Here is a 70,519-nt window from a genome sequence, read left to right as displayed (position 1 = left end):
TGCAGGCTATGTCGATTACACGTGCCGACACCTACACCAACGAATTGTAGAACACAAAGGATCGGCAATCGGAAACCACCTCAGAGAGCAGCACGATATGGAGCCAGAAGACATCGCACAGAGTTTTCGAATCTTAAGAAAGTGTCAGAACAAATTTTACTGTCTTATTTTTGAAATGTTTTTTTTTTTATCAAAGAACTGAAACCAACGCTAAACAAACAGTGCGATTCAATTCGTGCCAAATTATTTGTTTAGAGCAATTCTTGCTAAGATTATTTTATTTTTCCATTGTATATTTTTAACACTTTTTCACATTTTGTCACATTTTAGCGTTCGCCACATTTTTATCTATTATAACTTGTTTTTAACATATTTATGGCTATATGCTAATTTAGAAAATTTCACTCACTTGAAAATGATCTCGGAGAGGTCGAAACGTCGTGACTTTTTAGCGCTAGTTTTTATTTCAAAATCGATTTCTAAGAAACCACTTTTTAACATACTGTATTTCTATACCTAAATAAGAAAAACAGTTTTTGATTAATATGATGCAAATGGATTTCTCTATAAACTCACTTCCTTCAACTTAATGTCTGCTAATTTTTCATGCAAATAGCAAACCACCAGTTGTGATTGCAGTTACCCGTCTCATTCTACATAGCAATTTTCAATTTGGTTTCAAAATTAACTTGCATTTGGGTATGCATCACTGTGCTCTGTTTTGCATCCTGTACTTTCTTTGTTGTGTTGTTTGTAATATTGTTAATACTCTGGTTCTGGTTTCAAGGTACTTCAATGAACTGTTCAGACATCACTTACTTCCAGTATGAGATGAAGTAATAAAGTACATGTTATTTTTGGTCTAGGACATTGATGGGGATTCTTGGACAGGCTCCCAGAGGAGCTCCCATCTGCTTTCAAAATTATATCATTAGGCTAGCAAAACTAGTGCCAGTCCCAAACCCCACATTAGAATTTAAAATCCTTAAACTTATAGTCTTGTTGTTATTGGGATAAGATGTTCTAGGTTCCGAGCTACTGTGTCTGAAACACCTCACAAGATTAGAAGCCACAGATTTAGGAAAGCCATTCCCTAACAGGAACGTTTTAATCATTGTTCTTTGTTTCTGAAAGGGAGAGTCTATTTCACATGTACGAGAAGCCTGGTGCAACAAGGCTCTAACCCAAGCCATCTTGCGAAGTCAACGTTCATGACTAGAAAACAAGACATTCTGTCCAGTGTGATTCCTATAAATGTCACTGGATGTTCTTTTCAGAGAAATGTTAAAGTTAATTTAGCTAACAATTCCTTTCTATTTAAATGTATGTTGCTTGAAAATTATGACCTGGTGGCCCTGGATGCAATTTGAGTTTTTCTGTAATTTTGAAAAGTCAAGCCCCACTGTTTGTTATTGTATCAAAAGGCTAACACCATTCTTATCATGGTTATTCTATTGATTCCATTTCATCATTATTAAGGTGGCTCTGCAGTTATTCTGGACACACTCACCCCTGTCAACGTTTGCAACATAAATTTTGGGGCTTCGAAGCGTTGGTTAAGAAATTTTGGGAAATATTTTGTCTTTCACTCGGTGATAATGTTACTTAATATCATTTACTGGGGATAATATTTTTATTCTTACTGGTGTTTGACTGGACCCCATTTTTTGGACAACAACACTACCAGTAAAAAAAATTTTGCTGGCATACTTTAACTCAATTTCTGGAACCAGCTTATTTTGACTTAATACAAACCATGCCCAAGTTTCGGGGAAATCATTTGAGCAGAAGTTCGGAAGTATTAAGTCAAAGACATGTAAACTCAACTCTAACATTTACTGAAAGTTTCTACATATTGACTCTCATTTCCGAAACAAGCCATGAACCCAAATTTTGTGAGAAGCTTGCTCCAAAGCTTGCTAAATCAAAGTGGCTGGTTGATTAGTGATCGTGCGAACCATAAAAAGCATTAATCCCTAGTTCTCAAAACACTATAACCTCCTTGAATTTTCAAAGATGCATTTTGCAACAGTATTTGGAAATAACTTTTGTGTCAAAGTCTTTCCACACAAATTGCATGGTACTGCAATATTTTGGCTACAAGTTTTACTGTTGTGACTCAAAAAGAAATGGAGCACTGTTGTCAGGATTGTAAGCTACTCCCCGACTGATCTCTGGTGAGGCAGAGAAGCAGTTTTATTACTCTATGATTACAAATACAAAATGGGTACTACAGGTACAGGCTGAGCCATCTTTTTGCAGTTCCTTAATGTATGGTTAAAAAGACAATTATTAATAATAACAATAACAATAAATAAAAAAAGCAATATTAAAAACAACAACAACGATGACAACAAAAATAATAACAATAATATTAATGATAATAATGTGCTTCAGGGCATGAATTATGTTTTCATTCATGACAATTGGTTCATCATATTTGACCAGTGAAAGTGCTTCACTGGGTCTATTTGTCAGAAAAGTGGAGTCTCATCAAAATGTGTAGGCACAGTTCGTGGATGTTTAAAATCTTGTGAGGGATGTGCTCTATGACTGAGTAATCACCCAATGGATCACTGTTGCAACACCAAAACAAGAAGGCAAGTTTATAAAAAAGTTGAGCATTTCTGCAAGTTGAAATTTTCTCATGAGTGCTAATGGGCAATTAAAGTCTACTAGGTATGCAACTAAAAAGACACATGGGGAACCAAAAAAACAGAACTATAGTTACCCAAAGGGCAAATTAGCAAGAAAGCATTAATAGCCGTCAAGCTCATTCTAAGAGCTTTGCGGCATCCAAAAGTTTCTTTACTCTGCCTCCTCAACTCCTCAACCTCTCTTAATTCATTTATGTTTGCTGTGCCCCAAACCATCGCAGGAAAGAAAGTGAGTGCTTTGCAGGCTGTAAGTATACATGTAGAATACAGTAGGGGCAATTGTACATGTATGGTTTACCAGTTTTGTCATTTAAGTGCTGTTGGTTACTTTGTAAATGGCACTTCAAAAGTTAAGGTTGTTATTTGCTAACAGAGAAAGCTCAACTTGCTACTAGCTGTCTTGTCCACAGCTTCTGGGGTGTTAAATAAGAGTCACAACAAAGAATAGAAAAAATATGTGCACGCAACAAATGCTTAAGTAGCTAGCTACATATGATATGCAAATATCTTCTGTGAACATGCAGCAAAAATTGCTTGTATCACTGCCATACATCTATACCTTGACCTATAAATTATAATATACCACAGAACCTCCCAAACTACTGGTAAGTTGAGAATTTTATTTTATATCAATTTTAAAAACATTACTTTTTTCTAGTGGGGACAATGGGTTGTTGACTAGTTTAATGGATACACAAGGATATTAAGCTATGCATTAAAGTGGTACTGTACAATCACTTCTTCCTTAAGATTTTGAAACTCCATCTACTAAACACTCTCTGTGCTAAATTTTAAGCCTTCATAGCAGGGATGAAAAGGAATTAAAATTAGAAACTGGCTAATTTATCCAGGTTCGAAGAAGATGTGTTTTGAAAAATAATAGCCAAAACTATAAGTTGGCCTTCTCTAACACATTTGGTTTGCAATGTTCTTCTTAGTATTGCTGTAGTACTTAGTGTACAAGAAAAAACTCATAAGCTAACCAGATATTGAAGCATAATATAAGTTAGGACATAAGCCCTAAAATTCTTGAGAAAGTGCTGCCATTACAATTAAGACCCATTTACGTACAGGTAACAAAAAAATGAATTATTTTGGCAAGACACAACTCTAAAAAAGTTATCAACACATGGCAACTGATACATATCATAGTAACAGCTGATGCTCACCATCCCTAGTCCCTTCTCTACGAAGACTTTCTGCGGTTTGTGTATGTTTTCCCTCATCCAACCCATGATGATCATCCATTACTGCAAAATAGAAATTCAAAGCATTGTTAATAAACACAAAATCACACAAATGCAATTATATTTTACGTTAGACTGACTGTTTTAAAAAAACATACAGCCTTGAAGATTAAAAGCCGTTCCTCAGAAAAGGGAAATTTAAAAGAAAACAAATTTCAATCAGAAACAACTGCAAGAGTATGACTATCTTATCAAGACCTAGGTTTTTAGAGTCTACCGGTATTTCAACTGACAGTGAAACCAAAACAGAACACACTGAATCTCTAGTGGCAAAGTTTAGCTGGTGAAAACTACATCATATTTACCAAGTGATAAAAGACATCATTGGGAACAAAAATACAAGTAGATAAACAAACCGTTTTCCCCTTCTTTAATTGTTTTTACATTAAAAAAAAACAAAAAAACCCAAGTATCCAAAAACATGAATAAATTCTCCAGAAGATAACAAGAAAGGCAATATTCCTCACACAAGAGCTGACACAAAGAGATAATGGCAATGTCACCTAATGAAGACATGACAAGGCATTGGCATGTATCCCTATTATGTACTAATTGGACCAGCCACATAGAAAAGGAACCCTAGGCGAGCACTTCTTGAAGCAGCCTCACATGATGACTATATACACTGCGTGTCTACAAAACATTGCTTCATAACAAACAGCTTAAAGGTAGCCAGTCAACAAAAGAGGAAAAGAAGAAAAGAAGGACAAACAACCCTGACCTTTACTGGTGATTCCTTAGCACTATATTGCGAACCCTTCAAGTGCAGAATTTTACACTTATTCAATAGCATCAAGTGGGAGGTGCAGTGGCCTCATGGTTAGTGTGCTCATCTCCGGATCGAGCGGTTAGGGTTCGAGCCCAGGCCGGGGACATTGTGTTGTGTTCTTGGGCAAGACACTTTACTCTCACAGTGCCTCTCTCCACCCAGGTGTATAAATGGGTACCAGCGAACTTAATGCTGGGGGTAACCCTGCAATGGACTAGCATCCCATCCAGGGGGGAGTAGAAATACTCCTAGTCGCTTCATGCTACAGAAACCGGGATAAGCTCCGGCCTGGTGGGCCACTTGGCTCGTATGCAGACTTAATAGCATCAAAAACAAAATGATCAATCGTGGACATAAATTAAGACCTTAAAATCCAACAACTTGAGGAATGCTTTGATTGTATGTCATTTGGATTATTTAGATTCTTTTGCCTAAGTTGTTTATTATGTTGTTCCTTGTGCTCAAAATGTCATGTATGCCCATCAAAGTTCATAAAAAAAAAAAAACTGTACCTTCCAGCCACCGCAAAATGTAATGTGGAGTGATAAAATACATGAATAGTACTATTTATAAGACCTGGCAAAATAGGGTAAGACTGGTACATCATATCTCTTTTGCAAGCATGGTGACCTATTTTAATTTATTTTTAGAGACTGTGCTTGGCAGCGAACATTCAGGGAAATGTATTGTACATTTGTTTTCATGATTGTGCCCAGGAGATTACGTTAAGCTTACTTTAAAATCGGTAGAAATCATTCCCAATACTGATAGAAGGAAAGAAATATCACACAAAATAAAGGCTCGAAAGTTCGAACTATCATAAGAATGGTAAACTCGATTTCTTGACATCCTGAACTAAACTCAAATTTCTTGAACTGTGACCAATTTCAATCCTTGCAATCCTGCACTTTATTTCGAAACTACTGTTTTTGCTTTGCTCTATAGCATTTTCTATCCAACTAAGCTGTATATATATTTGGTGCCATTTGGCGATAGTGCCATGTGGCGAAGGTGGTAATAAGTTGAGTGAAAATTTGCTCTGTCGGCATGACAGTGTTTCTTTATACCCTTGACGGAGGCAGATCTTAATTGCAAAATGCAAAACACAACAGCGTGGACTATACAAACTAATACCAGCTTAGTTCGTGCCGCTTGAAAGCAACACGATCAACAATACTTAGATTGCTGATGAACATGTCGAAATGGCTTCGTAAACTTGAACCATTTGAAATTACTCACTCCATTACTACAAACAACATAATACAATACGCTACACTTCACAAAGCTTCTTACCGACAATATCAAGCTTCAAAGGCAGCTGTAAATGTGTTTCGGAACCTGCAGAAAGATCCGGTAAAACACCCTCACGATAAAAGTCACAATCGATAGGTTTCGAGCTTTCACCTGGCAAACACCGTCCCGTCCCCTAGTAAAATAACCTCAGAGGACACGGTCACAACGCATTTTCATTGGAAGAAACAACAACACATACAATTGGTCAAAAGGTGTCAGACATGTCTGCCACGCAGGACGAAAGTGCAACGCTACAACCATGAACCGCGCTCGGCCCATGGCCGCGCGGTTAAAAAACCACGGGTAAACCATGAACCGCGCTCGGCCCATGGCCGCGCGGTTAAAAAAAAAAAAAAATAATAAACCAAGGGTAGAACATGAACCGCGCTCGGCCCATGGCCGCGCGGTTAAAAAATGTTTGGGAAAAGAGTAATGACGCGTACTCGTTGTCGATAGAGTACAGACCACGCTAAACCACATTCGATTTGTTAATTGGAAACTATTTTACAATGTTATGATATCACGCAATCTTCTCTAAAAGAATTGTTGTGAAATATGCAGCCACGCTTGATGGACTTTATCTTTGGAAAGGATAAATTTTGCACTTGAAATTATGCATTATTTATTGTATAGCAATCAGTTTATTTCAAGAAAGCAGTTAACCAGGAATGAATGACCTCTATTAATGATATTAAAACGCTATTAACAAAAAAATTCCTGTTTGTTCACGTCGCGTCTGAACCCTCATTTGCTGAACAATCCCAGCGAGCCATGCGCGCCCAGTTGCTCAATCGTAGCTGTCAAGAGCAGAAGACATATATGGCGTAAAATTTGCGAAATTCTTTCGATGTGGAGAACGTATTTAATGAGTTCATACTGCGTATGACTTCATATTTCGTCATTGGAGTTTTTGTGTAGAAAGTGATTTGGTTGTCTTCAGAATGAAGCCGTATGTAGAAAACATAGAGACACCATGTCCTCCAGACAGCCATGGCGAAGGTGACGAGGAACTATTGTGGAGTGTTTCGGTGACTAATTTGCCAAATGATGTTTTTGACGACGAAAATACGAAGGTATGTAGAGAGTTTATTAGCAGTGCCTTGTCCAGTCGTTGCTAGAGCTCCCCTTTTCAAGCTGCTTAATGGTTTTAAGTTGGTGGCTTTTTGGTAAACAAAACCGGTCAAAATTTCTTCGATTGAGCTGCGTTTTCCCGGCTAAAGTAACTGTGGTATTTCGTGGAATATGCGTCTTTCGAAAACATGAACTGCGAATAACTTGGATTCCATTTCAAAGACTGGTCTCAAAGAAGTGTGAAATTTAATATATAAACACGTACATAATAGTCAAAATGTAGGTAAGCGGGTGGTGAGGGATGCTCATAGTTAAAGTTCATTTTAAGCCTTGAGTTAACGTAAGAATATAAATCAATTAAATAAGCTTATTAGGACATGCACATTTAAGTCTGGTTGTATAATAAGCCTAATGTAGTGAGACAGACTTTGTTAGAAAGTAGCTTTCTTTTCCTTAGAGTATAAATGCCAAACATTCCCTTTCAGTTACAAGTCCTTACAATGAGTACTCTCCCCATCCCCCTAATATTTTCTCGTTTTGCCTTCGATAAATTCCACTGGCAGATGATTGAGTAGAATTTTAGGTCATTTTTTGCCATTTATGGTAGCAAGTATCACAGCAGATAGAGAGAGGATTTTTTTAAGCAGAATGTTTCACCATTTTACATACATGTAAGCGAATATTATCATTTATGGTTGGAGAAATAAGGAAAATTGGGCAAATTTGAGTAGAATGAACTAGAAGTCAGAAATAATTATTTATTAAAACCAAGTGATTAATTGGATGTGGAAATGTGTGTACAAACTAAATCAGTGCTATTACATATGAGATACAAATTTGCAATGTTGCATTCTAAAGAGTCGTAGAGAATTGTCTACATGCATGTGTGACTTTCAAAGGTAAATAAATTAAAGTGTTGTTTCACTGCATAGAATTATGAGCAGCATTGTAATCCATAGCACTGAGAGCAGTGTAGTCTTAGAAACACAATACCACGATACTGGTTTTTCTTTTCCTCTCGACCTTGCCATCAATCAATCCAATGCACACACTATTTCAGCAGATCATTCATTCCTGAGATCACTCATTCCTGGACACTTAAATAAACAGAAATGGCAAACTTGAAAAGGAACTGCTGACTTCAGTTTTTAAACTGAGACTGTACTTAATTGTGTTAGGACTAATGTACATGAGTTAAAATCCCATATCGCAAAAATACATTGTTCACAAAGTCTTGTTAGTTCTTGATGTCATTGTGGTTGATGTTTATCAATCTGATTGAATATCATAGAGCAGTTTTCACTTGAGTGCTGTAAAACCAAAACCAAATCAATAACTTACCAGTTACACTACTCAGCCAAATTAGAGCGATTTTTATTTGAGTGTCAAAAAGTAATTGGTTTTGCACTTACTATGCTACAGGATTGGCCTAAAAACCTCACGCCAATTTTTCTTCCAATCAGAAGTAAAACCAAAACCAATGGTAATTTGTTCGCACACGTTTTCCCGCGCTTGCGTTAGCTACATGTAATTTCTTCAAGTTTTCATTGGCTCACTGTAATGTTAATGGCCTTTGTGATTGGCTAGAGCGATTACTTTCGGTTTTTGTTTTAGGACACTCAATTGAAAACCGCTCTATCTCAAACCATAGTAACACCAAAACCAAAACAAAAGTAATAATATTTATTATTTAATTAATTTTGACTCCCAATTGAAAACCCTGGTATTATCATGATATTGTGACCTTTTTTCTCTTTCAGGAATTATTTGAAAAGTTATTTTCTCCTTATGGAAGTGATGAAAAAAGCTTCATCTACTTGAGGACTTTCCACAGAGCAAGGGTTACATTTAACAAGGAAGAGAATGCTAAAGAAGCTAAGAAAGATTTGCATGGGCAGCTATTCCTGGGTTATGAACTTGGTGTCTTTCTTGTACAGGTGATTTTTCACATGGTTTTTTTTAGACTATAGAAAAACAATCTTTGTTTTCAGCGTTATTGCACAGGAGTGTAATTGTTAAGCTCTGGATCTAAAGACATTAGAGATGCCAGCCGAAATAAGTTGAAATCTGGGAGATCACAAATTTTACCTTCTTGACCCTAAAAAAAGTTAATAAGTAGAATTCTACTGATTCAAACACAAAAATGCGTTAATTACCCCAACAATTTCCCCAAGTGCCAATGTAAGTCGGGCCATCTGAAAGGGTGCAATAAAAAAAACCCCAGTAAATTATGCGAAATTTTTGGGGTAGATTATGCAATAAGTATGCAATAAATTATGTAAATTACTTTGCTTTCCCTTAAGCAATTCACCTGCTACAGGTTGTATGCAACCCATGGCCTTTTAGGGACAACTTGCATAATTTTAGCACAGATTAAACCAAAACTCCTGGAAATCTCTCTCAGACAATAGTGCCTCATTAATCCCTGGTTGGTGACACTGCAATGTGCTCTAACTTACACAAGGCACTTTTATGATAGTGCTGAACTCTCATCCAGGAGTGCAAATTGCTTCTGGCAACTTTTTTTCCCCTCATTTAAAAAAAATGATATTTGTATACAATATTATCTTCTTACCCTTCTTGGAAAGATTCAAATAGTGAAGGCCAATATTATGCCAATTAAAACAGCATTAAAATCGATAACAAAGGACCTTACTTAAGGTGTTTTTAAATACATTGATGTATGGTTTCATTTAGAAAGGTAATGATGAAATCAAAGATCTACTAACAGTTATTTATGGTATTGAAAATGTGGAACACAAGATGCTTGACATTGACTTATTGGTAAAGTTGTATTGTTTTGCAGAGACGTTCCTCTCTTAACAACAACTCTAATCTCAAACCTCCACCTCTAACAAAGCAGTTCTTGATATCCCCTCCTGCTTCTCCTCCTGTTGGCTGGGAACAAACTACAGAGTCCCACCCTGTGATCAACTATGATCTGCTTGCTGCAGTAGCCAGCTTGGACACCTCACAGCCTTACCAGCTACACATCTCAGCTGAAGATGCACCTAGCATTGTGGTGCACCTGTGTGATGAAGGAGGGGAAGAAGTGGAAGATGGTGACAGTGACAGGTTTCATCCTTTGAAAGCATTGCCAAGGGAAGTGACACAAACAAGGAGACCAGATAAGAAGATGTAAAACTCTTGTAGAATGCTAAGTACTATTTATATTTAATATGTTCAATTTCCTCTTTTTCTCACAGTGTGAGAAGTTGGAATCTAACTTTGTAAAGAGCAGTGTTATTGAAATGGTGCTATCAGCCATGCTGTTTGGTTTGTCTTGAAGCATGTAAAATATTAAGTTTCCTAAACATTCCTGAGAGTTCTCCTTCAGAGGTGGTGTTTAAATATATGAATCAAAAACTGAAGTATTATATAATGTTTAGAGAGTTTCTGTCCCATGTCCATGTGACTTTGATCATGTGGACACAAGGTACATGTGTATGTGGGCCTTCACTGTATTCCTGTGTAAGAAGTTCTGTGTGAAACCCTTTCTTTGCATTCCTAATGTAAGATTCCTGTGAAGGGCAGCTCTGGAAACTCATGGTTTAATCAATTTTGTTAACGAAAGTCAGACATAAAACATTGAATTGACAGCAGTTTGTGCTATTGCTTTTGGCAACCATGTTGTACAGATTCAAGACACTCTGTTTATTCCTTCTTTTTATGTGGACACATGTAGACCTTGGAAACTCAATCATTTGTGACAGGCTGTTTTCAGCATTTTATTTTGTGTCCAAGTCCTCAGTTCACACAAGTCGCTCACGATTTAATTAATTTTCACAACAAATGACAGGTCAAAACATTGAAGTGATGGGTTTTAGTTACACAAACAAATCTAAAGATCACAATGAGCTGATTAAAAAGTAAAAACTAATGCGTATTTTCTGTGAATAAACAAACAGCTATAAATAACAAAAATGAATTGTTAATATTATGTATGACATGATCAATATTTCACTGTATATATCAACATGGGTCAGATCAGGGCATCAGGGCACCAGGGCATCAGGGCATCAGGCAAGATCAAATTAAATCGTAATGATACTTCAGAGTCCGAAATTGCGCTTTCCTGGTCGCCAATGCGACTAAAAATTTTGCACTGGCGACCAGAATTTTACAACTGGTCGCCAGCGGGAATTAACTATTTCATGTTACGATAACTGCACAAACAAGAACTTTGATTTTCAGCCAAATCGATTAAAATAAAATTCAAAGCCGCCCGCCAATTGGTCACTTCCTTTTTACCTTGCCACTGCTTTTGAAGTATAAAACCGCTTTTCCTGTTATCATAAATCTACCACATGTTTTACAGCTGCAATCAGTGTGGAGCTTCGCCGCCATGTTTTTTCAGCGGTTTCCCATAACATAACGTATTGCGGGAGCAAAGGAGGCCCCATGCGTTCTTTCGCCATGAATATTTATTCAGGCGATGTGGTGTCCAAAGATGTTCTGAAATCTTTCCGTAATTTATCACAAAGTGGAGACGGAACATCCGCAAAGAAATTAGATGAAGATTTAGATATTCTGTGGGCGTTAAACAGTGGAAATGTAGATCTGTCAAAGTGGTCAAAAGATTATTTCAGCACTGGTTTGATTCCTGATCTGATTACATCGAATGCAAATATTTTGCCGGCAAGCCCGTGGTGACCAAAAATTTTGGTTTGTTTTTCGCTGCGAAGGAAAAATTTTATTGACACTTTTTGGCGACCACATTTTTCCATATGGTGACTGCGAAAAAAATTTCAGTCACCAGTTGGCGCCTGCCGAAGAAAGTTAATTTCGGACCCTGTACTTGAAGTGTAATGCTTGTGTTCTGTGTACTTTACATTTTATTTAAAGTATGAGTTATAGTACAAGTGTCTCGCTACTAGCTTACTTGCATTAATGGGAGCAAGTGAACGGATCTCCTGAAACTGACTTGTGTGGACTGCCTTTCTATTCATCTGTTGTCAGTATCATTTCTATCCATGAAATAAAGCAAGTAACAACAGATTAAAGCTTCAACAAAGAGCCATGTAAATGTTCCTGAGATGTTCCTGACCTGTGCGACAATATGATAAAGGGCTGTAAGTACTGAAGTCCCAAAAAATTAAATGCAACTAAAGCCAAACATCAGAAAAATCAAGAGATCACAATGACCCGACCATCAGATGATGCATACTTTCAGGAAATTACAAGCAAAACAATATAAATCACAAGAATTTATTAATTCAATAAGAGTCAGATCAGGCCAGATTGAGTCGGATCAAATTGCACTCCTAAAAAAAGTGGAAGTGAAAATCTGCTCTTGTTTACTTTATCTAGCATTACTCTTGCATTTTACCCTTGTCTGGTTTAGCAGTGGATTTCTCCGTGCTCTAAAATAAGTGACGTGAGGCAGGCCAAAAGGGCCTTTTGGCCTTTGTGGCCATTAGATATCAGCCATTTAAGTGCCATGCCTGGCCAGACATTAACAACATTTGTTGCAAGGGGAAGTTGCATGCTGAGGGAAACAAACCCAACACTCGCCCTGAAACCTCAGCTCCACAGTGTAAGAACGCCCACATAGTGGCCACTGCCCACAACCCAGCCACGAGCCCACCACCAGGCTAAAGAGATCTCTGAGTTGGACAAACTGGGAACAGGAGAGCTGAATGGCCACAGCCCATACATCAAATCCCAAAGCACCTATTCCCAGAACAAAAGCAACCATACCAGCTACAATAAGGCCATCCTCTCTGTTTTCTCCATTTAGGGTTGTCTGACCAACACATTTTTGGCATTTTAAAAAAAAAGTAACAATGTAGTTAAACCATTTTTCACTCTTAATAATCCTTTTAATCTGAAAAATGAGCATGGTAACAACATAGAGAAAAACAGGAACAACAGCAGGAACATTTTTTACAGTATATTTTCCGCCATATTGATTTTGGGTTCATGTCTTGTTGTTTCCAGGCTCCACAGTAATGATGTTAGGGTACCAGGCCTCCTATTCAGAGACTTCTTGTTTCTTTTTTTTTTCCAATTCGGCCGACCAACCCAACATCAGGAAATCCATTCGACACTAAACAAAAAAAGGGGGATGGCCTAATTGATTAGAAACCTGGACCACAGCACCGGCTGGGGTCCGGATGTAATCTGGTACACGGCATTAGACATCAGCCATAAATAGGTGCCATGCTTGACAGACATCGTAGTCAACAAAAATAAATTAATATTCCTGTCTCTTTGAACAAATTAAACGAGGTTATATCTACCAATATTTTATGGTTGTTTCAGAAGAAAACAATCATTCCCATTGCCCCTGTTGGATATCAGATGACTCCAAGAAATTTGGCACTACATCTGCCTTGCTTACTATCTACCATCTCATATCCAATGTGCACTCAGAGAGTAATTTTTATTGTTAAATGTAATCCACTACCATTTGTCACTGCTGGAACAACTAATGTAGTTACTGTTAAGGATATTACACTAGGAGTGATATAATTTTCTCATTGTGTATGTCTTTTATATTGTGTTTATGGAAGAGGATAAGTCCTCTCTTTATGAAGGGAAAACTGGAATTCAAAAAAGTCGCTTAAATCAAGTTAAATCAGTAAAATAACCACACCAGGAGCAAACAGCACATGTATGGAATAAGGTAAGCCATTTTTATTGAGAATTTTCACTATTAACTACCTCCATGGATATCTTGTAGAAAATCCCATATAAACCCTTATAATTCGATGCCATATAATAATTGTGTTGCTTGTGTGGTTCATAGAGAGAGCTTGGGCTGCCTGTGGTGAATCATGTACAGAACCAGGCCAACCCATAAAAGCGTCCAATAGCATCATGTCATCACAAACAACCTTAATATAATCATAGGCTATAAATATAAGGCCCCACAACCAGTTCAGCTACTACATTAAACAACTGAAACTACCTGAAGCAGAAGGGCATGGTACTTTTTCTGACAGATGTATGATTCAGAATTTTCCATTGGTGCTCTTATTTTTACAAGGCTTCCATCTATTACACCCACTACCCCTGGGAATCCCCCTTCTGCTCTGAAACTTTCCATTGTTTCTCTCAACTGGGTAGCTGGTATGGGATTAAAAAAAGTATCAATTGCATTACGTTCTGAGAAGAGATAAGAATCATTTTGAACAAGCGAAAAGTTTTTTTGATAAGAGAGATTAGAGAAAAAGCAATCTTACCATTTGGCCACTTAATGTATTGGTTTCTTAAGGCCAGTACACTTTCCATAACGCGCCGAACCACTCAAGAAACACTGCTATATGTAACATTAAATCGATCGGCAATAAGCCGCGTTGTCTCCTGGTTTATAATGCACCATAAGAAGATTGAAACTTGTTTCCGTGCATCTAAAACTTGCCTACGGAATGGGTTTCCGACGGGAAACACTCCCGTGGCCACTACCTCCTCACTAAGATTTCAAAAGTAGTCCTTTTCATACGGAAGTGACTTTGAAATTCATCTATGGAATGTTTGTTCGAAATACCCATGATACCTATTCAAAATTCTTCAGAATTAATGCTGCCGTAGAAAATATGGGCAAGTCATCATCATCTTCTTTGATAAAGTGAAATGCGTAAGTATCTTCCAACAAAACTTCAAACACCACTGCAAATTCGGCAGGCATGTTTGTTGTTTCAAGCTGTTAGCACCCAGGCTCTCGCAGGAAAAAAAAGCAATCTTTGTCAAATGGTATATACAGCGGCCCCCGTTCCATTTTTCTGGAGGAAAAATTGTACTGTTCCATTCGCCGGAAAATTCTCACCGGTTTTTCCAGTCAAATGGAAAGCGCTCCTGAGGTCTCTGGCAACGCCCCTCTGGGAACAAGATTGTCATTCGGCCTGAAGTGAGCCTGTTATCGCTTGCTGTCGCCTGAGAAGCCCGAGTTGGTCCAGTCTCCTATCTATGTCACGTAACGCTACGCTCAACGAGAGAGAGGTCCGAAAGCAAAGCGTTACGTGAAAGAGAGTTAGATTGCGAGTGGTCTCCCTTTTGTTCGATAATCTGCAGGGAAGAACGCAGAATGACCGTACGAAGAGGTTAGAGGTAAAGCCGAAAAACAACATCCAAAAATTCCGTAAGCCACAAACCCGTGTAAAATAGATACACAATTTGCGTCCTAATAACGTACGTGAAAAAATTACTCGATTCTGATTGGTTGAGAGCAGTGCAGTTCAAGTGTAACACCAGTGCAAATTACACATCGTATTTCTGGATTATGATTGGCTGAAAGACAATAGGAAATTTTCTAAGTCAATGATATCACGTAAAATGATGACGAAAATTTTGTGCGGAAACTTTGAAAAAATGGCTTCAAGAAAGATCTTCCAGCACTTCCTCCACGACAATTTTTTCATGTTTATATTATTAATAAGTAGTCATGTGGTTTTTCTCGTCCAATTTGAAATTAATTTGCTCTTGCGAGTTTTTCAAAAAGCTGAAATTGCACTCTCCGAAGACATCAGACCGCCCGTGGAGCGGAGGGGTGGTGTTGAGCATGTTAGAATGTTGGGGCCGCCCGTTGTGTGGTATGGAGGATAATTTCTGGAATCACCCAATATTCTTTGATGACCGTTGTGATTTAGCAACGTACAAAAAAGTTCAAGATTCATTTCTACATTAGAAGCAGTCGAATCGGAAACTTAGTGTATAAGCTAATACTCAGTACCGGAGGATACCCACGCTACAGTTTCACGCTCTCCAAGCTTCTCGTTGTTAAGTCCCCGCCCTTCCACCAACGTTTGTGGCTTTCTGGTATTAATGTCGGGTTACTCTATTACTTCCACATTACTTTGAGTTCCATGGATGACGATAATAATAATAATAATAATAATAATAATAATAATAATAATAATAATAATAATAATAATAATAATAGTAATAATAATAATAATAACTACTTAATAACCGCGAGTGAGGTCGTTACAGGAAAATCTCAAACTGAGGCCTTGCCGTATTGACCGAGCGATAGCGAGGTCAATACGGTAGGCCGAAGTTTGAGATTTTCCCGTAACGGCCGAACGGTCGAGGTTATTAAGTTGTTTATTATATGGCTCATGAATTAAAGAAAAGAAAAAATATTCGAGCGGAAGTCGTCAATTTACATCCGGCGATGCGCGCGTTTGCCGATTCACTCACTGTCTCAAACCCAGGGCAAAACTACACAGTCAGTGAACTTTACGTATTCCGTTAAAAACACACATTTCTTTACGGGAAAAATGATTGTCACAGCCTCAAAAAGGTATTTTAGTATCGTGGTGCCACAACTCGATGGGGGAGTTTTTCCGACTTTTGTGGTGAAACGTCAACTCATATAGAAAAGACAGAAAGTGTTTCAAAATAGTCCAAACCAACGCTTCAGAATGTACTGCTCAGAATAACTCGATCTTCGCCATTCGCTTTCGACAACATATCTTCACCTTCTTCATTCTGGGATTTATGGATGAACTTTTCAAGCCTTGTGAAAGTCTAAAACTTCCTGCAGTTATCAGAAATACTGCTACCGACAGAAACCGCCCGATTGTTTACATCTGATGATCCTGGAAGCTGATATACACTTGCTTGTGTTAAAGCAATGGAATCTATTTGATGAGAACTGTGGCGGAGTTCAATATTTCAGTAATTGTTTGACTAAGATGATAACTTATAAGTTTCTTCGTGGTGTTCTGCTCAGGATGCATGACAGATCTGCCGATGGTGTTTTTTATTGAGCGATTTTAACTTTACTTAAGACTCGGGAAACTTTGATTGTTTTTCACTAGTGCCCGCCAAGGTTACCGGCTGGTGAGTCAAAAACGACTTCTATATAGCTTTTATTAAGGAAAAATCTCTAAACTTTTAGCTACTTACTTTCTCTCACTGTTTTAAATCGGCTTTTATCGTTTCAGCGCGCTTGAATTTTCAGAGCCGGGCTCTTCCTAATTTGCATAATCCGTAATCGGCCCGTGGGCATTACGGCTGCACAATGACCGTTCAGATCTCGCTCTTAGCCAATCAGCGCGCGTTATATCGGCCACAAGCCAAAGCCATATAATAATATTAATAATAATAATAATAGTAATAAAATAATATAATAATATTATAATATAATAATATAATACTACTACTACTACTACTACTAATAATGATGATGATGATGATGATGATAATAAACGAATCTTTAAACAGGATTAACCCATCAGTACTTGAAAGTACTGCTATCATAGGGGTTCTGTAAGATTATAAAAATTTGAAAAGGTAAAAATACAAAAAAGTTTAAGAGCAAAACTGCATGGGGAAAACATATGAAAACTTACGAATAAAAATTACAAATAAAATGTTCGTTGGCCTTTTGTCTAAATAAAAGCCTAGAGTTCAGATTTCTTATGTGCGACGGTAAACTGTAAAAAACTGAGGCTCCTGAAAACGAAAAACTCCGACGGCCAAACTCCAGGTTCATTTTCGGCAGTTCGATTGAGGAAAATCCATTCCTTGTGTTGACACTATGACTAACCCTTGTAAAATAGTTCTTAAAAAAGGCGTACATACACTTCCGAGTAGACAATCCAAAACACACAGACAGACTTTTCTTTTCAAGTAGCTGTCAACTGATGGAATGCAAATGTTAGTCTTGTTTTCCAGACCTGAAGATATGCAGCTTAAGCCATTATGTTCGATATTACGAATTAGTTGCCTGCGTGTATTTGAATAGCTTAATGTAATTAGACTAGAACAGGTAAAAACAGGCATAGTCATAGCCCTGTAAATGCTTTCTGCAGCTGCACAAGTAATGGAAGAACGAATTTTCAGCAGTAGAGTGACTCTCCCGGTCGCTTTCTTGTAGGTTTTGTTGAAGTGCGTTTCAAAATTCAATGTAGGATCTAAATGGACACCCAAGTACTTGTAAGTTGTGGTTACTTTTTGAGACTTTCAAAACTACTTCGAAATCGAAAGGAACCTCTACAAAATGCCTTTCTAAACCTTAAAAATATTGAAGTGATAACAATGAAAGATTTTTTTACAGCACAATCGGAAAGTTTGTTTTCTAGCAACCAATTATGGCCACCACGAATTTGCTGAGTTACAAATCGGGAAATTTATTGTCTGACCTCAGATCTGAGGGTCATCGTGGCCATTTGCCGAGCTACACGGAAGATTTGTTTTCTTACAGCTACAAAACATTCTTTCCTGATGACGCAAGCGTTAGTTACTTGACTGCGTGCATGTGCTCATGATGTAATGTGCCCCTGCTGTGGCGGGGGTGGGGGGCAAATCGGCGAACAAATCCATCCCAAAAATTCTGGATACAAACTGGATTAGGATTGCGTTACACTACGTGAATGCAAAAATCAACCCCTCTTAAGTTTAAACCGTGTCACTTTCACTATCTACCGTCATTTTAACAAATAGATCGCATGTTGCAATGCCTCTGTTCAGTAATTGATCACAGATGATGTCAAAATGTGGTAAAGAAAAAAAAAAGTGGCTCACGAGGCGATAGCCGAGTGTGTCACTGATGTTCTTACCACATTTACACGTCTTTTGTGATCAAGAGAGAGAGAAGAGAAGCTGTGCAGAAGAGAAGTGGAAAAACAAACAAACAAACAAACAAGATACACAAGACTTTCAAAATAAACCAATAATTTAATACGAAATTCAAAAGCTCTTGACATTTGTTTCTTCTAAAATACACTCTGTACAAATTGATCAAAACAACAGTATCTGTAGTTGAGAGTACCGATATGTTCAAAACCAACAAGATCAAGTTTAAAGGTTAATATTACAATAAATAAAAGTAGTTTATAATCCGAATTAAAGTGACAACTGCTTTCTGTCGAACAACAAAGTTTCCTCAAAACGCAATTTTTTTACGCTTAAACGCCATGATACAGGTCGATACAGGAGTAAAAGCGCTACTTTTGCATTGGACTACGCGAATCGGAATGCTTGTGCAAAATAAACGAAAAAAAACCCACTTGTTTCCTTGACTGAATAAATATTTTCCAAGGCCGATTCTCGCCCAAGCTCAGAAAAAAGAACTTTCTGGTATTTAAAATTTTGTGCTACTCGCTCTAAGTTGATACTGATATTCTATTGTAAAACTGAGACCGTGTGAAAACCGTGTGCATTGAGAAAACAACTACTATTGAAATTAGAATTAAAAAGTAACAGTTAAAAATCGAGACGACTACAACAACGGTGAAAAAAAACGACATAAATAATACATAAAGACCCTTTTTACAACGATTTTTTACAACACTTTTGTACAATGATTCTTTAAAATTTGGAAAAATAAAACTCTGTAAGATAAACAAGGTCTGACGCACTGTACGCACCCAGCTTTATAAGTTAATCAGACCATTTTCCACGCCTAAAGGAGACACCGCTTTATTTTTTCTCTTCAAACTGATTTTTCTCTCCTTCACTGTTCCACTGCTGATGGATTCAGTATCCGCGTTACCCTCGGAGCTATGGGACGCGTCGCTTTCGAGTGAGGATCTCCGATTTTTGGTGCCTACGGGATTGTGACTAAACGACCGTCGAAACACGGACGAAGGGTCACTGCTGAGGCGCAAGAAGGGGCCTGGGTCTGACGAATTAAGCCTGTCTTCCGTATTGTTACGTCGAAAGCTTGAGGACCGGGCCGCAGGTGCGGCTGCCAAAGAGGAGCCAGCTTTCATACTTCGCTTTATTGTTTCCTTGATGTGTTTTACCATCTCTCTCTTTTCCTCAGCCGTTCTGTAAGGAATAAATGGAAAAACTGTTCAGAACTCAGTTTAAGCCTGTAACCAGCGACCAGCGTCACTGGAAATAACACGAAGACTTAAAAGGAGCTACGGCACAGTTTGCCTACATTCAAAAGTTTAGCCTAAATTTTTCAAGTTCGTCGTTTGTAACCCGTGTTCATCTTCTCCATCCTTGACCATCGTTGTTCCTTTATTGTTTATTATTACCTCTTTGGTGTTTTCTATCTTTTCTATCTTACTATTTTCAGGTTTCCTTCAATTTAAAGGTAATTTTGGACGTGGCCAAAATTACAGAAGATTCCGTGACGGAGAACAAGGAACCGATTTGAATCTTACTTGTTTGCAAACAAATAGTTGCATTCTTGTCTGCCAATCTCAGCTGTATCACTAATATTTACAAGCTCCCATGAGTGAAGCGTCTCCGAGCCTAGAAAGGAACGACAGTTGAAAATAAGTAAGAACACATACACGGAACATGAGAAAAAACGCAACAAACACAAATAACAGTAGCATCCACCTTAAATCAGGCAGTGACTGTGCATAATGATCCTCGATTCTTAGGAGAATGTTAACCTTTCTAACAAAACAACTGGATCTATGCTTTCTCAGGGTACGTGGCGGTTGCATGCATGTTGGCACCCGTTTTTTGAGCGTCCTGGACATTTTTCTCGCTTCGAGCTCGGCTTTCGCAACCCGAATTGTGGCCAAGTGTAAAATAGATTGTGTGATAACAGGTTTTTGGGCCACGTTCTCTCCTTTTTACAACAATCCAGAAGGAAACACGCTTGCAGCGACGGATTTTGTCAGACTCCTAGAGGTTTCGGGATCTGTTACAGCAAAACAATCCAACGGGAAGACAGAGAATACGCAGGTAATTGGGTCCAACAGTAGAGTTTAATCCAATAACGTACACAGAACGTAAAACCTAACTGCGTATTCTCTGTCTTCCCGTTGGACTGTTTTGCTGTAATAGATCCCGAGTCCTTTAGGAGTCTGACAAACTCCGTCGCTGCAAGCGTGTTTCCCTCTGGATTATTGTAACAAGGATAACAACTTAAGCGACCCAAAAAGCTGTTATCACAATTGAGAACGTGTTTTCATTGACTTTGATTCAATCACTGTGATTAGGCTTCAGTTAGTTTAACTTAACTCGCGCAAAAACCACTATACCACAAGCCTCTATAAAATGGCTAATTTGCCTTGCCACCTCTACGTTCTTGGAAATATCGAGTCCAGTGTAGTAGGCTACTTAATAAAACATTGGATCGATAAGATATGTAATATATTGGACGTACCGTCGTTTAACCAGCAGTAATCTCGTATAACAAGCGAAGACGCGGGAATAATGGTTTTAAACTTGATTTCGTCCACACTGCTTACTGAGGAAAGCTGGAAAAAATGTATACAAACAGCTGATGAGTGCACACTCAAAGCAAAAAATGCAACATAACTGAATGAAGGAAAACGATTCAACTCACTCGATCTCTGTCTTTCTTTTTCTGTTTCCGCTCCACGTAGAGAAGGATAAGCGCTTTCTCAAAGGCTGTAAAACGGAATACGAGAACGAAATCAGACACAAGGGGGAAAATATATCCTACAGTTATTTTACTTTGTAGCATCAGCATAACCAGCTTTCTAGCTATCAACTGGAGTCCCTCGCAACGGTTGATTAGGGTCGTAACGCAACGATCCCCCTAGACGATGCCTGCGAAGAGCCTAGACATGTAGTTACTAACCTAAAAGACCTCATCACTTAGGCCACTTATAGTTTAAGGCTTTCGTTCATTTGTAGGTTCTTTTGTAATCTGTATCGGTCAATGTAACGTGTCATAGCCTTAAATTAAAAGACCTTTGCTTCTTTTCTCATATTCAGCTGGTACAATATAGTTCGCACTGCATGTCCTTTCTTTCTTTTTGTGTTGTTATTCTTACCAAAAAGGTGCATGGTTCCAGGAGTCATCTTTTTCCCTATTCTGGGAGAGACTGGGTACTTTTTGAGAGTTCCACTTCGGATCACCTCATCCGGGCAATTAAGCCACCGAGCTTTCCCATGATGCAATAGGCGATCTATACTGACGTCAGCAAGCTGTGGGACAAAAGTTATGGAATGTGTCCTCTGAGCAAAAGCCTGACTGTGGCCAGGATGACTAAATTTTCGATAAGAGATAGTTAGAAATTTTATCATCCTGAAACCATTTCGGCGGCTTCAATGCGAGAATGTTTGCCCCACTAACAGACTACAGACTGTTTTCAACGAGAAAAGAAAAATACTCTAACAGTGAATTTTGTCATCAGGCGAGAAACAATTTGCTCAAAAGGGAAATTAAATTTCAGTTTCACACATTTTCACAATCATTTGTTTTACCTCAAATCCTCCAAACTCGTCAATTAACTGATGGAAAACTGGCGAGAACTGTTCTGTGATCCTTTGCATCTCGTTGATGTGCTCAGCGACCTTTTCAATTGCAACGACGGCCTCTGGAAATTTTGAACAGACTCATCTTGAGAAAAACAATGATTAGAGGCGTCCAAGTAGTTGACACCCTTTAACCCTTTGAATACCAAACTTTCGCCAAAAGATACCGTTTTTAAGCGTTTAGTCAGGTTTTTTTAGCTGCCATGACGCTAAATAAGCCAAAGGTTTGCTAAGAAAGCTTTTTTTTTTTAGAGATTTTTCGAGGATTAGGTACAAAATTGAGCACAATTTCAATTCCGGGCATGCGCATAAGCCAAAATTTGGCCATAAACCGTTCTTAATTTTGTTTGTTGCCCCTTTCCTTTCTGTTTTTCTCGGCCCTTTTACACTGGCTACCTTTTGCAATGTATGGTCTTTCTGGCTGCCGTGAAAAGTTGGATGTTAAACTACTGAGAAAATAAAAAGCATAAATAGCCCGGCAAAATGTTCAGAAGCCAATGAAAACTCTTGATCAAGTACAATATAGGAAACGCTATGTTACCTAAAAGACAGTGATACTCTTCACTAGCACCGTCCAACAGCTTCAGTATTGTTCTCAGTAGTAAAGGATATCTCAGTATTCGCTACAAAGAAAAAAGAGAAAGTTCTACTCATATCATAGTATGTTTTTATTTCTCAATAATTCACCTGGACTCATTCACACTCCCACGAGGAGAGAGGCAGTATCAGTAAAGAATCAAGTTTGAACCCAGATCCAACGCATTATCATTCTACATGACAAAACATGGAGCAAAATATATAGAGAAAATAATTACATTATTTACCTGTATGGGTTTAATGAGATAAGATTCTAACGTTCCTGAATGCTGATTCTTAGGATTACGGGCGTGAAGGAACTCGTGCAGTGCAGTGTTTGTTCCTGAAGAAATAACAGAAATTATCTTTACAAAAACCAACGAAATATAGACATTTTCAATAGCTCTTTGTACCCAAGTCTCCTTTCGGCTCGTCACACAATTTTCTTCCCAGGAAGATTGCGTGACGACCCCAAAGAGCGTCTACTACTTGTACCCTTAAGGTTCCCTTAAATTGCACGATTTCGGAATGGGTCAGTAAACGCGTATGTGGCAACTATGACGACTAAAGAAACACACAGCTTTCAGCCTACCGAAGGAGATTCATAAGCATACTCAGACAATTTTTGAAAAAGCGACCAGATTGCATGCTCCTCAGCACTTGGACTTCAGTCACATCGGCAACTGAATTATTCTGAAACACAGACTGGCAGGTAAAGCTGACTATGCACCAACATTCAGTCGCATGAAATCGTCTACTGAAGCATACCTGACTGAAGAAGTTCCACAACCCTTGAGTGACTTGAGCAAAATGCACTATAAAGCTTGAAATGCTCCGTGTAGTTAAAAAAGGTCTCTCCAATGGTGTAAATAACGTTCTGAAAAGAGAGAAAATATGTTTTGTTAGAGCTAGTGACCACGACTTAGTAAAGGGCTTTTTTTGCGTTATTAGTTCAACTCAGTTTCTTGGACTGAAAGCACAAGTGTAGTTTGCAGATCTTCAGAGCAAAATTGCAAGGATAGCAGATTTGATTGCAGGATAGCAGTTACTCCCTACTATTAATATGACGTCTATGATCTTTCTTTCATATGGAGTTGAGTTCTAATACGCAAGTTAGTTCTGAGATGGCAGAAAGTTTGCAGTTTAACAACATATGAGCTGATACCTGAAACTGTTCAACGGCGTTGAAATCCTCAAACCCAGTCTCGGAATCCAATGGTCTTGCTATTTCCTTGAGGAACTTGACTTGAAAGTCCAGGATTTCGTGAACAGTAGCTACTAAAGCTTGAACCTACAGGCACGGAAACAAGCAATGGAAATTAACCAGAGGACTAGAAACATTAAAATCAATAATAAATTCTGTAAGTGACTAACGGAGTTAAAACTTTTACAAACCTCTGATTGTGACATGAAGTTTTCATCTTTCATAGGATCGAGATAACGTTTTAGAAGAAGTCTCAGATCCTAACAATGAAAATATTTGGCAATTAGCTCGGATGGATCGGATCATAAAATAATTACTACGGTAAATATACTGCCACTGTATTTCTAGAATTTGACTGACAATAAATTGAACTAAAAAATTAGAAAGTACAGGCCCACCCATTTGCTCCACAATCCAGACCCCAGTCCACATCCGTCGATCCCTCGGGCTTTCCCTCGGGCTCGGGCTGGCTGTGTCAATTTTTAGCGGGAAACTGGACTCGCGGGCGACGGCAGGTCACAACTGTTGGCAGCTCGCTTTGGCGGGAAAACAGAGCTTTTTCGGCTCGCTTCGACCCGTCATGATGGTTTGGTTCAGCAAAGATTTTCACTTTTGTAAGGTATGTGAGTTTTCTAGCAATCCCCGACGCAAAACCCCCTACAAAGAGATAACGCGGCAAGAATAGTTTTGTTTACCTTCACATAAGATCTCTCTGTGTCGACGAGTTCAATGATAACTTTTCGCAGTTTCTGCGCCTGGCTAAGATGAACACTTGGTTTGGGTTCGTCATCATCTGAATATTCAACTTGTTGTCTACAGAACAGCGTCACTTGCTCCGCTCTCTGTGTGAAAACAAACAATGAGCAAATTTCGATTGTTCGACTTTGCAGATTTGCTCCAATATAAAATAAGACTTGATTTCATGTAGGCGTATCCCTGTATCGAGCGGTTTTCTAATTTATATTGAAAGTAGATTAATCAGGCAATCACTTTGGTTTTGGTTATACTACGGTTTGAGCTTGGCTGAGTAGTCTAATTGGTAAGCAATTGGTTTGGTTTTGGTGTTACGACACTCGATTGAAAACCGCTCCAGTTCTAAATACATTGACTTTACCCTCAGTACGAAAAGAGATGGCGGCTGTACATTTTACATTCCACAATACCATAGGAACCTTACACAACCCATAAAGTACAAGGAAAGTCATATTTTTGCAATATTTGTCCCTGTGCTAACGACAATGAGTATGTTAGGTTTGAAGATTTTAGAACTTTTCTGTGCGTTTTTACGAGGTTTCGTGCGCTAAGAACTATGGGTAAATGTGCCAGTCGCCATCTTTTTTCCTACGAAGGATTTCAAACATGCCAAGCACCTGAAGAAGTTCGTCGACACTCTTGGTAGGTGAAGAAGGCGAAGGACTGTCGGTTTCGTCTATCAGGCTTGTTGTCACGCTGGCCTTGTCTACCGTTTCTTTCTCAACATCGTATGCTACACAAAGAAATACAAGGTTATGACCCTTTTTAGCAGAAAGTGCCAGAGCAGGATTAGGCTACAGTTTAGCTGCTCTGCCAAATTTTCCGATAAAACCAACAATGCTTAAAAATGACAGAAAACTCCAAGTTTTTCGAGCCTTTATAACACATAAGTTCTGCATGTGGTATAAATCGAGTGTTATCATATTTTCCGTACCAAATATACAGGTACAGCAAGTACAGAAAAAAGAAGAGTGAGCCTCGTACGTCACATGACAGCAATACATTTGCAGACCTTCGCAGAACTAGTTCAACACAAGCCAGTATTAAACAATGATCTTTTAAAGATTAAGCTCACTATTATGTGAGAAGAATGGCTCGTTAAACACCTCAAGTAGAATTACCAGATTTATGAACTTTGCCCTCAGTTTTTCGAGTTTAAAAAACAAACAAACAAAAAAAAACAAGGACTACCAGCTAAGGTTAAAAACAAAATCAAGACGAACTCACATTGAGGAGGAGGAACAATCAGATCACTCAGGTCTTGCTCGGCAATAGTATTACTGAAACAAACAAACAAAAAAACGAGACATTCAATATCTATCACCTAGCCTACTGAGAAATGCAATTATGCAGAAACCTTAATACAGCAATGCTTACAGCTATTACCTTATTTTAGGCGGAGGCTGTACCACAAGACTGGAAATAATGGCGTCTGAAGTCACTTTATTGACAACTGGTGGCTCATCGCGACATGATCGCAGTAATAAGGTAATGGATGGGTCTAAATAATAAAATAAAATTTGTACTAAGCTAAACAAAATGCACGTAACGTTTTTCAACAAAAAACATCATGCAAAGGATAGAATATACAAAATGTTAGTTTACCCTTCAAAGCTTCCCGGAGATCATCAACTGCATTTTCCACTTCTTGTACGCCAATTTCATTTACTTCAAGAATTTCATCTCCTTTCCTTACACCTTAGGATGAAATTGGCTAAGTTTAGCTCGTGTCCTCAATAGCTTGCTGATCATGACTGACAGTCAGGTAATGACTGGTAAAGGTAATTAAGATAATAACAGAAATGAAGACATGATTGATCATCGCGGTTATGCGCACAACTTAATAGTTATAAGCAGTTGTGAAATTTAAGTCTGAAAAAAACTCCCGTTCAAAATCCCTGAATCCAGTCCAAGCCAAATTTTTTTAAGGCTTAAATTTCACCACTGCTTAAGTTGTGTGCATAACTGCGATGATAAATAATGTCTTAAAATCTTTCTCTGCAGTTCAAATAATTATCTGATCTTTCATATATTCACTTGTATAATGAAAGAAAGTCAACTTGAATCACATGATTGTTCAGGCATCCTGCACTACATTATAATCCATGTGTAAAATTATGTGTTGTGCTTCTGATTAAAAAATTACCAAAACAAATGATTTTGTACTAAAACCTCTTTCTCAAACAAAAGTCTAATGCAGTTCTTCTTCAAAACTTATTATTTTTCATTTTACAAATCCTGTTGTGCTCCTTGGTCTACCTTGAACATGTGCCAGTCTTCCCTCTTCAACTGAACTGACCACAATGCCTTCACCTTTACTCTCCACTGATAAACCTGGAAAATAGAATGTGTATATAGTCACGCCATGCATTAATAACGTATATACATACGTAAAATCTAGAAGTTTTTTAAAATTTTTATTCATTGATCAGTTCTGTATACTCTCATTCACATAAAGATACCATAACATGAACAATAATATTGGTGTTTACAAGTAAGTACCTTACATTGTTCACTTCTCAGAAGACTTGAGATGATATAAACTCTCACAACAGTACATGCTTTTGGAACGACTTTAGAACTTTTTAGGTGTTGAAAATGTCTTGACATGTGATTGTTACCTACCAAAGTCAAGTCTGTCAATCTCCATTGAACGCTCCAGTTCGACAGTGAAAGTGCACTTTTCACATAACTTTAGACAGTCATATCTCTGTTGACAAAATGACAAGTGCCAATGGAATATTTTTAATGGCAATCACGATTACATTTAGGTACAACCATACAACTTCCAGTGTTATGATCAGTGATAGACGTTTTCTACGGTTTTTAATGATCAAATCTCTTTAGTCTTACAGGAAAAACAGATCAGGTTACAAAACCTAGAAAGTACAACCATACACCCGGCAATAAAGGAATAATAAATTATAACACAAATAATGATGATGATGATGACGATAATAATAATAATAATAATAATAATAATAATAATCTACATTTATTAAGTTGATAAAATCTTGGAAGACATCACATCAACTGTACATAAGAACTAAAATAATGACAATGATAATATTGTAATATTATTGTTAACTACAGTGTATAACATCAAGTGAAATTAAAATTCACGTTAATGTGCTAGATTCAAAACATTAATTTTCTGTACTAAAGATAACATTCAATTTCTACTTACATGATTTTCTAACAAAGAATCCTGCGGAGGAGTGGCGTATTCTACAACACAGCAATATTATCAGTTTTTCGCTTGTAAAATAGGTAGAAAAAAAAGTCATGCATAAATTTAACCCAGCATATACATTATATATAAGTACGTTTCTCCTTACAACTTCCATTATCCATAGATAGTCAAAATTAAGTCAGTGTTTGAGCCTAGTGGCCGATCAGGCCAGCACGTATCTCTGGTTTCTGTAGCATGAATTGACTAGGAATATTTTACTTCCTCTGAATAAGATGCTAGTCCACTGCAGGGTTAACCCCAGTATTTACTTTGCCCCACCCTTGTCCCTAGTGGCAAGGAGCATTGTGAGAATGAAGTTTCTTCCCCAAGAATGACTCCAGCCAGGGCTTGGCCATGGAGTCCAACACCCCATGCACCTCCTTTGGGAATAAGTTACAAGCAAGCTTTTTACCTTGGAAAAAAATCTAAAAATTTCACACTATCAATTTCTTTTGGCTCCCTTACCTGTTACACCTGAATCATCTTCTGTTCCAAGTTTCAAATAGTATGCGGCAGGATCAAATTGACGTTTGCTACAAGTGTTCTCGACCACCTCTAATATTGTCATTTCATTGTGCAAAGGTATGACAGTACTCTGGTTGTTGTCAAGGCTGATACGTAAAAAGTTTCCAAGACTTTTCCAGTCTGAGTGACTGGATGATAAAGAAGCTCTCTCCACTGCAGCCACCTCTGGCTCCTCCTCTGGAACGTCATCAATGTTCTCTAAGTTTGACTGTCTGAAAATTTAACAATTGCTTGTCTGAGTGATTAGGGCACCAAGTTTATAGGGGTAGTTGAGAATTTAAAAGGACTAAGAACATATACATTTAGTGGACAAACATTCAAAATAGCAAGCACTCAGGCTTCTAGGAGTAAAGGAACAGGCATAACGCACATGTGAACAGTCCATAAATTCCTAAATTTGTACTGATTGGGAATACTACATCTGACTTATCCTGATAACCACCACTCTACAATGGCCACACTTTTTTCTGTCCATACCATGTGTCCACCCATACCAGCAGACAAAGAAAGTTGGGTACGATAGCAGGGAGCAAGAGAATTTTGAAGACAGTTTAGTAGATACTATCCTTCACTTGCCTGATCAATCTGGGTGGATTTTGAGAAAAAAATTGAGAAAATTCAAATCACAGATTAGAGACTGAATTTTACGGTTTTAATTTTAATTAATTGTGCTAGTAAGAAATTATTGGGGATGCTAGTGAAAATGTCTGCCAGGCAAGTACAGCCTAGTTATAGCTTGCTGGGAAGGGCAAGTACATGCAGTACAACTGATTTTCCCTGCATTCTCCATACAGAAGCCCATTTGCAATGGCTACCTCTTAACAATAGAAAGCAAATTCTGTCCCAGAGTATCACAGTAAAGAGGTTCAAATCTATGCCAACATAAGCATTGACGTTTTAATATTATTACTGGCCCACTGTGTGACATGCATCACATGCTCACCGTTTCAATCTTGGGGTTCCTGCACCTCTCCCTGAATAACGATCTCTAATAGACTTGACACTTGCTGCATCATTTATTCTAAGTGACGTAAGCAATGCACTTTTCAACTTGCCCACAGAACTGGCTGATCTCTTTGCTTTATTTCTTGTTTTTACTTCTGCATCTGTACTGGGATCTCTTGCACTGACAACAGCATGGAATGACATAACAGAGAAAATGTTCATTCTTGAAAGGATTTGCTTAGTGTTTCTAGACACACAAGCGAGAAGTGTTTGAGGATTGGGCAGCTGACTGCCTTGAATAGCTGCTGTGTAGCAGTGTAGCCGATACAAGTCAATGTTGAGCTGCTCTAGGTTTTTATCCCACTTTGAAATCTGCAGAAAAAATATATACTTGTCAAGAAAAGGTACAGCATATGCATGTAGCTGGGAGTGGGTTACCTACATGAACACATTACATGAAATACAGTTAAGTGCCAAAGTTAATAAAAATATAACTGCAGGGTGAGGAAGGTCAATGCAGTATGTTCAATCTCCTGTCATCTGGTCAAGAGTTATAGTCCCACCATTTGAAGAATTAATATCAAGTATATATATAAATAATGCTAAATTTGGCTGGACAAAATCTGCATCTTTCCACAAGAAGAGAAAGCTATCAAAACTTGAAGTTTAATGTTAGAACATGTAATTGTACAATTTAAATTTCCTGTGCACAAAATATCTGAACTACATGTATACCTGATCAAGAAAGGCCTGCTTGTTCTTGGAATCAGTTACAACAGTAGATTGTAACTCTGCCATTTTCTTGAGTTTAGAGTCTGAAGATATTTTCCCCTCTACTCTACTGGTTTCGGTTGAAAGGATGTGCAGCATTTCATGTTTTCCTCTTTGTCCAGGACCTGCCAGTACAGAGGCAGCCATAGAATGTATTGCTGTTATCCAGTTCTCAAGATCGGTTTGATTGGATGCCTAAACAATATAGAAAAACATACAAACCCTGTGTAAGTTTCTATAGATGGACAAGTACTAGTCAAAGAAAGGACTTCAAAATCTACCCAGTTTCCCATTACAGAACCTTCAACAGTAGTAAAATTCATGCAACAGCCAGATATTAAATCCACATCCTGACAATCATGATTTACGTTACCTTTAGGAAAGTGATTCAGATATGTAAATGCCCACACAGATATGATTGCATGTCCAATGTTTGTCACTTCAATATTGTTTTGATATTGTGAATATAACAATTATAACATTTAGTGTCATCACCAAGTTTTTATATCCCTGGTGTCTACAAGTAAGTATTGAAGGCCTACTTTTGCCACTGACAGTATCTCTGGCTTTAGATTTCAGCAGTTCATAGATTCCTAGAAGATACCATACCTGAAAGAAGTATGCTTCCCCAAGTCTGGAACTGACACTAAACACATGGTCCAGCTTTGCATGTTCTGGTACAGCCTGGGCAATGCAGCCATCGATTTCCAGTGAAAAGCTTGGTTCATCCAAGTCTTGAGGACTTACAGTCTTTTCATTACAAAAATAAAAGTTCAGGGCACCACTTCTCAGTGATACCCAACATTTACGCCACTTCCTGTCTGATGCAAGGTCAACTTTGCTTGACTTTAATCTTACAAGGACATGCTTAACAGTCAGCCAGCCTGCCTTGCGAGTTGCACCCCCCTGACGAGACTGAGCAATTCCAGATTGCGGCTTCAAGTCAGTTACACAGCTGCTGTTGAGATCTGCATCATCATGAAAGGAAGCACGTATCTCCTACAAAATGAAATTAAAAAGCTCACTACCTGCATGACACAAACAGGGTAAATCCAACAGAATCATTTCTGTAGCATTACTATAGATAATGGCTTGCCTTTTCATACTAGTGTGATTAGACCATAAAGAATGTAATTTTTCATTACAATGTCAAACAGTTGAAAATTAAGATCATGACTGCCAACTAAGGCACAATGACTTCAGTTAGTTCTACCAGGAACACAACAATCTCAGAACCAGCTCTCATGTTTGGTAGTCAGTGGATGTAAGAGTAACACTTTCATGTACTTTGTATCTCAAGTCAAGAATTAAATGAGTTAAAACCGACAGGAGTTGAGAGGACATTTTGTTGGCCAGCGTCTGGAGCATCCTTATGGTTTCAAAAATTTTACCTCACTTTCAAGTAAAAATGAACAATATATTATGAGATAATATAATATTATTTCTTTGGGAAGCAGAAAAAAAAAATCCAAGAATATTATTATTGACAGTGATGAAACATTTTGGACAGTTTATGGGCATACTACATACTAATAATACATAATACATAATAATACATACTCTACTTCACATGTATATAGTACTAGTTAATACTGAAGGAAAAAAATATGCAAAGTGGGAGATTTAAAAGAAACATTTTGAGAATATACATGTGAGATCAAATGTATTCATAGTTACTTACCACAGGACTGTTACTAGAATTCAGATCCTGAGCTACGTTCTCAAAGTAGCTTATTTCTGTTGTGTCATCTGCATCTGATAAGTTACTTCTTGAACTGACAGAGTAATCTGAGTCACTGGCTACTGACAGATGTGAAGAAAGTTCATTTTCCGAAATAGGAGATAAATTACGGGATTCAAGGGTGTCACTGCCAACATCCTCCATACCAAATCCACTGTCACCGGGATCACCATTGGTGTGTATGGGTGGTATTGGAGTACTGCTGCGAGAGCCAATAGGACTGTGTGTTTCATTGGCAACGAGAGTGCTGCTGGAATTGTAGTGGTCCCCAACACTATTGTGGAGAGTGCCATTGATGGGTGACTTGCTGATGTTTAACTCAATGTCGTTGATCTGGATTGTTGGTGCATCAGAACTCCCTTGGCTGTCTTTTCTTGTAGTTATCTAAATGTGCAGAATACAATAGGCTATATTTGAGATTAAAATTCTAACTTGGCTCCAAGGCTTGAAGCAATAAAAAACAAAAGAAATTGCATCGAGGTTGAGGGATAAATAATTTATTTCCTTTGTTTTGTTCCCCCAAGCCTCGTGGCCAAGTTAGAATTTTAATACATAAAATGGCTTTTCAAACAACACGATTTGTAACACTGGCTTTTTAAGTGCACAAGCACTTGATGGATGACATATTAAGTTTACAGCTCCTGCATAACATAAAACTTACATAAGGTTTAACAGCCAAATAGTTCAGGGCCTAAGCACACCACAATGGCAATGGTAATGAGAATGCCGCCAAACAAAATTAGGTTTTATGAGTAGAACAACAATGGTGCACATGGGTTATAAATTTTTGTACATTTCTTTGCCGTCCTCTGTACAACAACAACGTGAAACAACTACGTTTTTTTGGGGAGTGCGAACGACAGCGGCTAATTTTTTGTATTTTCATTTGGAATTGAATGCTGGTATTATATATTTAGCTTGAACAAATTCTGAGACCACTAGGCACATTAACAGTGAACAGATCTGGAAAATTAAAAGGTAAACTATAAATTCTTTTTTACAAGGCATTTTCCTAGGGGGTCGTCATCATCATTGCTTCAGCTCTCGTATGACTACCAAAACTTTAAACTGTTTAACAGTATGACAGTCAGAAATATGTATCACCTGAGTGGTTCCCCAGTAACATAATGTTCAACAAATTTAGTGTACCACATCTAAAAGATTCTCAAGTTACGTGTGTAGAATGTACAATAAAATAGTAGAAACACGCATAACATGATATACATAGTAGAAAATTAGCAATTGAAACCTTTTTCAAAAAAGAGGAATGTCTTAAATTTTACAAAGTAGATAATGTGTGTGACAATTTAATTATTTTCTTTAAGTAAAGAGTTCCAGAGACCAGGGGCATAAACTAAACAGCAGACTATAGGAATTTAAAAGTCTGCGAGACCAAATAAAGTATGCATGTATGTATGTATGTATGTAGATACAAGTCAGGTGACTTTCAGATCACAAACATGTCAACAGTATGTTTGCAATAAATATAGAGGTCAAATAGTTTGTTGACCATTGTTTATTTACAGTTACGATACCTTGGTCTGTCCACTTGTGTTTTGGTGAGGGTGATTGGACATAGAGTGAACTGATGAAGAATTAATTGACGTAGAACGCAAGCGTTCGGCCTATTGGGAAAAAAAAAAAACGACATCTCTTCAATAAATTGTAATTTCATGCATAAATTAATTTTAACTACATGTATAATGTACAGTATTATACATACACTACAAAACTCCAAAAACTTCTTAGCTTCTTCTTCAGAAACAAAGTTGAGTCCCCATGCATGGCTCTCTGTAGTAAGAAAAAAAAAACAATGATATACATGTATTATGTAGTCTGTGTTGATGGTGATCTGTATTGAAGCTAATCTGTCTATCCTGTCTAATCTGTCTTTCCATTAGCCTGATGCTAGTAACTTAATGAATATAACTCAGTTTTCTTATTCAACATTCGAGTTCTCCAAAACCCTTGCTTGAGTGAAGGCTCCTGATCTTGCAATTGTTTGAATGTGAGCCTGTTAAGTTTACTTAATATTCTTTTAAGTAATAACAATCATTGTGAAAAAGAATAAAATTTATATATTTGGAAATATAACAGTTACAAACTATTATTAATGTATATTAAAAATCTTATTAAAAGATGCAAACCATGTTACTATGCAATGACTATAACAGACTGAACTACTTTGATCTGTGTTTAGTTTATTTATACAAATTATGAAAAGACCCAAGGTGCTTAATATACACATATACCATTTTTTCTTTTTTTTTTTCTTTTCTCTTTTTTCTGTTGCCCTGACTTACTTGATTTACGATTCCTCCACTGTACAAAGCACTCAGATGTCTTCTTAAGCCGAATTTCTGAATCAAATGAGTAACAATTAATATATTTAATACTGCTAGTTTCCTTTAGTTAAAACTTGGAAAAAAATCAGTCTAAATTTGTGCCAGAACTTAAAAATTGGTTGTAGACATGTATGTACATGCACCTATCTACATAAAAATCATTTTCACCATTTAAGTTAATTTCTGCTCTGAAGACTGTCTCATTGTTCATTGATGCTGTAACGAGGAAAACATCTTCTGAATCCACCTGTAAGACGAAAATAAGTTCCCAGGGTTACAGTTACTTAACAAGCCATTGTAAGAGTCACCAAACTCTCCTTTAAATACCAGTACAATGTCAGAGCGCATCAATGGGATTAACTGACCAGCATATAATGAGAATGAGCTCGATTTGTATTTTTCTATGTTAAAGATCTAGATGACAAATCTGGAACACTAGGGAAATACAAATCAAACTAATTCAATATCATTTTGACCAGAAATTTCTTAATGATTTTAAACAAAAAATAGCATAGACTAGAATTCGAGGCAGCAACTGTCAAAGTTTGATGTACTAAAAGATGACGTGAAACTGAGATAGCACTTTCATCAGTATCTCTGCTTTACTTGTACTGACTAAATTAGAACGTTTTTCACTTGAGTGTTGAAAGCAAGATATTCACATTTGCTTTGGTTTTGCATTTCTACACTGCATGATTGGCTTACATGTAAAAAACTGGTGCCACATCCAATCAGTCTTATCAGAATTAAACCAACTGTGACTTGCACACTTCGTGTCAAAAAAGTGAAGCTTTGGAGCCCAATGGCTCATAGCTGCTGAAGCTTATCCTGGTTTCTGTAGCGTAAGGCAGCTAGGAGTATTTCTACTCCCCCTGGACGGGATGCTAATCCATCACAGGTCACTCCCCCGCAATTTGTTAGGTTTCCCCAACAATTCGCCAGTACCCTTTTTATACTTCTGGGTGGAGTGAGGCACTGTGAGAGTTAAGTGTCTTACCCAAGAACAAGAACACACGCTTTGTGTCAGCTATACACATATTTGCTTTGAGGTTTGATTGATGCAGTGGATTGTCTCCATCGTTAATAAATCACTGACTGGCCAGAGTGATAAATAAATACTAACTAGAGTTCTTGGTTTCAAAATGCTTTATAGGGTCAGTTTTTAAAAATTAAATGACTAAATGGTTTCAGGCATACTCTACTGACACCCTTAGCTGACAGGAATATCTGTTTTGTGCTTCAGACAGAAAGGACCTACACCAACTTTTTATTTTTAAGCAACAATAATTATTATGTTATGGTATTAATATTTTGTTAACAGTTGTATTGTTTGTGCTTTCAAAAAGTGTAAATTTAAATTTAACAATGCAATTACCTTCTTCTTGTGAATGACGATTGGTATGACACTTTCTATAACTGGAACCCATCTCAAAGGACCATCATCTGAAGACAATGTATTGACCTCTGCAAGTGAACTGAAAAGAACATGAACCTGTAAGTTACAAACAGTCAGAAGGCAGACATAACTGTGACATTTTCTAGAGAAACAGAGGAATCTGCAACCAAGCAGGCTGTCCAGTATGGAGCAGCCATCAGCTTGCTGGGGATTACTCTGGAAATGCTATAATACTTTTCACACCATGGTAGTTCCTCACAGCATTTCAATCATTTTGAAAAATTGAGGTCCTGCCACCCCATGTTTGGAGGGCCAACTATATAACTCATGGAAAAGTTTTCATTAATAGGTTAACCCTTGTGACCAAATACAGAATTTGCTTTTGCATATCAGCATAAAATAGTTTTGTGCCTGTTTATAATGCAGCTTATAGATTCTGAGACAGTACATGATGGTGAAAATTAGTCAACTCTCAACCGACTGTTGTCTGAGATGTTTATCAAGTGTTGATTGATCAACACTCAACCGCAGATGCCTTTAGTACACATGATCCAATTTTTCCAAGTTAGCCCTAACAGGTTGTATATCTAAATTTATGACTGGTGCCTGTAAATTTTAGCCTAACAGGTTCTAAAAATCCTGGTTCTCATATGTCGAATTTAATCATGTACTGGTACTTAATTTTCACAAGACAGAATGTCTGTACATGTCGTTTTGAATATGGAAATGCTATTTCCCTGCAAATATTATTTAATTTGTTTAGCTTTTCATACCTCCAGGGATTGTCACTGCGATCAAAATGTGGACTTTCCTTCAATTTTTCATTCTCCTTATCGCTTTCCTTGGTTAAATGCACTTTCTGTTAAAAGTTAAGCTGAGTCTTTGAATTTACAAAATGTTTAATATGTACATTTGGTAACTTTAACCAAGCTAAAAAGTTTAGAGAAGAGATTGTAAAATAAAATACGTCTCATTTAATATTTAAAATCAAATATGATAAACTATTTTAATTTTTTGGTCAAGAAAACACGCAAAATAAGAGCCCATAATGCACTGTATCAGTCGATGAGAACATTCAAGGTAGTGATCTTTGCACAAGAAATTATATCATTCACAAATTTTAATGACTTTAACATGCGTCAAGAAAATGTATTTTATATATTAGAATATAAAAAGCTTCAGTTTTGTTAAAGGTAGTCTTGGGCAACTACAGCAAAGAGTAAGGAATATTGATTTATAGTTATTCCACATTTTGTTAACCCCTGCCACTTCCATGTATTTTAGTTTTGAAAAACAATGATAATAATTAAAATGGTACTTGTAAAAATTATTTACCTAGTTTTCAATTTTTTCTGCTGTTCAAGGCATATAATACTACTGTTATTTTTAAATTAATATATATCTACCTCTTTTGTGGAGGTCAGGTGCACTTGTTGCCTCGCTTGAGAAATGCGTTTCCACATTCTTTTTGGCCACATCTAAGGAGCAGTTTATTGGTAGTTTTTCACGGACACCATCGGCATGCATGTTATTGTTAACAATGTTACTTTACAGAAGCTTTTTTATACTTGACCTAGTTTATGCTCACTGTTAAAAGTATAATTTACCAACTTGCATTCTAAAAGTATATAATTTTCATCTGTAACAAATTATTATGCAATAATTGTACTCTTTCATGTCTTTCAGTTAAGGTTACAGTATACCTTCGGGTCGGCAATTTTCTTCAAATTTGGATTTTTGGGTCAAAATAGTGGTCGAAGAATAATCCCTAATTTCTGAAAAAAATTTTTGAAAAAGGCTAAATATTGGCGGAGAAAGGGCGGTTTTACGTTTTCACCGGAAGTAAAAGTTAACCTCTTGATTGACAGCCCTATGGCGCGTATGCAATCTACCGAGACGATTTTCGCGGGAATTACCTATATGGATGTCACGAATTGACTACTCAGTTGATCAGCATTGTTGTTCTGACTACCCAGCAACTTTGATATTAGGCGTGTCTCTATTAAGTTATAAGTAAACATAGACCACGTTTAAACCATGGACAGGTTCGAAAAAGCGAAAACAGCGAAGAACGAATGAAAATACATCAATGAGTGAAGAAGCGAAGGTTCGCCACGCGGATGAAGCTATAGTTATCGTATAAGGCGGGCAAATATTTGTGGTAAGAGAAAAGAAAGGTTACGTAAAAATTTCCGAGCTTGACAGCAATAACAGGGATGCTGACAGAGACTCTTCTGATGAGTCCGATATCGACGAATCGTCGGACTCATTGAGACCATTTGAAATATTATCCATGCACAGTAGCCCACACACAGTTGCTCTCCGCGCTGTCTTTTGTTTGTTTCCTTTGCTCAGCCACTCTAGTCTTCATATCCTTTTTAGTCTTCCCCATTTTGCCAGACCAGCTTCAAGAAAAACCGAGCTACAGAAAAATTATCTCTCTGCCTTCGGTTCCTTGAGCGCATTGCGAAACACAAGAGTTTTTTAGAGATTCGCGCGTAAATTTCACCAGGAGGTTAACGGTAGTAAAGTTTCCCTGCACTGATTGGCTTAGTTATCTGAGAACCCAGTTGAAGGGGTTTGTGGGCGGAGTTTGTTTGCGAAGCAGAAAATTTTTCTTAGCGCTGTTTTCTCGAATAAATTTTTTCACTTGAAGCAGACACTTTAAAGAGTTATAACTCAAAGGGAATTTGTTCAATTGCTCTTAAATTTGGACAGTGGCTAGTTTAACATATAAACTACAAAAGCGTGTCTGGGAATTGTTAATTTCGAAATACTTTTTCTTCGAGAGCGATTTTTGTACGATCACTCCACATTTTTTTATTCCTATTTCGAAAATGTTCTGTAACTTTTTACTGCAATCGAATATGCCAAAACGCAGACACGTTTTTTAAGCGCTTTGGGCCCTGAAACCGAGGAAAAAATTAAATTGGCGAAAAACGAAATTCGCTTTGACTTGTAGCTTTCGAAAGGTGAATTGGGCGCTCGCATTTAGTGGTCGTGAAAAATTCGACAATTCATTTTCTTTCAAAATTCTTGGTATAGTTTGATAGCCAGCTCCATAAGCTTTAATTTGATATGGGGGTTTAGGTATCTACAGCTTAAACTGCATGCGCTACATCGCTTGCGCGCGAGACACCCCTGAAGGTATACTGTAACCTTAAGTTGTCAGTCTTAATTTCAGACCAGTCAACTTCAGCTCAGTCCTGATGAACAGCTTCATTCATGTGCCATAATCGTGCTAGAAGATTCAGCCAAGAAATCTTTTTGTAGTTTGTTTTTCAAAAACATGAATTAATGGTCAGCATCATGTTTCTTGTTGCAGTATCATGGATATCAACAACAAATTGTCATAAATAATTCAAGAGACTATAACAATGGAAAGAATTCATACTTTGGATCTTCTAGCACTGAATGGGTTAGAAAGTACATGAATTAACCAGATCCAGATATCACTGACGAAAGGATGTACATGTACTAAACCATAAACCAGGTTAACATACTTAATTATGTCACCTTGGGCTCTGTCAGCTTACAAAAATCATCACTGGTCTAAACCACAGCATGAGCTTTAATAGATTTTATCATCAAAGTTATTAGCATAAGAAAACAGTTGGTAGATATTGTTTTAAATAAAATCCAGTAAATAAAGCAATAAAAAAATGCAAACCCTGAGGATTGGAAGAGGGTGAAATAAATTATTGAACAGTTTCAATTTTTAAACAACAGGATGAGTTTATCCAGCACTCAGCTGCAGGTTTATTAAAGGACATTGTTTCGTAAGACAAAAATAAACTGTGCAATACAGTATAGATTTTTTGTGTACCTTACATACTGATTAAGCTTATCTGTTGCAATACTGTTCCACTCTGAATTAAAGTTAAATTAAAAAAATTCAACCTGAGCTAGCAAAGTTTATTATAAATTGTGTCTAGCTAGAGCTGCTCTTGGAGTTCAGAAATGATGTGGTCAATTTCTGTGATTGCTACAGTGTACATAGTGGCAATATTTCTTTCTGTATTTGTATCGTCTATCCAATACCTAACAGAGGTGTTTGAGTTGCCTAGCTCAGAATGCTCAGAATGACATCAATGCACTTTTCATGTTATTATTTATTTCTAATTTTAATGCAAGTCGTGCGTCCTTCAAAAGTAATTTTACCGGCCTCTATGTTGCTGTTTCAAAACTATATTGCATGTTGGAATTTTTCCATAAGAGGACCTCACCATGAGTCTGGACAATATTTACAAACTCGCTCAACAATGATTGTACATTATTGTTCATTCATGATAATATTTTGTTGTATCGAAGAACATTTGCCTTTGATTTTAATTTTCTTCTGAAAGAGGAGGGTGTTGGAGTTTTTGGTTTTACAGTTTTGGTCATTTTCCACATTGGTTTTTCAGTTTCTGCATTTATAACATCTGGTTTTTCTGTTTTGGTATCTATTTACAGTTTTCAGTTTTTTTTCCTTTTTTAGTGGCTCGTTTTTTCTTCTTGATTCTAAGAAAAGACAATAGAAAACCCTCCTTGGAATGACCAAAAGGTGGCCATTATTCCTTAATAGAGGTGGTCAGTTAATAGGTTTTTACTCACAATAATTTGGGACTGGCCACTTCGTAAGAGGTGGCTGTTGAAGGTCGACGTACGAGCCAAGTGGCCCATAAGCTGGCATACGTTCCCGGCTTCTGTAGCATGAAGCGACCACGAGTATTTCTATTCCCTCCTGGATGGGGTCCTAGTCCATTATAGGGTTAGCTCCAGCATTAAATTCACTGTTACCCATTTAATATAAGCCTGGGTGGAGACAGGCACTGTAAGAGAAATGCGTCTTGCCCAAAATCATAACACCGTGTCCTTGGCCAGTGCTCAAACCTGAGTGCACTAACAATGGGGCCACCCTGGCTGCTCAACAGGTGGCTGCTTAATTAGACATTCAACTGTACATTTAGATTTAACAACAAGAGACCACTTCTCGATCACTGATGTAAGCGAGTCATGCATTGCAACCAACCCAATGACAATTTGAATAATATAGCCCTAAGTGAAACAATGCTAATACAAACTTTCATTGGAAGTTATGATCATTTTCTAATTATTGGACAAATGTTTAGTTTTAGGACAATAATTATCAAATTTATTAATATTGCTCAGTAATTCATAAAACTCTTTAGTTTTTCTACCTATAGCAAGATTACTATTACTTTGGAATTTATATTTTCAAACCTCATGTATTGGGTTAAGTTATAGCCAAAATTAATTTGTTCGTTACATAATAATTATTATATCGCGTATCGGGGGTTATATGCATGCAAGTACGTTAACAGTTGTGTTCTATGAAACAGCAAAGGACTTGATATTTCATGCGAAAAAAAAAAATCCACGGGCCTCATGTCAACGGCTTATAATTATCGAGGAACAAAATGGAACAAAAAGGGATGGGTGATATTGATTTGGGTAATTTTATAGCTCGACTAAAATTCGTGAAGTATATTGTTAATGTAAAGCGTGAAATTGGACCAAACAACGGTTTTCCTGAAGCGTTCTTGCTATGAGAACAAATAAACCCACTAAAGCTGTCAAAAAATTGAACTGATTTTTTCAACAAGTTGTGAATTCAGTCAAAAAGTCATCACACTAATGTAAACAAATATTGGAGCGCATGCAGATGGTGCTGTCAAAATGTTTACCGTATAACTTGAATGCCCCCGTCTTTGCTCCAGTTCTCGATGTACTTTGTAACTTCATGTGACTCAAATCCGTTGGCACCTGAAGGAAACAGGCCTATCTGGCCCCCGATCTGGGGGCCAGACGGATGGCTTTCTTTGTTGCCAATATTGTCTTCGTTTGTTAAACAAGATCCATCAAGACAGCTTGGCGATACGACTTCATCTAGCAGAAATACGCAGTATTACTGCCCTCAGTTAAGTCATCAGACGTCACTGCGAGTGGTAACGAAGCCAGAAGACCACTCTCTGTTAAGGAAAGAAAGGAGAAACGCTCTTACTATGCCAGAGGAATGTTTCTTTCAAACCGTTTCATTATGTCTTCGGTTCCGCTTTACTGTGATCAACTCGCATGCTTGACCAGCTTACACTCCTGTGTGTCTAAGATCAAACGAGCTGAACGATCGAGTAACCCTTCTCTAATGGATTTATAATTCTCCATTAAAGCTTAAATATATGTCTACAAGATCAGACTTTTGCAAATCGTTCAATTAAATTTTTCCTTGAGGCATTCGATAAGATCGGTATCAAGTACTCAAAAGTCAATCGAGAGTTATTGAACATTTTGGCTGAAGAATAGCGTATCACACAATAGCAACCAAGAAGTTTGAGAAACAACGGCTATCAAAGAAATGAAGTCTAAGTGAACAATTTACCTGAAGTAAGTGATCCTTTTCCGTTTTGTTAAGAAGTGTTTACAAGTTCCTTTTGCTCAAACCCCGCTTCGCACGTACGGGTTCCTGCGGCGAGCTCGTTACTCCACAAAGTGTTCGTAGTTACAAAGGACTGCAGCCTGTGATTGGTGGCTGGTTAATTTGCATGACATTCCAATGAATCCTCGAGGGAAAACGTGATTAAATCCACACGACTTCATTAAAACATGGTAAAGGTTATTTGTTCACAATAGTTCGGAAAAATTGACTGCAACTTGAAAATGATCTTTTGGCCTTGATATTAACTGAACGACTCGTGTGTGTCTAATTTTATTATCAAACACGAGACTCTTGTTTCTTGGGCCAGGCATGGCCTGTCAAACCCCCATCAAACGGGATATTCTGAACTATTAAACCCAGTAATCAAATGCAAGACTACCTTGATTGAATATTTAAACTAAGAACTGGATAAATATTACAGATTAACAGGAGCCGATTACAGTGGACTTGGATGGATCATCTCGGTAAATTATCCAGGACTTGAACATGCTTGCTCAAACATTGTGACTTATTGAAGAAACAAAATTTACAGCAGAGTCCTGAACGATCCGATCGCGGAATTGTCAAAATAAATGATTTATCCAACAACATTAACAACAACACACCCTTAATGTCCAAAATAGAAAAACTCTTCGTTACAAAAAAAAAAGATAATTGAAACAGAAAATGAGGTAAAATTTGCCCAGTATAACTTAAAAACTAATAAAGACGTTGGTTGCCAATATATCCTTACATTCAGCTGTTTTATCGGCCTTCAACGTGAAGTGTTCCCCGAAGTGTTCACACTAACACCAGCATCGATATAGCGTGCGTGTGTGTTTTCCTTGTCAGGTTTCTCTTTCCTTTCTCACAGATGTTTTCATTTTCATTGTCCATTGGTACCGCGCAGACTGTCTAATCAAAGGGCAAAGGGTGTACTAGCGCGTTATCAGCCTGTTGGCTCGAGGGGTGTTTTCTTGAGGGACACACATAAAGGTGCTTTTGATGACATTCTACCAAACTCTAGTACTTTAGACACGCTATAATATAATGGACTGACCAAGAGCTAGACTCTGCATGCGGTAAATGAACGGTTTGTTAAGGTTAATTATGATCTCGGTGACTTTTTGCCTTCGCGTTAAGCCGGAAGAATCAACGAAAGGGGCTTATTACCGATTTTCGTGACTCAGTTTAAATCCAGATTATTATCACCCCAAACTTCTGTTCAATCCTACTGTCGGCTATTTTTGTGACATTTTTTCACCATTACTAGCTTGAAAATAATTTTAACCTGAACTAAACATGCTCAGGGGAGGACCGCCAGAGAGAGGTTTTACAGGCTAGAGGTATAAGGAAGGACAGTGACTTCACAAGCTTAACTATAGAAAAAGAAGGAAAAACTGACCTTTAGCATTTCAATTATCTCAAAGAGAGGCACTTAACGGCTGGGGCATCCAATGTATTTTAAGGAGTTATCCAATCCAAGGTTGTGAAAGGGGAATCATTTTATATCGAAGTTCTATGATAAGGCTTACCTTTTCGGTCAAAAAATTAAAAGTGTAAGGATTTGGACCTCATAGAGGAGTCTTCCCTTGTAAAGCTTTGTTAGGAACCTCGCTGAAAATACGGTAAACACCCGCGTATGAGAGACTAAAATTTAAGAACCTGTCAGGCTAAAATTTTCCAGTTAAAGCACACTTCACATAAGAACCATTCTCGGCTAAAATCTCAATACAGGTTCTTATTTTCAAAACATAAAGTTCTTTCAAATATAGCACAGTACATCACATGCAGTACAAAAAAAAGGTAACAAAGGAGTGTTGTAAGACCACAATACTGTACTGTGACTGAATTAATATAAACTCCACACTCATGAGTACAAGTTCGGTTTTTTTTTAAACAAAAATTAAGAACCTGATTAAGAACCTAGGTAGCCTATTTTCACAATAAAAAACATTTATATAAGAAGCTATGGAAGCTAACTTGAAAAAACCGAGGTTCTTGCATGCTGGTTTTTACCGTATTCGTTTCAAAGATTTAAGACCAGTTGTGAGTACGCTGTGAGGACCTACCTAAATTTCTTGTTGGGTTCCCTGGTTTCCAGTCTTTCTCATACAGGTCGACAAAATGGCGGAAAGGCTGAACTATTTTTGCTAAGATTTCTGTCTTCGTTAAAGTAAGCAGAAGCTTATATACTACAGCGGAATCACGCAAAACTTTGAAATGTTTCAATCCAACTTCTTGTTTATTTATTTATTTCTACTGTCTAATCGGTAATAGAAGCATTTGAATGTTGTTTTTTGGAAAACTTTGAAATATTAGTAAGCTTATAAATTGGAAGACGAATATGGCCCTAATGGAGCAAGAAATTAACATCGTTGAAATTCCTCGGTTGAACATACAGTGGGATTGGAAAGAAGCCCTAAGGTACGTCCATAGATTACAGGCGAGTGCATGCCTCAGGACTCAAATCTGTTATTGTCTTGAAGTTTGCACATGGTTATTTGTGCTGTAGTGACGTAAGCTTAAGCTCAGTTTAGTTTATAATGGGAACTGTATTGTTTTAGTTTATAGCATATTAAGGTATAGTTTGCATCATACCAAATGGTCCCTACAGCTGGAGCTCTAGGGGAAGTTCAATTGAACCCTTCTAAATTAAAAAAAAAATGAGACATTATAACACACTGACTTGCCCTCAGAATGCTGAAAATCCCATTCGGAGGACCTCAATTCCAATTTTCAGGGGGAGGATGCCCCTGGACCCCGTACAGGGGAATGCCTTCAGCAGTCCGTATCTTGAACCTGCTTCCCATTAGCCTGTGAGCAGGCTCACATTGGAGCACAAGAACGCGCAGCAAAGCCGCGAGATGAAAAAGTGAGTCTTTCTTGGCTCCTCTTCACCAGACTCCTTCTCGCCAGATCGCTTTGCTCTGCTCACATGCATGACTCAAAGGTGAGGCTGCTCGCAGACTACCTTCCCATTAGAACACAATGTCCTTGGCCAGGGCTTGAACCCAGACCACTTGATCCAGACACAATCACACTCACCATGTGGTCACCGGGGCTCAAAAAAGTTATAAACATGTCAGGTAATTTTCAAAAATTTTCTTGTAGCTATGATTAATAATTTTTGTTAACAAGACTTGTGTCTTCCAGATTTAGATGTAACCTGTAGTGATTATCATACCTGTGCTTTCCAACTTGTAGTAATGGACTCCACTTGGTGCTGTTGCTATTATTAATCAAATTAATTTGAATGATTAATTGCTAAATTTATTCCTTCCGTTACGCAGAAACCCTGGTGGAAAGGCTTGGATCTCATGCTCAAGAATTAGTATGTACTGCTCAAAATTTTAAAAACTTCCTTATTCAGTAATAAAGTACTGGTACTGGTACTTATATATAATTTGTTGAACGTGGATATGGTCCAGTGAAATATGCAGCACTCCCCTTGTCTCACACACTCACTTTAACATCCTTGTTCTCGCTTGGTGGTTTTCTTACTCATTTTCTCTTGCTCTGCTTGACTCCTCCCCTCTGAGTCACTCAATTGCTGGTGCATGTCCTCACTTGACTGATGTGTTTACTAATTCACTCAGATCTCTTTGCTTACTTCTTACTTGCTTCTTAATTGCTTTGCTTACTTCCTTTAGGAGTTTTTAAGACTTTATTTATGTCTATATATATTTACATACAAACTAAAGACATTTATAAGTTATAATTATCCTGGTGGTCGGTAGAAAATTAACTGATTGAATTATCTATTAGATCGGCCCACAGTTTATGGAGACCTTGTCAAGGCACATGACAGTCAAGATAACATTGATTGCAACTCCTTAAACCTTAAAGCATCTGATGGATTCTCAGTAACAAATGTTGACAAGGTTGGAAATATGAAACTGTGTTATGAACTGTATTTCAGTGTTAATTTCAACCACATACAGTCAACTCTTACCTTGCAGACACCCCACCATTGCAGACATTCTGCTATTTTGGACATAGCATACATCCCTGACTGATTGTGCAAAGAAATGTATGGAGACAACTCCTGTTATTTTGGACTCCTGTTATTATGGAATTGCAGGCACTCCATGCAATCCCAAACTAAGATTTGTTGTTCTTATCTCATTACAATAGAAAATTTGGATGTTTTGATGACTGAATGGTATAATTACTCTGCAGTCTTGGAACATTCACTAGTCTGTACACTCTTTTGACCTATATCATATGATTATGTACGAAAGTAAAATGTGTATCACAAATTAAAAGAAACTGGAACTCTTGAAAGAGTATATTTAACAATTATTCCATGAAACCGCGTTGGATATGAAGTGATAAATAACCAACGAGCGCGTAGCGCGAGTTGGTTATGATCACTTCATATCCAACAAGGTCGAATGGAATAATTGTTTTAGTATATTCTTAATCGGGTTTTTGCCGCCGATTTTTATTTCAACAATTTTACAGAGCGGAAAATTTTTAAACTTGGCGCACTGTTTTCCATATAAGGTAAAACTCCGACTAATGGCTCATAGTCGGAGTTTTTGAGCCAATCAGAGAGCTAGAAATGCAATAGTCGGAGCTGAGAATATACTAATTAGTAGTATACCAAAACTTGGGTCATTTTCATCACACCCCACTGAAACCTAAAATGTCAGTCCCGAAGGAGTTCACTATAAGGAGAGTTGGCTGTAAATTTAACAAATCGAATGTGCTTTAGTGTGGTCTGTACTCTTATTGACAACGATACGCGTCGTCACAGTGATCAAAATGTTGTGGACTCACTCGGCTGCACCTCGTGAGTCCACAACAATTTTGACCACTGTGATGATGTGTATCATTGCCGATAAGAGTACAGACCATGCTAAACCACATTTTCATTTGTTTTTTTACCACAATATCAATGTCAAAGAAAATGTTTTTTTCAGAGCACAAGCTGAAAAAGGCGTTGCGTGACACATCAACGTGAGCAGCGTTGTCTGGACTCTTATCAACAATGGCAAATTAGCCAATCAGATGGCGAGATTAGTAGCAATTGTGGTAAAAACTATGTTATCCTCTTATTTCAGGCTTGTCTCACCCTATCATTTCCAGAAGAGGGATATTCTACAAAGTTTGTTCCACCAAGGACTGTTTTTGCAAGTCTTCACAAGAAGAGCGTAAGTGTGGTAAATGTTTGGATTTTTCTCATATGGGTCCTGTGTTACAGAAAAATAAGAAATGTATTTACTTTAGGTCATCAGAAGATGACTGACGTGTGGCTTTTAAGGACAATTGAAAGCTTGAAGTCATGTAGTCTGTTATCAGACAGATAACAGCAGTCTGCAATGATGAGAGTAAAGATAGTATTAGACTGTGTGTCATATCTCCAGTCATCAGTCAGAAAAGTCTCAAAACACAAAACAAAATACTAAGCTATCTCCTAACTTGAAGTTGATAAGGGGTGCTGTAAATTAACTTTTGTCAGCACTTTGTCAGAGCAGCCAGAGTAAAAAGCAAATGAAAACTAAAAGAGGTGCAGAGGTGACTTGGCCAACATGAAGTAAATGAAGCACATCAAAATAATTACTCTGCAGACAAATATTTTGTCTGAGCCCCCAATTGGGTCACTGCAAAACCATGATCGTGTCAGGTACCAGTTGGTCATTCTGATTTAAGACACGGAGCTTTAGAAGGTACTGTGAGCTCTGTCCAAGTTCTAAGTAGTAGTGGTTGTTTCCCTGACTGTTAAACATCAAGTTAACAAAATCAAATGAAATGCCATTAGATTTCCCATTAATTGAAATACTAAATCCATTTCCTCTCTCAGATTCGATGCATAGATGTATCACCTGGAGGGGGACTGGGTGTGTCTAGCGGGGATGATGGTACTCTGCTTATTTGGGACACCAGTAATGGTGTTGTAAGGGTATGTTCTGCTTTTCATTCATTCGTGACTTAGCTGCCTGGCATTTGATCAGAAGATGGAGTAGTAGATAAAAAGTGTTAATTTATGAAAGTTTATAGCATGTTGTCTAAATGTTCTTGCAGATAAGCCCACATCCCCGATTTGCTACAAAAAGTTTTAGTAGAAAGGTGCGGCTTATCTGCCGATGTTTTCAGTAAATGGCTTTGTTTTTAAGTTAATTTTAAGCGAGCAGTAGATTGTTTTTCAGCTTAGTAGTGAACTTCTATTCATTAAATGGTAGCCAACATTTAGCCCACATGCTGGTCTTTAAAGTTTGTTTTCTGGTGTTTGTTTGCAGCATGATCTCCAAGGGCACATATCAGATGTGAACACTTGTAGGTTCTTCCCATCAGGGAAAGTTGTTCTTAGTGGTGGAGCTGACTTACGGCTTAAAATCTGGTCTGCCGAAGATGGAAATTGTCCTGTGACATTGAAAGGCCATACAGGAGGTGAGAACTGCCTCACTTTGTATTCAGTGGAAGTGCTATTGATTTACTTAATTTAATGTGTTGTTCTCTGAACTATAACAAGCTTAAGAAGCTATGATAGGCTCACACTTCATCAGTATTATTTCAACCTTTTAGAGTTTCAGCTCATTAAAAGATGCTGAAACTTTGCAGCCCCACTAATAATTATAATAAGTAATAATAGTTTATTTATATATCGCACACATCCATTATTTGCCTGAGCTGCTTGCTTTAACCAGTTGATTGCAAACTAGGCTTTTTGATTGATTGATTGATTGATTGATTGGAAGATTGATTGATTAATTAACTGACTGACTGATTGATTAGATTGATTGATTGATTGGTTGATTGATTGATTGCTTGATTGATTGATTGATTGGTTGGTTGATTGATTGATTGATTGGTTGATTGGTTGATTGATTGATTGATTGATTGATTGATTGATTGATTGATAGCAAGTGAAACGTTTCTATAGCCTCTTTTATAACCTTATTTTTCTAAAGCACATATTAGTATTTGCAGTCAACCAAGCTTTTTATCAATTTCCATTGGAAGATTCCTGTTTAATTTTCATTTTCATTCTAATAGTATTTTGCTTTTGTAGGAGTTGTTGATACAGCAATAGTTGATCGAGGAAGGAACATTTTGTGTAAGTTATGTTACATACAGCAGGTTTTATCTGAGTGTTGAAAGGAACTACACTACACACATTTTCCCATGGTTTGCATCAGCTACATGTACATATACAATATATCTTTCAAATTTGGCAAACATTGATGTTCAATTTCTAAGAGTTTTGCGTGCAGCTGTGTGTAGAATAGACATGGTTAGGTAAAGTGGTTTGGTTTAAACAAGCTCACCTACATGTATGGCTCGCACAACTTTCAAGATTTCTCAAGCTCATCAAACCCCATCAAGTGTTTTGTTAGGTTCTTAGTCCTATTTATTTTATAGTCACCCGTAAAAGGATGCGGATAAATTTTCAAGTTGCACTCTCTGCGCTGATGCCCGGCTGTGTTCTTGTTCTTGTTTGATTATATCAGCATGTTCTAGAGATGGAACTGTTCGTCTGTGGGATTGCGGAGAAGCCAAGTGTCTGGCAGTTGTGTCCAAAAGTGACTGTCCTGTAAATTCATGTGCATTAACAGAGCTTCATGGAATGGAAAACACATCGGAGAACCAAACAAGTAAGATTCCATTTACAACCAATAATGATCTAAGAGCCTCATTGTGCATTTTTGCTTTCTTCGCCTAAAAACTATTCTTTTGCAGGGACAATTTTAAAGTGGTAGGGCTAAAAAATCAAAAGTATTAGGGGTCACTGTTCAGACGTTTGTTACTTTCAGGTGGTAAACTTCATACATTTTCCATGTCATCTTGGGCGCTAAAAAAACGTTGTAGGGTTACAGTCCTACCAGCCCTTCCCCCTCTGCGGTCACTGTTTTGGACTAAACCCAGGAAAGGAATGAGGACCAGTAAAGGGATAGTCTGCTGCAGAACAGGCGTAATTTTTTGCGTATTTTAGGCGAACAGAGGCAAAAGCGAGGCGAGCGCCAAGCGCGAGTCGCGCGTGAGGGGAACAGCGCGAAAAAAATACCTTTTTTTTTCGCGCTCGCCTCGCTATCGCCTAAAATACGCAAAAAAATTACGCCTGTTCTGCAGGCTAATAAAGGGATTACGAGAGTGTGACTGGAGACAAAAAACAAGGAGGGATGGTAAATGGGAAATGGAGTAAGCGTTTTCAGCTAACCCCGAGGTGCACCCCTCCCTAACCACCATCACCACCACCACCTCATTAATACATCGCTACCAGTCCCTTCTCTGCTAAATCTTGACTGGAATGCAGGCGTATCTTAGCGAGCGAGCGCATTTTGATCGGGCGAGTTCCGCGGCATAAAATGGAGGCTTGGAGAAATTGTTCATTTTTGAAAGGTTAACTGAACGGGATGCGGGATATTAAGGTCAAAAAGTAACGGTACATCGGATGCTCAGGTTCTTCCCCCCTAATGGGACCTGACTGAACAGTCTATATTCTGATTATCAACTGCTACCATTCTGACTGTAAGCGAAATGTGAAAAGAAACAACAAGTGTTCAAAACAGTCTCAAAAGATTGAACACAGAGGGGAATGGTCGTCGTCTAGGTTGTGTGATCTTTTCTGTATGAAGACACGTTTTACTCAAGTTGATATGCGGTTATTCGGTTACAATTAGAACTTCCTCCAATATAGCATTTTAGATCTGCAGTATTCTAATTCCAAGGTGAACGCGAGGTTGGAACTGAAGGAAAATTACTCCTGCTTGCAAAGGATGACGGCTTTCTTGATGGTGTTGATGTGTATAATAGGAAAAAGGTACCCAGTTGTTTTGTAGAAAATGTTACTTTCAATTGTCTTTACAGCCAACCGGATATTTTAAGTTTTAATTTCTCTGTAATATTTTTGCAAATGACTAAAATTGTCTCAAACGACGTAGTTTATTCCAACACTTTTTATCCGAATAGTATCTGGGCTTCAAATTTCCTTTGGAAACAACGCCCATCCAATTTCACAAAGTGGACATTGATATGTGATGTCGTTGTCAGCGTTTTGGGCGACTATTTTTTCTTATGATATTTTATTCTATTTTATTTCGCAAACAAAACTATGAGAATTTGGCTTGTAGGCTTTGAACTGAATTTTTTTTGGAAGAGAAATGTTTGATACTTTTCTGTTGCTTCAATGTTTAGGTTTTTCAGTTTAAGTGCCCGTCAGCTGTGAACTGCTGTGCATTTTTGTCGGAATATGAAGCTGTCGGTGGAACAGAAGATGGATGCCTGTGGATTTTGGACGTGAGATCTCCAAGGTTGGTAATGAACGGGGATGTAGGATATCAATTGAAAACCAGTGACGGAAAGACGTGAAAATTACTTGTCCAGTTTGACGAATAGTAAACTCAAGTCACCTATTGCCCTGAGCTATGGCGAGACTTAAATTTACGAGTCATCGATGAAGATTTTTCCTGCCCTTCTGAATACACCAGCGAAAATTGGTAGAAAGTAACTTTCTCACACACCGCTACTAGCCATGTCAAGCTGACCGCCGCCGCCTGACCATTATTGCAAAAATCAAAGCTAATACAAGTAGCATTACGCTAAAGACTGGAAATAATGAAAAAGTTCAAGGTTTGTGCATTATACTGGTATGATATAAAAACTTAAAATCTTTGGGTGGGCGGGTAAGTCGGCAATGGTGGACGCAGCAAAAACAACTGCCCGCCCCATAGGTCACATGACCTACACCCAGGCCCCAGCGGCGTGTGAGAAAAACGTTTTTCACTTATTTCGTTTCACTCAGCCGGTAAAAAATTGCTCTTGTTTTTTTCATGATGCATGCGTGTACACGAGATTCGGGAACAAGACTACGTACTGTATTTTAAAAATAAACAGTCCAATCAGCGTAGCCATTGAACTGAACAATCCAGTGTAGTCTCGTTTGGAATAGACTGTCGAATATATCGTAAACTATTTCGAAAGCTAATGATATAATTGAAGTGTTATGCAGTCAGCATTCAGCCGATCGCCTTACCTATCAGAAATATACATCACGTTGGTAAGACTGTGGATTTTTTTAGAACTGTTACAGTGTTACCATAGTGTTGCCATTATCATTGTTGAGAGCTAACCGTAAACAGGCTCAGGCTGATAGGCTGTCCTGCAGAGTGTTGTTCGAACTAACCTGGACGCTGTTTAGGCTAACCAGAGCGCTATTTACAGGAAGTTTATCGACACCCTGATAGGCTACTGAACGACATGCTATTTAGGCTAACCGGAATCGGCTATTTAGACTGATCTGTAGAAAGCTATTTGGGCTCAACTCGAAGTCCAACCTGCAGCTGGAGAATCTTAGCAAATGTTTCTTTATACTAATTGAGTTCAAGCTAAATCTTTCGTCAGCCTTAGGGACATTTGTTGCAACTAAACTACAACGGCTCGAAAAATTCTAGCTAAACTGAATACGGAATCTGAAGACATAATTAGGTTTACTTATCGTGAGACGAGGATTAGAGGATACGAGACACAGCTTGACAAGCGAATCTAAACACAAATATGAAAATAAAGAACAAACGCCCAATGAAAAGTTTTGAGGAACTAAAGTTTAAGAGCAAAAGACTAAAACAGGGAAACTAATGGAGAAAAAAATTAGTCCAGATTTGAAATTAGGTTCTTTAGTTGATGATTTATAGATGGACACCAAAACAGAGTGTCCCCAACCTGAACAGCTGTCACGCTGAGGATAGCCTGTTTATCAGCGTTGTTTTAGTGCCCAAGTTTTCTCTTTTCATTCCTACTTTAACATCAGTTTTTCAATTTCATAAAAAATTTACCCATACTCCTCCTTAAACGAGGTAACCAACACAACTTTGAATCTCCAAAATGCACGTGCGGTGTGATGTAGATCTTGAAGAACCTTGGATCAAGACTTTTATGGTGGTCACAAGCATTCGCCTAAAGTTAGCTGCATAAGACTATTCAACTCTAAAAGGATCACTAATAAGCTTCACAATGTAATTTTTGCGTTGGCAAGCTTTGCGTCTTCCTAAACATGCCGTATTTCCTTACCTCGCACGGTTCTAAAAGTGAGGTACCCTTCATTTAATCTTATGCCAGTGTATTCCTGTTACTCGGTAACTACCGAACTTATTATTATTATTATGAAAAATTGCAGCTGCCAATCTTAGTGATAAGAAGGAATAGCTTTCCGTGTTTCCCGAGTTATAATTACACAAGTCGATATTTAGGCTAACGAAAGAGGAACGTAAACCGATAAAAGGTGTTTCCACAGCTGTCTAGTTTCACAGTTTTTCATGTTTCCATAACGTTGCGGAGACAAAAATAGAAAACTTCTGTTTCTTTCGTGTAATAAACGCTTAAATAAAAATAGTTCTGGCTCACGTTTGGGGAGCAGCGCGCGAGCCGCGCAGACTCGAGGCTTTCTTTCCGCCTCTTTACCAGACTCCTCCCCGCAGGATCGCTTCGCTCGCGATTTCGCTCTTCGCCGCTGGCGCGTTTGACTCAAAGGTGAGCCTGCTGGCAGGTTGAAATAGTCAAGTTGTTGATGTTTTATGAAAGTTACAATGAAAGGCTTTCATTTTTGAAATGATTGCAGCTGGTGTCACAGCTGGCTAGGGAACCTGTCTACGTTAAAGCATCTGTGATGTATATTTATGATGGGGTGAAACTTCTACCCAGGTGGAACGGACATTGGAACAAGTCCAAGAAGTTTTGTTTGTTAGACAAGATGAGCGGGGGCTGGTTGGAGGGAGGGGGAGATACTGGAAATTAGAGGAACTGGGAACGTACGGGGAAAAATGTTCGAGACGGAACCTTTTCTCCATCCTTGCTTTCCCTTCCCCACCAGTGATGTATGTTTTAAGACTAACTGTTTTGTGTTTGTTTGTTTATTTATTTATTTTTTGTTTTAGTTTTCCAGTTGGTGTATTTCGTCGTTCAGCATCGCCCGTACTTTCTCTCTCAACACTTGGCGATCGCGGATTTCTAGCTTCTACAGGTGAGTTGAAGCAACTTCAGATTGGTGAATGTCGGTGGACACAAAGCCGCCCTTTCGTCTTTCGGGTACCTTCTGATGCTATAAATTTGATAGCACCACGTGCACACGAAGTGGCAGAGGTAAGCAGCGGGAGGGGGTGGGGGTGGGGGTGGTGCGGGAAATCGTGTCGTACCTACTGTACTGAGTTCAGGATTCTGAGTTTTGGCTGGGTGGGGTCACTGTGTGTTCTTGGACAAGGCAGTGCCTCTTTCCACCCAGGACTATAAATGGATCTTAGAACTCTATGGAAGGTCTTGATATGGAGTGAACTTTGTACGGTATCTGACCTCAGGAAACTATGAGAAGCCTAGACAATAAAATGCTTTATAGTGCAGATGAAGAACAACTCATGGGAATGCTAACGCAAATGATTTTTATATCATATATGAACTCAGTTAAATGACCTTGCTCTCCATGAGTTCTCGTAGCTCAGTGGATAGAGCGCCCTCCCGGTGTTCGGGAGGTCATGGGTTCGATTCCTGTCGGGGACTCAGAATTTTTCTTTGTCCCACGCTCGTGTCATGTTGATTAATTCGCCTTCACATTTCATTACCGAACTTAAAATTCACCATCTTTATTAACGTGAATATTATAGTTGTTCAAGTGTTAATTGAACTCAGGCAGCTGATGACCTGTCACTGGGTTCTAGTTACCCAGGTTACCCATGTTAATTCATTCCGATTTCAAGGAACTAGATTGGAATGGAGTTATTCCCCTAATTTGTATGAACATTTTTTCGCTATCTTTCTTATTTACAGGAGATGGGTCCTGTTTTTGTTGGAGTGCAGAACTGTTAAGCCAAGGACGAAGAGGAGAAGTAACAAGCTGGGAGTTGATTGGTCCTGATTGTGACCCAGTGTATAGCATTTGTAGATCTGCCAACACGGTGTATTCCGCTTGCCGAGACGCGAGCATAAGAAAATACGTGTTCAAACATTCGCAACTCTCCAGTTAAGTCTGTGCAGATTCTTGAAGGATTCAACATAACCCAATATTTATGGTTGACAGACAAGGCACGCAGAACGCATTTTATACTGATGAAAAGTATGAAAGGGGAAGATCAAAAGTTCCTTTCACTCCAAGAAATGCTATGAAATATAGACACGATTACGAAAAATCGGTTTTAAGACAAGAATAAAACGTTTCACTTCATTTGAACTGGCATGCAAAAGTTCAACCAAGCGGTGTTTTTGTTTTTGTTTTTGTTTTTGTTTTTGTTTTTCACTTTTTAGTGCAAAATAGAACAAAAAACAACAAACAAATAAGAATTCTACATTCGAAGGACACTTTGTCGTAATCGTGTGTGAACATCCTGACATAATAACATAATAGCAACATAACAGCATAAACATAATGACACAGATAGTGACATAACGAAAAAACTGGTTTCCTATGCATTTATGTCGATATTCACATTGCGAAATAAAGCGAGCATGTCGTTATGTCGCTAGTGTGAACTACAATTGTAGGCCTTACAGACCACGTAATATTCTCTAGAGAATTGTTCCTTTATCCATCTCAAAATTATTCATTCTTATACACACGAATATTTGAAAATTTGAAAGCTAGAATTGTCAAGAGTATGATCACATAGTCTGAAATGGGGCAACAAACTGCCCCAGGTAAAATGACCCATTCAGTCGTGTACACCCCGCTTATTGTTTAGACTAACCACAGTCGATTGTGAGTATTGCGTGATAGTGATTTCGTTGAAAAATAGGATTTTGTATGGAATATTTACTAGATGGACATGCTTTAGGAAAGAGTAATACTCTCTCTGTTCAGGAGCCCTGTCTATTCCCTCCACCTTAAATTCCCAGTGGACTGACACATTTCGCCGTGACCGCTGTTTCGTAATATTTTAGCTGACTCAAAGCGTAAGGTAACCTGAGAGGATGGGATTGAACCTTTTTAATTGGAAATTCCAACTTCATGCCAGTATGTAATACAGTAAATTTCTAATTGCTCTTCGCTTGTTCATTAATGTTCGAAAAATAAGGCCCTTCACGTCACGGCGTCACGCAACGCTTCTCGTCACACGCAGGAGCCATGACTATGCTATGGCTCATGGGCTCCTGCACAGTCATGGGCTCCTGTTATTGTACGACTGAGTTCGGATACCCCGTGGGTTAAGACTCGTGTTCATCGAAAATTGAGGGGACCCCCAGAAATTTTTTCGCCTTGTAAATCTATTCAAAGTACACATGTAAATTTAAAGAGAATGTCACATGTTGTCATGCTTGAGAGAATGGTTATGCAATTCTGGATCCAGACGCAGAGTAAATCACATTAGTGTGAATAATTTCAAGAGCGATGTCATTTTTGAGCGAAAACAAGTTATTGATCGGAGGGATTGCACTATCATCAGCAGCAGTAGGATTTGTTACTGCTTGGGTTTTGGGACGTAGGGGCAATTCACTCTTTAAACTCGGCAAGACCCACACTGAACTCAGCCCAGTCAATAGATATGTTATGGAATATGGAATCCGAGAGCCCTCGCCACTTAGAAAACTTCGACAGGTAAGAATTTAATTGAAGAGTATATTATGGACAAATTTACCATAAGGGGTTACACGACATTGGACAAGATTTCTGTATCGTCAAATATGGCCGGTCCAAACGTCGTTTCACTCGGGTGCCGAGGATTTAGTTCGCTGAATAATTTCGACCTTGAGTGACTTTTAGCGATGGTTGATTCAGACGCCGTGTCGAACTTAAGGTGATAAACCAGAGGCAAGCAATTATCGATGCGGAATATCGGCGTTGAGAAATGCAAGGATTCTGTGCAAACCAACAAGCTATTTCTAAACTTTGGCGCTAAGGATAATATTTCAGGGAAAAACATAGGATTGCCCACAGGGCACCCATATGGGCGGATTGACACGTGTATGTGTAACATAACAACCTCTTCAAGGTTAAATCGCTAAAATTCGACGTCTCGAGCGGTAGAGAGGACAGGAAAAAACAGCAGATGGTAGGTTTACGTTATGGAACTTGGCTTTGTTTTTTTTATTGACACCCGTTCGATATTCCCTACATTACATAATTTTTTTTATCATTTTACAAAGAGTCACAACCACCGCCCGGATAGCCCTCGGTGGATTGTCTCTATTAGCATTTTTTGTTGGCAAAATTAAACTTGCAAATACGAAAAGCTCCATGCATGACTAATCAAGCCATTTTATTTCTAAACTGACCTTCTTAGAGTCAATCATCAATGTCGTTATATCTCGATCACATTTCAGTAATACACAACCCTCGGCTACATGAGAACACACTACGGTAAACGGCAGGGACATCTTCTTATAAAACTGCTCTCGTTTCTCATCGAGCCCCTTGTATACAGTGAATAAATTTCCAACCACAAACCGTGGCGGGCGCACTGAAGAGTGAAAGTGGGGGAAGCGGGCCTATTAAAAAAAATTATACCACTCTCCCCGATAAATTATTCCGAGAAAAAAAATCGGGTAGAAGGGAACTTCGAGGGAATACATTTCTGTAAAATTTGAGCATAACTCGCTAGGTTGGCCTTGTTTCAGGAAGGTTTCGGGAATAATTAGTAATCCGATATTCCATTCGCCACTAGAAATTCTGAAAAAGAAAAAAATGGTTTTTCTGATCGAGGTGAAAGCGGCTCTGGTCTTACGGGTGCAGGAAGGAAGGAACCCAGGGGCCCATAAAAGAGCTGTCTTCATTTCAACCCCTTCTCCCCGTTCGTCTTTCACCCTTCATGAACAAAGACAACTGAGGCCTCGTTAGGTGGGGGTCTGAGTATCCCACACTCCGATTGCAAAAATTACAAATTGTCCTACTCGATATTCCGTTTTATCTGATCTTAATATACCATATCCCACCATTTTTTCCATATCTCGAAAACACCTAATAGGGCCTCACTGTGATATAACCTGGGTCAAGGCTTGAGAGGAGAGGAAAGGAAGAGTTTTGTTAAACAGGACAGTGAGACCATTTATCTAATAGCCATGTTACGTTACTGACCTTAAATAGGCAACTCTGGACCGTGCAGACAACGCACTGCTTTGTAGTGCTGATGAAGCTCAACTTATGAGACTGTTGATGCAGCTGATCAAAGCCAGAAAAGTTATAGAAATAGGTAAGGTAAACATCTAAGGGTTGAAGTGTGAGTTACCACAAAGCGGCTGATCTTTCATCTCTATCTCCTTTTCTCAGTTTCTTTATCACTATCTTTAAGTAGGAAACGTGTCGATCTGAAATATGTCTCACATTTTCAGGGACGGAGCTCGTAACAGTTCGACATCCATAAAATATAGGTTTACTGATGTACGTTGCTAGCACTTATCGCACTCTTCTGGAGAAAAGTCCAACTGAAGACAAAGAAAAATAGTGCATCGATGCGGAGGACTTAGCGAATTCTTCGGCCCTCTCCCTGCAGTCCCTTTACTTGTTGCCAGATTATGTACTTACTGACTGTGTGATAGGACCGGACGGGAAAATATTTGGCTCGAGGTCAGGACGTACGGACCGAGCGTAGCGAGGTCCCTGCGTCATGACCGAGAGCCAAATATTTTCCAGTCCGCCCGGCCCGACCTCACTCGGTCATTTTGTTTTTGTAAGTCATCAGATAACTCGCATCGATATTTTCCGGGCCGTACGCGTTTCTAGTAGAGCCGTGCGCGTTTTTCCGGCCCTATCGAAGCGTATGGCCCTCACACGGGGCCTTTTTTCTATGGTTTTCCAATGAAATAGCGCGCTGGGCCGTACGGGTCATATGATAAGTCTGCTTACAGCTCAGTCGTCAGGCATCTTCAAAGACCCGAAATTCCAAATTCCCTGATCTTCTTGTGTTTGCTCTTTTTTCTCGAGATTGAGATGGAATGCGAGAGAGTCACGACAATTGCTTTTGCTATCATGTTTCCTTGCAGGTGTTTATACCGGATACAATACTCTGAGTATGGCCATGATGCTGCCTCCCGATGGCAAAGTTGTGGCATGTGACATAACAGACAAGTTTGTGAAAGAAATAGAGGGCGAGCGCTACTTTAAAGAGGTAAACTGACACATTTTATTGAAAAATATCTTCCTGAAAGGTAGACGACCCTCTTCGTATCGAGTTCCCTGTCGATTGTACAGCCATTGTCATAATCTTCAGAATGAATTGTGCGGAATTTTGTACTTAATCAGTGCCTGTGCTGAGTGAGACCTTGAATGCAATCTCGATCCCAGGCTCTCTCTCCTTTGCCTTCCTTATCTGTCCTCAACGGAATACTCAACAGGAGAGAGAGAGAGAGAGAGAGAGAGAGAGAGAGAGAGAGAGAGCCTGGGATCGAGGTTGATTGAAATGGTCAATATGAAGTCACATGGTACATATGAGGTGCAGAATTTCCTGCCCTTGGGTTTCTTCCCGGACACGAGACGTGGCATAATTACGTCAAAACCCTTGGTTGGTACAGGAAAAACAGCTTAAGTCTCTGGCATTCAGGGCACCAATGACACTGAGTAAAAGCAGAGTTTGACTCCACTTACTCCTACCAATTGTAACCACAATTGCAATGTTCCAGTTTGTAGCTACCAACTGTTAAGTTTGTTTCGTTTTACTTGGCAGGCAGGTGTTGAATCAAAGATAGATTTAAAACTACAATCGGCCATCACCACTTTAGGTAAGAGCTGCTTGTGATGATTAGCTGTTCTCGCCTTGCCTCATTTCTTTTTCTATTTGCGATTTACACAGAGAAAAATTAAAACTTAGAGCAAATCGAAAAGGATTGCTTATGAATCAATTTGTTAATATTCTGAATTTTTCTTAATCTGGACAGTGTCGTTGAAGCGTTGGATTGAATGCCTTCCTGAGCGGTGCCTGTTGCTAGACTATATATGGGGCGAATAGAAGTGCTGATAACTAACCCTCAACCCTGCGTGGAAGATCAGACTGGTCCATTGCGGGTTACCCCTCTCACCCCTCCCACCTACCGAATATTTTGTTCTTTTAATAATCTTCCGGTGCCGTTTTGAGACTCCCATGTGGACGAGGCACTGTGAAAGCATCGGTGTCCGGTCACGTGAAATTGCAACGTCTTTCGCAACTGGAGAATGCCCACTTACGGGTTAAGATATTTTCAAAGAAGGGAAGCTTAACAAAGGGCGGGCCTGAAAAGAAAATTTTTGTAGAAGATCATTTAAAATATCACTTCATATTTTAAATACAAAGCTGCTAGGTATACGTTTGTTTGTAACTTGTCCTTGTCGTTTTTCAGATGAACTGTCGGCTGCAGGAGAAGCTGGGAGCTTTGACCTTGTCTTTATTGATGCTGATAAGCTTTTCTATGACCAGTTCTATGAGAAATCGTTACAGCTTATTCGCAAAGGCGGACTTATAGTAATTGACAATGTAAGTGCTAAAAAAACTTTTGTTTATTTCTTTTAACTATTTTGCTGCGTCAGTGTGAGAAGTTTGAAAAACTTGCACCGCACACTTAACCAATGCAAAACCAAAACAAATCGCGCCTTCGTAAATCGGGCGAGTTTTCCCACCCTTGGTGCGTGTGCGCCCTTGGTGCAGTGCCATTTCCCGATCTGCCACACTGCTCATACAAACAATACACTAGCAATGTATCGGCCAACACAACACCGACATGACACAGTGGAGACGCGCCATTCCACGACTTATCCCACTACTGACATGTCGGCCGACGTATCAACACACCACCGACGTTTCGACGGACACTTCACCAGCATACTAGCGATGCGTCGGCCGATACAGACACACTAACAACCTCTCTGACGACGCATCACGGATACACTAACAATCTCTCCCCGTTACATTACGGTTACATTAACAATCTCTCTGGCAACACATTATCGACAAACAGGCACGTAGCTCGCTATCGTAACGCTGAAAATATTGTTTCGCCTTATTTAGTTAACACTTGATTGCATTTGATGACGTTTACTTATCTGTATTTCTCTCTGTAGGTTTTGTTGGGTCGCACAGTTTGCGACCCTGAAAAAAGAGCTTCAGATAAACACACAAGAGCAATTCACGAGTTGAACGAGAAACTTCATGGAGACAGTCGTGTTGCGATAAGTTTTCTTCCATTCTCAGATGGTGTTACTCTAGCGATGAAGCTCTGAATTATCAAAAAAATTGTGCAGTAACTTAGGTGAGCTCACTGTTGACAATAAATTTGTATCTTTGTTTCCATGGCGTTTTATAATCGTACTTCGGATAAAAAGGATTTTTCTCCAAGTGTTTGAGGTCGACACAATATGGGACATGTTGCGAGGGCATGAAGCGCGGACATGTTGCAGCGACAGTCGTCAACGTGTGGCATGCCGGTTTTTAAGAAAACGTTTTGTTGTGGGGGCAGTTTTGTTTCCGCGGCATGTTGCATGACATTCATCCTGTTTGAATCCGTGTGTCATGAAGCAGGGACAAAATGGCCTCAATTTTCGATGTCGCAACGTGTGTACTGTTCTTGTAAACTGTCTCTACATTAACTGAGAAATGATTATTTTTCACTCTAGTATGGTATTGGGTATTTTGTTTTCAAGGACATATTTTTCCCTCATCAACATTGGTAAATTTGCAGCCCTTCTCAAATATTTACGCAAATGGAAGCAGTTTTTTGTTCAGTTGCGATGATACATGTATATAAGAGACGTGTACTAAGTTTAGAGGTCTGGGGTATCGACTTTTTTGCTCAGGTCTTAAATGAGGTATGGAAAATCACAGATTTTGGTCTCAAATAGTGTACGGGTTTCGAGGTTTAGGCCTCACACCCCCTACAAAAACTTTGGGGAGTACCCCCGGAGAGTTTCGATTGCTTTCCTTTTCATTTCAACTGTTGTTTTTATCCCAAAAAAGTGGATTATTTAATACATCAAACACGAAAGACCGTGTTTGACCACATTTCTAAACAGCGAGAAGAGAGTGGAAAGTACGAAGCGAAGCGAAGTGTTTTTGACGAACTTTCAGGTGTTTTGAAATGTGGTGAAACATGGTTTGTAGTGTTTGAGATTTCTTCTCAATCGAAACTAAAACGAAGGTGAAAATGGAGAATTCAAATCGTAAAATTCTATGCTAATTAAGATCAGATATCCAAACACCGCCACGATTGTGATTTAAATTTTCTTTGTTTAAACTGGATGAATTATTAAAGAATTTGAAAAGTATTGTTCAAAGGATGGATACAAAAAAAAAAATTACCTGCGTTGTAATTAACCGCGAGAGAAATATATCGCACAATAATTGGTGGTGCATTTTAAAATAATTACATAAAGCATAAATATTTGGAGCAAAAACACCAATAAACAGAACTGTATTATAACTAGTGGATAGGAAAAGGGAAATATAGTAACCGTTGCCGTCAAATAGAGCATAAGTTAAATCGCGGATGATTCACATGCGACAGGTATTTCACCGAACAAATAGAACATGTTTTATGGGTTACCAGACCATTACGCTACAGAAGTCCACAAAAAGACCAGCAAAACCATACTCATAATTTTTAGCAGTCAATTTTATTTGTTGTTTATTGCTTCTAACGAAAATTTACACATTTTGCAACGAACTGACTGTGTTTCAATCGATTATAGTTTCATCGTCAACTCCTTAACAGTTGTTCTGCCCTCCGGTTCGTTTAAGTTTGTTTTTATTATTGGCTCTGACCTGGATCTCTCGATATTATTTTGTGACACGAAAGAACTTTCAATCAGTGAACTTGATCGCACAGTTTTAACACCGATATGACGCCGAGATCTTCTAAGCTCCGTGGTGTTTTTCGGCAATTCAGCTTCGCGCTGAATGCCTTTCCCTCTTGGGGCATTTTCAATCCTAACTTTTACAATTTGTTTATTGCTCTGTTGTGTGAATATGTCTTTGCTTGCTACCTTCGATGGAGCTGACATGGGTCTTTCCTTCACTGCCTTACTCGACCTCCTCAGAAGCGTATCTGAACACAGCATAACACTAAGAGACTGTGCTCTTAAAACTCGTGGGCGTTGAAGATTTTCAACATCTCGCGACGCCACGGAGCAGCGATATGGCCTTACACGACGCCCCGCGCGAGCTGCTGGCCTGTTTCTGCACCTTAACAGCTCTAATGTAGCTTTCCTTAGGCGGCGGTTTCGATACCAGTACAATAATGGGTTGAACAGAGAGTTTAACAGAAATGTTGTTTCTGCACATCGTATAATCGAAACGTGGCGGAGAAAAGGCAAAACGTCCCGAAAGAGATAAACGACGAAGGTCGGAAAACTCAACGCTGCAAAGAAAACCGTTAGCCAGAACGTCGTGGACGCAAACTTTTTTTCAAGCTTCCTTTTGACCAGGACATTTACTGAGCTGTCTTGTGTTTTGTTCCGTGTTCGCACTGCGAGATAAGCTTTGACATAAAAATATGCTATTAGAGATAAGCAGACAAACCAAAAAATGGTCAAAATGACATCTACGATTAATAAAAGTTCACGAGGAACGCTAACAGCTTCCAATATAACTAATGAAACAACTATTACTAATGACGATATCCATGCAGCTCTCGTGTACTTGTTTACACGGTCTCTTCTAACAATAGCCTTGTACTCCATCCATTTCACTATGGCCACATATCTCTCCCAAGCAATCAGGAGCAGATGAAAAAATGACGCCCAGCAACCAACATGCAGTAGAGACACACTTATGATATCTATCGTACAGATAACGTTCACAATCAAAACTCCCTGGATAATTAACGAGTCTAACGTGATTGCCACCGGCATGGTTACAGCGCCCACCAAAAGATCAGCTAAGGCCACGCTAGACAACAGGATGTTTGAATTCTTTTTCAATTCTCTTCTCGTCCTCGCTGCTATTATCACCAAAAGGTTTAACAGTATGGTAACGGGACAAGCAATGGTCGTGATGGCAAGAATTACCGCAAAAACGGTTGTCTCATTTACGTCCCAGATGTATCCTGGTGAGTCCGGGCAATAAAACATTGACCTTGTTTCGTTGGAAGGATTGGCGAGTGATTCGGTGTTCTTCATTGTCGTGATCGATACACCTCGTTAAAATGGATGATTGCATAGACTTAGTTGTTCGACTGGTTGGTTCCCCTTTGGTTTTGCAGTGTTAGTGTCTTCTTGTCGAAACTTTGCCAGTCTTGCGCTTGCTCCACCGAGTGGAAAGTACGGTCACGTCGCAAATGGCTTAAAATGTTTGTTTCCACTGATCTCAGACGTGTCGAGGCAGTGGAGTGACGTCAGAGGTTGTGTTGTGGGCGTTTGAAATCTTGTCAGTTGGTACTTTTTTTATTTTTTTTATTTTGTTCAAAATATATTGTGTGTATTGAGTCAAACAGTAATTTATTCGACTGGCTTACTCTATTCAGTAATTTCTATAATAGCTGCAGCTGATCACTCAGCCACATGTTCGTCCAAAATTGTTTTGTTTGAGACAATTCTTAATGAATGTAGTTAATTATAAAGAAAACAGCGTTAGTGGGTTGAAACGTGAGCAGTTCTTATATAGGCTGAATGCGAGAGAGTATTGTAATCGACAGGAAATTTTCTCGACAAAACTCAGTGGTGGTTTTGTATCAAGAAACAATCCAAATTGAGGCAAGTCTCCCCATCGGAAAAAGAAAGAGAGAAGAAAAACAAAAACATCTATTTAACTCATATTTTAATATCTTAGTTCTTCATCTCGCCGATGGTATGCGATCGATGTTCTCTCAATATTTGTTAATTCATCTTAGTTTAAATTAGCAACTCAGACATAAATGTCCATGATAAACAAATAATTTTCCAAAGTAGCTTCAGGTCCTCAAACGGGACAATAAAGAAAGTAAGCTGTCTACTCCAGTGCGCCCATGCACATGCCATTTCTAAGTTTGGAGTGTTTTGGTGTCTGGTAGCTATAGCCACTGGCATTTTGAAGCCGGTTCAGTTTTACGAATTAATTTTATATCGTTATTTAAGTCTAAACACTCTGGCCCGATTATTTAAACGAAGTTTAGACAATGCTTACGAAAGTCGTCGTCTAACACATGCTTAAACCATGAGTACCGATCATTTAAACGTTGTGTTTCCATGACAGTGTTTAGACAGTGTATAAACACCGACTAAGCAACAATAGTAAGTTAGACCAGATCAAAGGTGCGTTTAAACGCTGTTTAACGATATTTTCATGGTCAGCCATTTTGAAATGGAGGGACCTCTGCGCGACAGACAGTTAACTGAGAAACTACGCCAGTCGACGTAATATACATGTTTGACAAATTCGGCACCTTAGGGATAGATTTAACCCATTGGAGGAATACGACGACGAAGACTTTCGATTGCGTTTTCGCCTTAGAAAGGACTCGGTTAGTGACCTCGTAAAAATGTTGGATAAAGATCTTCAACATTAAACGAGGAGATGAGTGCCGCTTCCACTAATGCAGTAAGTGCTAATTACTCTATGCGACAGGAACTTTTCAGAGGGTTATTGGCGATTTATTTGGTGTTTCTGTATTTGCTGCATGCACAGTGATTCACAAGGTTTCAAGAACTGTTGCGAAACAAAAAAGACAATTCCTGTCATTTCCAGAGAACCTGGCTGATACCAAGAGAAAGTTTTATGATATTGCGCACTTTCCTGCAGGTGTGATCGGGGCCATCGATTGTACCAACATCAGAGTCATATGTCCAAACAAATAAAATGCTATGGCTTTTGTTGACACAAATTTTCAAAACTCGGCTTAAAACTCATTTATTTAACGAAGTCTTTTTGGAATGATTTTGATTCTTGTTTTATTATATTTTTAATATTATTCTATTTTAATCATATTTTATAACTTTGTAAAGCGCCTAGATCACGCTTGGATAGGCGCTATAAAAATACTATGTATTATTTATTATTATTACTCCATTAACGTCCAAGCCATTTATGATGTAGCGATTCCTTTATTACTAACATTTTAGCCCACTGGCCTGGATCTACTCATCTACTCACGCATTTTTGAGAACAGCAACATCTCAGACAAATTAAGGGATGGTGCTCTTGATGGCATTCTTGTGGGTGACAGTGGATACGCTTGTAGGACATATTTCATGACACCAATCCTCAAGCCAAAGAATGCAGGAGATGTGCCTACGTACGCGTTCTAGGTGTGTTATTGAGGGATGCTTTGGATTGCTAAAGCGACGTTTTCCGTGTCTCCACTTGGGACTGCGCACCGCATAGGCGAATACCCTCGTCATTATTGTGGCCACTGAAGTGTTGTATGATTCCGCCCTTTTGCATCGAGAGGAAGACTTTGATGAAGACATTGAAGATTAAGATGTTCTATTTGCCATTGTGGCTGCAGCAGACGCAAGTGGTAATGCCAAACGCCAGCTCATTATTTCACGATACTTTGCTTAATAAGATTAAAGATTAAATTAAATTGCATGTAACATTCATTGACAACAAAATAAGAAACAAAAGAGAACATTCACTGCAATCAATTAATCTTTTAATTCTTTTGTTTTGAAATTTATGATGGTTACATTTCATGACATGAATATTTCAAAGTTCAAAAAGGTCAAACTACAGGTTGGTTTACGAAATCGTATGCAGGTGGCAAACCAATTCCCATGTTATTGCCTTGGTTCATTAGCCTCCATTCTTTAAGCTTTAGGACCTTCATTTTTAATGTGTGTTCGTCCCTCGCCATGGACAAAAATGGCCGGGTCTTCCTCCTCAAGGGAGTCTGGTCTTTTGCGTTTACACCTGTCAATGTAATGTTATTTGATGATCAATAACAGTAAATTATATAATAAATCATTATTAAAAAAAACCCAGTTTTTAGAAGCGATTGAAAATTACTGTACTTCTGACTATCCCCCTTTTTCGTGACTTTTGCCACTCCTTTCCTGCTAATAGCTTCAAGGTCAGCAAGTAGACTTGGCTCCACTTCGCATGTAATAACTTCCCTCTCGTCTTTGTCCCGCCTTAACTGATCAAGTTCCTCTCCCGCATCATCATCAAATTCCTGCTCTAGAGGATTAACTGAGGCTAGGATTACGTCCGCTACTTGGGGAGGCACTTTTCCTTCACCAGTTTTTCTTGCTTCACGACGATAAAATTCATTTTCCTTTTTCGACTGGAGTTTCAGCGACCTCCAGCATCCTTGAAGCTGACTAAGGTCTCGTTTGATACCGTTGGGATTTGGGGAGTTAAATTTAGTTAAAATTTCCTACCATACCGTTGCCTTTTTTGCTAACGTTTTACTCTCATGGCCTTTGCATGCTTTCCACTTCTGGAAAGTCTCTACCCAGTTCGGCCAATAAAAGTTTTTCTTGTCCGCTTAAATTTGTTGTGCGACTTGTTTTAGAAGCCATGTTGCAGAGACAACCACTACCTCGAAATTTGCCTACGAAATAACTCCGCAGACAAAGCATTTCCCCGTGAGACACGGTTTAGCCACTGGCTCGAGAAAACACGGTTCAACCGTGTTTCAATGATGAATGAATTTTAAAGATCGTTTAGCCATTGTTTACTGAGACGTCTAAACCGTGGCTCAGCCCTAAACAATGATTAAGTTAGACTTCGTTTATAAACAATCGTCCCTATCTCTCCCACGCTGGTATCTCAAGTTTTCCTAAGCGAGCATTCGTGAAGCGAATGTACTGTGATATTATTTACAACAAGATACAGTGCTCGGTATGATTGGTAGAACCATTTACACTTCTGGCGATTGTACTCCACTCTTTTTTTCCTATAAAGAATATATTTTATAAGAATATCGAGGTTGAAATTTGCGAAATTTTAAGAATATTTTAAGAACAAACCCGTGGCCGAGTTTTTGAAAAGAATATAATTTTGTGGGTTGAAAATTTGTAAATGCAATAAAATTATATGTTTTAAACTAAACTGTACAAAAATTCTTCCTTCCCTAAACGGTAATTACAAAACCAGCCAAAAAAACCCAGCAATATCTAATTTCATTTTTGCAAGAAGTTATGCTTATCACATCGGGCTTTATTGTATGGCTGTGTCTCACAAGGACTGGGAACTACCGAATTCACGAATTTGATTGGCTGAAATCGATATTGACCGCGGTCTAGATTTTCCCAGCTAGACCGGCATCTAGACCGATTACATTTTGCCGTGAAAAAGTTGCAAACTAAATACAAAAATATTGACTATTTTCTTCCAAAATATTAGTTCCAGGAAATACCCATATTATGGAAGAGCGAAGCCTGATGAGGAAAAAAAGTAAAGAGGACGAGTTTGGCAGAATTAAGTTCAGCTCATCGCCGTTCGCAAGTAAAATGTCAGCTAGTACAAACCAGTTACATTAAACGTTCAGCCTGTACTCCCGACCACGGTCAAGATTCTCCCATACAGACCTCCTGCTCGGTTAATGAGAGCTAATTATTGCCTGCAGTCTGGCTAAAAAATTACGTCAATGCTATCAAAGTATAGAACGTAGTAAGACAGATAATTTGACGTTTTGTCAGCATACTCCACTTTTTATTCCTATGATCTAACAATATTCACAAGATTATTTTTAGCCTAAAATCGGCCGGAGAAATAAGAATGCTCAGAAAAAGAATATTCTTAAAAAAACGAGTGTAGCTGCAGCTGATCTTTCAGCCACATGTTCGCCAAAAATTGTTTTGTTTGGGACAATCATGATTCTAAATAAATGTATTTAATTATAAAGAAAACAGTTGGGTTGAAAGTAAGCACTTTGTAGGCTGAATGAACGCCTGAGAGTATTGTAATTGACAGGAAATTTTGTCAACAGAACTCGGCGGTTTTGCATTAAGAAACAATCAAAGTTGAGGTAAGTCTCCCCATCAGAAAAAGAGAAAACACATCTATTTAGCTATATATTGTGATATTTTAGTTTTTCCTGGTCTCTCAATAGCTGTAAACCCATACATTTATGTCCAGGTTAAGCAAATAATTTTCCCAAGTAACTTCACGTCCTAAAATGGGGCAATGAAACAAAGTAAGCTGTATGTGTGTATTCCAGTGCGCCCACCTGCCATTTTTAAGTTTTGGAGTGTTTTGGTGAAACATGTCTGGTAGCTATAGCTACTGGCATTTTGAAGCGTTCAGTTTTACGAATTAATTTTGTATCTTTATCTCAGTCTAAACGCTACCTCCCTCACGCTAGTATCTCAAGTCTCCCTAAGCGAGCTTTCGTGAAGCGAATGTAATATGATATTATTTACAACAAGATACGAGTTTTATTAAAGAGTATATTTTATAAGAATAACGAGGCTAAAATTTTAAGAATAAACCCGACGCTGAGATCAGTTTGAAATTCGAGTTGAAATAAAGCGTATGTATGTATGTGTATGTATGTATAGGGTGCTCGATGTGATTGGTATAATCCATTTACACTTTCGGTCATTGTACTACACCGCTCTTTTTTTTAAATTAAAGAGTATATTTTATAAGAATAACGAGGCTGAAATTTATGAATATTTTAAGAATAAACCTAAGGCTGAGATCATTTTGAAAAAAATATAACTTTTTGTTTTGAAAAGTTGTAAATTCAATACAATACAATACAATACAATACAATACAATACAATACAATACAATACAATACAATACAATACAATACAATACAATACAATACAATACAATACAATACACCACACCACACTACAGCACAGCACAGCACAGCTCAGCACAGCGCAGCGCAGCACAGCACAGCACAGCACAGTACAGCACAGCACAGCACAGCACAACACAGCACAGCACAGCACAACACAACACAACATTGGATTAAAGGTCATTAAAAACATTTTCCGGCGATTGCAAGCCCGGGGATCTTGGAAAAATTTAAATATATCAAGGTACTGAAATAATCATGCATTACTACTACTTTTGTACAGTTGTATGACGAGTCTGCTGTTACCTCCCAAGACCCTGGGAGGTGTGATTGAAAAGCTACGCATTCCAACTTCTCGTAGTGAGAACGTAGTAATTCGAATTTTTCGTGGTGAGATCCTTGAAGATCCTTGAAAGATTTTCACCGGGGGTTGTCTCAAAATATTGTATTCTTAATAATGTGAAACTCAGAAAACCTTGAAGACCAGAAATACTTATGGAATGTTATTGTGTAGCGAGGAAAAAGCCAATAAGGTGGAAGAAAACTAAACACAAACAACAGCGGTAATTAGTTTGTGGTTTTGAGGTTTCCTCGCATGTCTTGAACTTTATTGTGATTGATCAGTAGACAATAGTTTTTGACGTGTCAGAATCAAATCAAAGTATTCACGATTTTCTGAAGTTTCACAATAATATTTTCGCGTGCAAAAGCAATATTTGTGTGATTTGCATATAAATCTATCTAAAGACACTGGTAACTAAAGCGCTTACTGTATTTGATTTTATATTTGCAATAAAATGTAATAAATTACAAATGTTTCATAATCTCCGAAATTCGCGCTGAGAAATCCTGTGCACTTTTGGAGGCCCATGTAGCA

The 70,519-nt window shown here is 38.4% G+C and overlaps 5 protein-coding genes, 1 long non-coding RNA gene and 2 pseudogenes across 8 annotated transcripts in view; 4 read left to right on the top strand and 4 right to left on the bottom strand.

The window, feature by feature from the left end:
• The window catches only part of LOC149116971 (uncharacterized), a 16,964-nt pseudogene extending 2,279 nt beyond the window's left edge, over positions 1 to 14,685 (bottom strand). Inside the window, exons 1-6 of the transcript XR_016204407.1 lie at positions 14,225 to 14,685; positions 13,951 to 14,108; positions 13,805 to 13,876; positions 12,541 to 12,783; positions 5,967 to 6,099; positions 1 to 3,907 (exon numbers count right to left, since the gene is read on the bottom strand). The exon at positions 1 to 3,907 is cut by the window's left edge and continues 2,279 nt beyond it. The product of XR_016204407.1 is annotated as an uncharacterized LOC149116971 (transcript). The remainder of the gene's footprint in view (positions 3,908 to 5,966; positions 6,100 to 12,540; positions 12,784 to 13,804; positions 13,877 to 13,950; positions 14,109 to 14,224) is intronic.
• LOC110059674 (calcipressin-1-like) lies at positions 6,739 to 12,063 on the top strand. The gene is made up of 3 exons (XM_020766400.2): positions 6,739 to 7,039; positions 8,798 to 8,974; positions 9,844 to 12,063. Exons 1-3 carry the CDS (start codon positions 6,908 to 6,910, stop codon positions 10,177 to 10,179), a joined length of 645 nt encoding a protein of 214 aa, XP_020622059.2. The 5' UTR covers positions 6,739 to 6,907; the 3' UTR covers positions 10,180 to 12,063.
• A 3,960-nt stretch (positions 14,686 to 18,645) lies between the features above and the next one.
• LOC110059682 (rho guanine nucleotide exchange factor TIAM1-like) lies at positions 18,646 to 41,578 on the bottom strand. Of its 2 annotated transcripts, XM_089282689.1 has the most exons (31): positions 37,079 to 37,165; positions 36,446 to 36,531; positions 35,652 to 35,751; positions 34,445 to 34,523; positions 34,235 to 34,291; positions 33,655 to 33,722; positions 33,467 to 33,556; positions 31,872 to 32,315; positions 30,800 to 31,189; positions 30,155 to 30,385; positions 29,418 to 29,791; positions 28,415 to 28,686; positions 27,905 to 27,945; positions 27,343 to 27,427; positions 26,977 to 27,051; positions 26,323 to 26,415; positions 26,104 to 26,218; positions 25,945 to 25,997; positions 25,335 to 25,450; positions 24,660 to 24,806; positions 24,156 to 24,224; positions 23,926 to 24,051; positions 23,529 to 23,637; positions 23,009 to 23,103; positions 22,726 to 22,807; positions 22,134 to 22,246; positions 21,701 to 21,854; positions 21,247 to 21,311; positions 21,064 to 21,157; positions 20,105 to 20,195; positions 18,646 to 19,760 (listed from the first exon to the last, which is right to left on the bottom strand). In XM_089282689.1, the coding sequence occupies exons 1-31, from the start codon at positions 37,148 to 37,150 to the stop codon at positions 19,364 to 19,366; spliced, it is 4,383 nt and encodes a 1,460-aa protein (XP_089138815.1). In that variant the 5' UTR covers positions 37,151 to 37,165; the 3' UTR covers positions 18,646 to 19,363. The 2 variants fall into 2 exon arrangements, with proteins under 2 accessions (XP_089138815.1, XP_020622067.2); XM_020766408.2 differs by lacking the exons at positions 36,446 to 36,531; positions 37,079 to 37,165 and adding an exon at positions 41,363 to 41,578.
• LOC149116970 (uncharacterized) lies at positions 26,139 to 31,521 on the top strand. Its single transcript, XR_016205521.1, has 2 exons — positions 26,139 to 26,205; positions 30,763 to 31,521. It is a non-coding gene; the product is annotated as an uncharacterized LOC149116970 (long non-coding RNA).
• A 2,620-nt stretch (positions 41,579 to 44,198) lies between the features above and the next one.
• On the top strand, positions 44,199 to 55,533 carry LOC110059607 (proteasomal ATPase-associated factor 1-like). The gene is made up of 13 exons (XM_089282690.1): positions 44,199 to 44,266; positions 44,413 to 44,517; positions 45,384 to 45,424; positions 45,859 to 45,974; positions 47,160 to 47,249; positions 47,900 to 47,998; positions 48,336 to 48,486; positions 49,109 to 49,153; positions 49,548 to 49,691; positions 50,766 to 50,857; positions 51,232 to 51,347; positions 53,967 to 54,052; positions 54,850 to 55,533. The coding sequence occupies exons 2-13, from the start codon at positions 44,438 to 44,440 to the stop codon at positions 55,044 to 55,046; spliced, it is 1,257 nt and encodes a 418-aa protein (XP_089138816.1). The 5' UTR covers positions 44,199 to 44,266; positions 44,413 to 44,437; the 3' UTR covers positions 55,047 to 55,533.
• A 249-nt stretch (positions 55,534 to 55,782) lies between these two features.
• Positions 55,783 to 61,266, top strand: LOC110059664 (uncharacterized). Its single transcript, XM_020766391.2, has 6 exons — positions 55,783 to 56,611; positions 58,097 to 58,202; positions 58,993 to 59,117; positions 59,673 to 59,727; positions 60,322 to 60,455; positions 61,040 to 61,266. Exons 1-6 carry the CDS (start codon positions 56,405 to 56,407, stop codon positions 61,196 to 61,198), a joined length of 786 nt encoding a protein of 261 aa, XP_020622050.2. The 5' UTR covers positions 55,783 to 56,404; the 3' UTR covers positions 61,199 to 61,266.
• Positions 61,267 to 62,486: 1,220 nt separating this feature from the next.
• On the bottom strand, positions 62,487 to 64,731 carry LOC110059608 (uncharacterized). Its single transcript, XM_020766331.2, has one exon. It carries the CDS (start codon positions 64,088 to 64,090, stop codon positions 62,657 to 62,659), a length of 1,434 nt encoding a protein of 477 aa, XP_020621990.2. The 5' UTR covers positions 64,091 to 64,731; the 3' UTR covers positions 62,487 to 62,656.
• Positions 64,732 to 66,758: 2,027 nt separating this feature from the next.
• Positions 66,759 to 69,098, bottom strand: LOC149116969 (uncharacterized; annotated as a pseudogene).
• Positions 69,099 to 70,519: the final 1,421 nt, after the last annotated feature.

Source organism: Orbicella faveolata, unplaced genomic scaffold (assembly GCF_042242905.1).
Source record: "Orbicella faveolata isolate gen_17 unplaced genomic scaffold, um_ofav_v1 contig_12, whole genome shotgun sequence".
NCBI classification, from domain to species: Eukaryota; Metazoa; Cnidaria; class Anthozoa; order Scleractinia; family Merulinidae; genus Orbicella; species Orbicella faveolata.
Note: the sequence above shows the minus strand (reverse complement) of the source record. Positions and strands in the feature narration are given on the sequence as shown.

Bases quoted from the DNA above. Each gene is read 5' to 3' on its own strand.
- LOC110059608 (XM_020766331.2), bottom strand. From the start codon at position 64,090: ATGAAGAACACCGAATCACTCGCCAATCCTTCCAACGAAACAAGGTCA.
- LOC110059607 (XM_089282690.1), top strand. From the start codon at position 44,438: ATGGCCCTAATGGAGCAAGAAATTAACATCGTTGAAATTCCTCGGTTG. The intron at 49,154-49,547 runs GTAAGTTATGTT...TGATTATATCAG, and splicing joins TCGAGGAAGGAACATTTTGT to CATGTTCTAGAGATGGAACT. The intron at 49,692-50,765 runs GTAAGATTCCAT...TCTAATTCCAAG, and splicing joins CACATCGGAGAACCAAACAA to GTGAACGCGAGGTTGGAACT.
- LOC110059682 (XM_089282689.1), bottom strand. From the start codon at position 37,150: ATGTGGCCAAAAAGAATGTGGAAACGCATTTCTCAAGCGAGGCAACAA. The intron at 36,532-37,078 runs GTAGATATATAT...AACTTTTAACAG, and splicing joins ACCTGACCTCCACAAAAGAG to AAAGTGCATTTAACCAAGGA. The intron at 24,052-24,155 runs GTTTGTAAAAGT...CCGTGCCTGTAG, and splicing joins ACTTCATGTCACAATCAGAG to GTTCAAGCTTTAGTAGCTAC.
- LOC110059674 (XM_020766400.2), top strand. From the start codon at position 6,908: ATGAAGCCGTATGTAGAAAACATAGAGACACCATGTCCTCCAGACAGC. The intron at 7,040-8,797 runs GTATGTAGAGAG...TTTCTCTTTCAG, and splicing joins TTGACGACGAAAATACGAAG to GAATTATTTGAAAAGTTATT. The intron at 8,975-9,843 runs GTGATTTTTCAC...ATTGTTTTGCAG, and splicing joins TTGGTGTCTTTCTTGTACAG to AGACGTTCCTCTCTTAACAA.
- LOC110059664 (XM_020766391.2), top strand. From the start codon at position 56,405: ATGTCATTTTTGAGCGAAAACAAGTTATTGATCGGAGGGATTGCACTA. The intron at 59,728-60,321 runs GTAAGAGCTGCT...GTCGTTTTTCAG, and splicing joins ATCGGCCATCACCACTTTAG to ATGAACTGTCGGCTGCAGGA. The intron at 60,456-61,039 runs GTAAGTGCTAAA...TTCTCTCTGTAG, and splicing joins GACTTATAGTAATTGACAAT to GTTTTGTTGGGTCGCACAGT.